Here is a 72,089-nt window from a genome sequence, read left to right as displayed (position 1 = left end):
AGACTGTTTTCCTACAAAGTTCAAAGTAAACAACTTAGACATACTTCGTTTAAATATATATATATATTTATTTTTTTTAATTTCTGTTTAACATTGTTTATCTATTTATATATATATATATATATATATATATATATATATATATATATATATATATATATTTGTTTTACCCCCAAAGTAAGTAAATTCTTATAAGGATATTGCGCATTTCTTTCATATCTCTATTTATAAAATAATATTCTTATGTATATATTTTTCCCCTATTTATAAGCCAAAATATTTGTAAATGTTTTTAACTGCTGTTTAAGTAAATTCGTGAGAAATAGTTTGGATGCAGGTGAATTCTCTAGTTGATGTTTTGTATATTCTTGTCAATTGATATCTGTATCTGTTTTTTCTCCTAAATAAAAAAATAAAAAATGAATACGAATAATTTGTGAGAACGCTGCGTTTGTTCTACCAGTATCAAAATGTAAGATTGTTCAATGAATTTTTTTTTTTTTTTTACAGTATTACCGCACAAGAGTCCCAACTGCTCCCGTCTGGAGCCAGTGAGACTATGGCATCCCCAATTGGGGTATGTTGTGAGGCTGAGGGTATTGGGGAGGGGAGGGAGATGGGGAAGAGGAAGGTGGGGAAGTACCTGGCTATTCAGATCTGGTCACCAAACACGGCTAAAGCCATTTCAAGCAACGTTTCAATTCTGAATGGTGGTCTTACACCAGGGCGATACTGAGAGTATCTTCCACTCTGGAACGTGCCGCAAATATACTATATATTATTTTTAATTAATTAATTGTGAAATAACACAAATTAATCAAATAAAATTTATTTGCGCACGCCGGGTTCGAACCCGCGACCTTCGGATCTGTAGTCAAAAGCGTATACCACTAGACCACGCCGGCCGTCAATGAATGAACGTCATTGATCCTTTCCGTGCAAATCCGTGCAGCCCAAAATTTTTGCATGGTTTATCAAAACGTCAAATGAGCAGTAACAACAACGAGCATCAACAACAAAAACTGCCATTATTTACAAGCTTTAGTTGCTAGATGGCACTGACTTGATCACGTGACACTTCAAAGTTCGTCGCGCGCCCAGTCCTGCAGGTACTGCAATCGAACTTGATGGCTGACAATATGCGATAATTCTGAATAAATTTGTATTGTTATTAGTATTTGTTATCTTGTACTCAAAGGCTCGGGCGCAGAAGGTTTGCGGGATTTAAAGTTTCCTCCTTCCTACATAGTTAAACTATGCCTTTTTAAAGCATATAAGATAAAAATGCATGGTTTTCCAACGACAACAGTATTTCAAACACATGATCAAAAAAATCCTAGGCCAGTTCTATATAGTAGGCACATTTTATGATAAAGTCACTGATTTGGGATGCGGGTATGGATACCGCCGCCCCGCAAACAATTTACTGGATAACCAACACCTCTGCCATAGGTCATCCAAAGTGGTTTTTCAGGGTCTTGGTGATGTATGCATCTGTGTGGCAGGCCAGGTCGTGAGAGACGTGATTGAGAGAGAGGTTTTGACCTCTCGAAACTTCACCTGAAATTGCAGTGGGAGGTATGGATTCTTCACCCGTTCCGTCACGACGTTTTTCAAACCTATTACGTCAAACCAATAGCTTCATTCGACTCCACCAATCACAGAGCTAGGGCACACACCGTTTGTGTCCGCGCATGTTTTTTGTGCAACAGAACGCAGCTAGCGTTAAATGCCGAGTATCGATCAACCGCCATATTCTCAACATGTGAGAGATATTTACCGAATTAAAAGACGCCGTAAAACGCTGTGAAATCCATTAATCGTTGAAAATTATGTCCGCCGTTTGGGGCAATGATTAATTATATCGTAAACAGTGATAAACAAGTCATCCAATCAATTTACTTCACCTCTATACGCATATAGATACCGCCGTTAAACGCATTCCAATACGATGTACTGAAAAGTGCCGAAATCAGTATATACTAGATATCTAGCGCCGTGAAATACTGCAGTTAAAACATTTATTATGCAGCAAGGAATTATTGTGTATTTGATTTAATTAATGTTTTAAAAGACTTATAATTATTCACTATCGAACGTTATATAGTGGTAGCCCCACTAGACTTCAATATACGAAAGAATCATCAAACCTTGTAAGCGCAGAAATCTTGCGTTATTTTTCTGTGTGTTGGTTGAGGCATCGCAATTTCTACCGAATTAGAAGTCTCCTTAGAACAGAGAGAGGATCGAACTCCTTTCTCTATCCCATTATGGTGACGCAACCCAAAGCGTCATCGCACATAACCTCTCGTGCCTTTTTTCTTCCCAGATCTTCCACTCCTTACTTCTTTAAAAAACCCTTCCATACAGCATCCCCAAAGATGATACAGGTCCTGAGAGGAATTATTTTGCTCAAAGCCTCCTGTGCCGAGCTAATGTAGAAATCAATACTCTGCAGATTTACTTTTTATATAATTTTTTTGCATAAATATCTCTAGTATCCATGGTGGCACGGTTACGGATATTTTTTTAATCTCGGACGCAGAAATTTTTATATAGTTTTCAACGAATTATTGCTTTCCTTTGTCGATTAATATTACATTTATTTTTATTATGGACAACAAACAATGTTTGAAATATGATTGGGAAAATGGTATACATTTGTTTCAGTTTGCAGCTCTTTGACAGAACAGAGAAACTGAAGTTGTTTACATTAATTAATAATTCCATTCTATATTGCATTATTAGAAATATTTTCGATATTTTAATGAAATATAAAATATTTTTAAAACCAGATACGGCATCATATAATTAAAAAAAAAACAATGAATCCAGTGAATTATGCAAGTGAGTGAATACAAAAATGAACCCTTAAAAACATATATTTTGGTTAGACTGAGTTTTGAACTTTTCTACCCAGTAAATGCAGTCGACGGTTCTATGCTAACTCAACAAGTGACTATTCAACACACCTTTAAAAAGTGATATAAAGTCATTAAAAAAGTTGAAAAAAAATAATTTAATTTAACCTAACCTAACCTAACCTACTTAACCCAGTTAATAAAGTTTTTGTTTCATCACTTTCCATGACTTAATATAACTTTTTAAATATGTGATGAATTATCATTTTGATGATTTATCCGGTCACCGCAGTCGACAACTCTACTAACCCCGCAAATCGCCGATCGTGTAGGACCAACATTTATTTCGTATATTAACTGCTGTAATGTCTTCCGATTTCAGAGGAATGCGTATATGAGTATGTCGACAACGAATCCATCTGCCGAGTTTCAGCTCGGATGTCGGAAGTTAGATTAATTTCCGCTCACAGGATTGGCATTCAATCCAGAAAACAAAAGTGAATTTCAAGTAGATGTATTTGATAATAATATTGTTCTGCATCCATTGGATGATGAATTGAATCACATTACTTATTGCGCTCCTAGACCAACACCGCCACAATCGGAGATTTCAACTTTCTATAATTTCTATAGAAATAAAGAATAAAGAATAGAATATGTTTTTTGAATAACTTTGCTACGTAGAGTAGTTGCTATGGTTACTTGCTACGTGCAGCCTACAATACTCACCAGACATTTTAGGTTATAATAATGAATGTGGAATCACAAACTTTATCCAGTACTGGAAGCGCCAATTCTTGAGGGTTAGATACCCACAAGAATGTTTGTGATCCCAGGGTTCTCAGGGGGTTGGGTTCGAAACCAGAAATGTGTCAGGTTACAATGTGTACTTTAGAGTCAAGGAAAGAAGATTTAGAGTAACATTAATGTGTATTATTTCGAATACAATATAAGTCTATACACTCTACCGTGTGAGTTATAACGAAAACAATATAATAAAAGTTAGATATAAGCTTACCCCTGTGTTGACTCGACCTCCTAATTGTCCTAACTCGCTTGAATGAGGTTTTTATACCTCCTTCTCTCCAGCGTTCAGTTTCGCTTTTGCAAAACGATATCGTGCTGGGCCTAGCTAACTCTGAATATTCCCCGCCCCTGTGGTATCGCACACAGTAAAATAAGGCCTACGCTTTGGGGTTGATCTACAATAAATCCCTTAACTTCACGTTGTGTGATTTGTTAATTCGAAGCCCCCCCCGCTATGGGGTGGTAGGTATTTAATGTCTCCTTTCTGTGGTAACTCCCGGTTCTTTTTAGCCAAAGCGTGGGGAAAACGTCCATCGACCCTCAGCGAGTTCTACAAGGAACGAGTACGTGTCTCACCTAACTTTCGAATACTGGACCCTATTACTAATCGACCTAACAGCTTATATCATATCTTTACAGTTTCCTTGTATCCCCGCCCTTACCTAATGTCCCCGTGTTTATAAATTCTAGATTGTGACATAGAACCGTACCCCCCCCCCCCCCTCTTGTGTACGGGCTATTAAACCCTTCGTTGAATAGTGTGTTGTTTCCGCATAAGTACTGGGACTCTCTCGTCGACCTCTGTAACGATGTACTAAAACTAGATAAATGGATTTAGCTGTGGTTAGTAAACTTTGGGTGTTGTGGATGGAAGTGGAAACGAGAGAAAAAGGAGATGGGAACGGATTAAATGACGAGAAAAAAAAGGTTTTTTTTTTTGCAAACTGGGTCGGCACCTCACTGCCCCAAATGAAATGGTCGCTATTCCTCCAAATGCAAAACCCCAAGAACCAATACGTGTCTGGCTTTCCCCGAGGTCTGGTCTAACTTCTTCTTATAGTCGCCTTGACACCTCCGGACCGCTCACGTCAGAGGGAGAGATAATGCACCTGTTGGAATATCCCAAATCACCCCGCCCCGCTTCCTCCAACGGACTACTTTACTGACTGTAAAAGGGGAATTTTCATTGCGTCCCTTATCATGATGCTAAACGCGTGCATGTTTCAAATAGGTTTGTTCTGGTGAGGCTTTCAACGTCCACTAGCCGCCAGGCCTACTATCCACCTCACGAAGGTTGCTGCAAAGGATCTCGAGGGTTTTCCAGTCGAGTTGCATCAACCTCCGGGTAAACCCCGCTTTAGTATGTGTTCGTCCTCCGATTTTGAACCCTCGTTCATCACGCCGACGTCCCCTCCACGCGATTTTGAAAGACTTGGAGCCCGTTCAATTAAACGCCTTCGCAGCGAACCAAGGCCCAAACATTCCAACTTGACATTAATTTTCATACTGCCTTCTCGTGTCCTCTCATCCGACCCGGCTCCGCGAAAAGGGATGACCTCCCGAACTCTTCGTGATTCTCCATACAACGTTGACGCCCCGAAATCGCGTGATGAGGAAAGTAGAAAACTTCTGAGCCGAGGAAGTTGTGTGCTTCCCCAAGACAGCTTACGGACAACATACTCCAACGGTGAGTTCTAAGCCGAGGCCAAAGGTATTTAGGAATTTGTTAGTGAACATATAAGGTTATACAAATATTATTAATTTTATTTTTTTATTTGTTTTGAGCATGAGTTGGTTGCAGCTAGTCGCTTCCATGTTGATTTGAGGTACCTCTGCGCGGCTGCCAACTCGGTAGAATGTACGACTTTTGTCGTCAGACACGGACGTCAAGTGATTTATGGGGGTCCCTTTTTCCTTTTGGGTCGTGTGTCGCCACTAACTGCTTACAAATAAGTAGGTCATTGGCCTCGTGCTAAACACAGCTGTTAGAAGCAAGCAAACAGTTCTAAATATGATACTATTTTATCAGTTGCAGCCCCATCTTCGTCGCAATTTTAACGTTCTGGAAATATATATTCATGCAAGATCACTCACCCAAAATCGTAATATTACCAGTCCAGTCGGGATGTCGACGACATGTACATTAATCCGCGTCCAGGAACTGTAGGTATGAGTAGAAGCCCCTAAACCGTTTAAGGTCCGTATTAAATTCGAAATCGATTCCCTATGTCACCCGTCTACTCGCCAGTAGGAACTATAACCATATTGTATCTAATTTTTCTAGCTAAAATTTCTATTTTCATACGCCGCTCCGTAGATAGCACATAAATTACCTGATACTGGAATTCGGAATGTTTAAGCGGATCATTTCTTTCAATAGAATGGTCTCTTCCTCCCTAACCGTAAACTGATAGTTGACATGCATCGGTATCTGTTGGCCTCCACTGTACCTAATCTAGATATCTCCCCCTAACGACTATTTTAGAGCATCTAAGTAAGCATTTGCCGAGATCTACCCAAAACCCCCTTCCCCTCCCTAGAACCTTTCATATATTATCTGCCACGTTCACTTCGATTTTTTTCACTCAATTCTTATATCGTGTAGACCGTTAAAACCTTCCCGTGTTCGCAAGGAAAACACTGTCTATACCCCCAATTCAAATGAGCAATTTACCCTACGTTTTATATATTGGAAATTAATTATTATTAATTTTGACCAGAAGGTCCACATGTGATTTACGAATGATGTATTTAGCTCTTATTAAATTCTATTCTCCGAGTAAATTCATTCGCCGCGTTTCTACACGATTTTTATTATTATTTCTTTTTGATCAATGTACGCTGTCTCTTCAATTTCACAATAAATCTAGAACTTTGACTTAGCCGTTTTCGTCTGGTCATTTGATAATTATTATGGTTCTCTATTTTTTTCTCCTCTAATGGCACACGCGTTATTATTAAACATTACCGCAGTCGAGTTTCATCGTTTTATATTAGTCTGAACCAAGAGACTCCAACCCGTGAATTTAGTATCGTCTAATTATGAGTTTACCCTTTTTTTTTGGTTGAATCTAATTAAATTTTAAAACACTTCAATTATTTCAATTAATATTAAAACCACAACTTCACTATATTTAAAACTCTATCAGTTTAGTTTAAAGATAGCACACCAAACTGTCGCGACGTTAAGTTATCGAAGCCCGACTCCAACCAAGTTAGAACGAAAAAAGCCCCGATTTCCTCCAAACAACGCTATTTAATAATGTTCTTTCGAATAAATCGACTTAAAATTTGTGCGACTTTCGCCTTTATGAATTCGAGGTTTCACTCCCCGTTAAGTTTAGAATTGCATAACCCCGTTTCAGTTTTTTTTGTTCCCGCCTGCCGAGTTGAGGTAAACACCTACCACCCTGCCGAGACGGGTACAGGCGTGTACTCGGTGACCTGACTTCCGGGCGCCCTCCCGTAAATGATTTTCGGCGATGTAGATTATTGCGCAAAATTATTTGATTATTTTTTTCTCGTACGCGTGTTGTGTCCGTAATATTGGTTGATTTCCGGCCTATAGACTAGGTGTAGCTCATTTCTATATCGTTGTTTTCGAAATCTTTCCGAGAAATTCGCTATTGATATCGATAATATAATCGATAAATTATCCCAACTAACGGAAGCTTTTCACCTATTATGTCCAGCGCTTGCGCAATCCAGTATCCTTCCTTGTGTGCTGCCTTCTAGCATTTGATTGGTGTCTACACGATCCGTGGGTGATCCCAGGACACATATACCTTCCCCTCGGTGATGACATACGTAGGCATTCGTTCCAAAATTTGATCCGACACGTTTTTGTAATTTCGCCTACCTGTTTTGACTCTTTTCGTGATATCCGCCGCATATCTTCTGGTAACCTTTCGTAACCCAACGCTGTCCACTACCCGAGTCGTTGAAGCCCCTTCCATCATGAGCTAAACTACTTTTCGGGTTTCTTTTCGATTTCCGGTCCTTTCTTTTCGGCGATCTACGCCCAGTACATCCCTGTTTTTACAGTTTTTTGCGTCTAGTTTTAGCCCAACCTATATAGTCTTTTCTCGCTTCATCTAGGAATTTCAATATATTATCCTCGTAACTTTGTTTACGCGCAAAAAAGGTCGTAAAATTTTGATCGTTAATCAAAGACTTCGTGACCCATTAACTTTTATGTCTTTTCTTAATTACCCAACTTGCATCTCCCCCGTGTTAATATAATTAGGCAATTTCGGCCAAACATCCCATCTTAAGTTAAAATTCGTGTCCATTGTCAACACTTGAAATAGCACTCAGAACCTCAGCGATCGTAAACAATTCTCTCTATGAGGATCACCACGTAATATGTCTTCTGGACCAAAACATCCTAAAAAACCATCTTCTTTCGCCAAACCGTCACCCCCCTGTTTCGTTATCGATGGTTGGGTATCGCTTCGTTTCTACCTTAGAATGCAAATTTATCGTCGTTCTCCAAGTGCCCTTACACGCATCGTGAGACCGGATCCCAAGGTTAGCTCAACAGTAAATCAACCTAGAGTGTTTCGTGTCTTTAGACCGCCCTTAGTCTCCGTGATTGGCGAAAAATTATTTAATTGATTTTGGGAATGATCTGATTCGTTGAGCTCCATCACGCCTCTTTTCAATTATTACGTGGTTAACACCTATTACCGACGTAGGTTTCTATAATAAAGCTTCTAGTATGTCCCAGAGATGTCCATAGTCTGTTCGTTTCTCCCTATTCTCTGAACGTATTTTAATTTATGAAAAAAAAATTCTTTACGTTCCTTTACCCCAAACAGGTCCATTACAGCCTCCCTTTAGTAAGGATTACAGCGGATAGACACGTTTTGGTGTTTAGTTGGTGAAATCATTACTAACAATAGTTTTAGATGACTCATTTTTCTTCCTTTTCAAATTTTTTTTTTCGTACTCCAAAGGTTGCGTACCCCTTACCTCCCTAAGAGGAGATGTTCCTATTTTCCCTAAATGCAAAATAAATTCTAGAATGGGTCTTTTCCTTTTTTTTTTCTTTCCAATCTTCCGTTAATTTTTGGCTTATCTGCTTCTCACGAAGTTCGCCCCTGTACGTGTCTTAACTCAAATGCCTTTAAACAAAACGTAAGGCACAATGCCATTCATAAATCTGCCGCCTCCTACCACTCGTGATTTCATTAAGACGAAACACGGTTTCATTTGTCACAAAACTCGTAACTTTGCTTTATATTCTAGGCGCTTCGTCAGTAGACGTGTTTCCTCTTAACTACACATTTATGGCTAAGTTTTTGTTGCACCCCCAAAGGGTCGAAGCAAAGTTCTATGGGTACCTGACTGAAGTCTCGGTTGTATGTTTTTTTTTTCCATGATGGTATGCACGCAACATGAATCTATTTAAAACGCGTAGCTATTTTGCATGTGGTTTTTTTTTTCCTGTTTTTTTTTTTTTGAATTCTCGCGTGACTATAATTTTTTCGTTTTCTTTAATAAATAATAATCCGTATGTGTGGCCGGTTATCAATAAGCCTTGATAAGACTTGAATTGGATTAAATCTGGTTTATTGAATTGGACACGCAACCTCCCTAAAACTGCACTTACGTGTCCTAGATGTTCATCGAAATTTCCGCACAAATATATGACTAAGTCATCCAAGTAGTAGCTTTGCGAGACTACCTATCTTTTGTTTTAATATTCGTATTGTACCGAACGTGTTTTGTTTACTTGTTGAACTAATTGAAACGGATTTATTTATTCTTATTCACAGAATTTAGTCACTATTTCACGCTGTAGTTTTCTCATAATATCACTGTTTTCACTTTATTCAAATATTAAGTTAGATTATATCCAATGGTTGTAACTATTCACTTCACAAGAACACTGCATTTATTTCACCGAAAAACATCCGTTACGTAACGAACTTAAGTATTTGATAGTAATCACCGGTAATGTTCACTGTAGGTTCAATGAACTCGTCGTGGTACGCAAACGTATTGTATCCCTGCTTGTACTCACTACGTTTAATTTAAACCTTTACGAAAACATAACAAAATAATTATTATCTTCCCTCTCTCACAATCCCGGCTGTCCCGATTCGTAACCAAGTCAAATCTCACTAGTCTTCGGTTTACATTATTATTATTACTATCCCACACTTTCTCCCTCTTTATATTGCTTGCTAGGTATCGAAAAACCGTTGTCTACCGACCATTTTGTAATATACACATTCCGAGACTACCGAAGTCTGCACGCATAACGTTTCCAAACTACGTCGTACAAAAGCGCATACAATATCTGTTATCTGTTATCACCACCCATTGCGAAGTTTAACTCTATATTAAGAGGATAGACGGATCCCTTTTGTATGAAAGCTTGTATTTTCGAAGCTGTTTCCTTCAAAATGTTCACCGGTTAGGTTTCCCCTTAATATCACGCTATCCAAAGATAACAAACCGTTTTTATGTACTACAAATCGTCTCGCAAATGCTCGGTGGATATTTTTTTCTTTCTAAGATTTATGACCCGACCGTTGTAAATCATGAAAAGGTCTATTAGTTCCTTTTAGCTTGCAATAATTTTCAAGTGACCATCGATAGGTCTCTTCGAAACGACAAACCGATATTAGTACGGTTTTTACCCACTTTCGTAAGGCATTTAAAATGTTTGAATAGTATTTATTTCATATTATTTTTTTAAAAGCGGTCTACAAACTTACGCTTTTGTTTTCCTGTCTAGACTATATTACAACTGACCCACATTCGTTTCGACCTATTTTTTTTTCTATTCACTCCTGACATGTTTTTTTTTCATTTTTCTTTTCTTGAGACACCATACTCGTACCTCTTTCGCTTATAAGGTCAATGAAGCCACCCCAACTTGTAAAACTCTCGGCTCCTGGTTCTCAAGGCACCAAATGTGTTGACTCGACCTCCTAATTGTCCTAACTCGCTTGAATGAGGTTTTTATACCTCCTTCTCTCCAGCGTTCAGTTTCGCTTTTGCAAAACGATATCGTGCTGGGCCTAGCTAACTCTGAATATTCCCCGCCCCTGTGGTATCGCACACAGTAAAATAAGGCCTACGCTTTGGGGTTGATCTACAATAAATCCCTTAACTTCACGTTGTGTGATTTGTTAATTCGAAGCCCCCCCCGCTATGGGGTGGTAGGTATTTAATGTCTCCTTTCTGTGGTAACTCCCGGTTCTTTTTAGCCAAAGCGTGGGGAAAACGTCCATCGACCCTCAGCGAGTTCTACAAGGAACGAGTACGTGTCTCACCTAACTTTCGAATACTGGACCCTATTACTAATCGACCTAACAGCTTATATCATATCTTTACAGTTTCCTTGTATCCCCGCCCTTACCTAATGTCCCCGTGTTTATAAATTCTAGATTGTGACATAGAACCGTACCCCCCCCCCCCTCTTGTGTACGGGCTATTAAACCCTTCGTTGAATAGTGTGTTGTTTCCGCATAAGTACTGGGACTCTCTCGTCGACCTCTGTAACGATGTACTAAAACTAGATAAATGGATTTAGCTGTGGTTAGTAAACTTTGGGTGTTGTGGATGGAAGTGGAAACGAGAGAAAAAGGAGATGGGAACGGATTAAATGACGAGAAAAAAAAGGTTTTTTTTTTTGCAAACTGGGTCGGCACCTCACTGCCCCAAATGAAATGGTCGCTATTCCTCCAAATGCAAAACCCCAAGAACCAATACGTGTCTGGCTTTCCCCGAGGTCTGGTCTAACTTCTTCTTATAGTCGCCTTGACACCTCCGGACCGCTCACGTCAGAGGGAGAGATAATGCACCTGTTGGAATATCCCAAATCACCCCGCCCCGCTTCCTCCAACGGACTACTTTACTGACTGTAAAAGGGGAATTTTCATTGCGTCCCTTATCATGATGCTAAACGCGTGCATGTTTCAAATAGGTTTGTTCTGGTGAGGCTTTCAACGTCCACTAGCCGCCAGGCCTACTATCCACCTCACGAAGGTTGCTGCAAAGGATCTCGAGGGTTTTCCAGTCGAGTTGCATCAACCTCCGGGTAAACCCCGCTTTAGTATGTGTTCGTCCTCCGATTTTGAACCCTCGTTCATCACGCCGACGTCCCCTCCACGCGATTTTGAAAGACTTGGAGCCCGTTCAATTAAACGCCTTCGCAGCGAACCAAGGCCCAAACATTCCAACTTGACATTAATTTTCATACTGCCTTCTCGTGTCCTCTCATCCGACCCGGCTCCGCGAAAAGGGATGACCTCCCGAACTCTTCGTGATTCTCCATACAACGTTGACGCCCCGAAATCGCGTGATGAGGAAAGTAGAAAACTTCTGAGCCGAGGAAGTTGTGTGCTTCCCCAAGACAGCTTACGGACAACATACTCCAACGGTGAGTTCTAAGCCGAGGCCAAAGGTATTTAGGAATTTGTTAGTGAACATATAAGGTTATACAAATATTATTAATTTTATTTTTTTATTTGTTTTGAGCATGAGTTGGTTGCAGCTAGTCGCTTCCATGTTGATTTGAGGTACCTCTGCGCGGCTGCCAACTCGGTAGAATGTACGACTTTTGTCGTCAGACACGGACGTCAAGTGATTTATGGGGGTCCCTTTTTCCTTTTGGGTCGTGTGTCGCCACTAACTGCTTACAAATAAGTAGGTCATTGGCCTCGTGCTAAACACAGCTGTTAGAAGCAAGCAAACAGTTCTAAATATGATACTATTTTATCAGTTGCAGCCCCATCTTCGTCGCAATTTTAACGTTCTGGAAATATATATTCATGCAAGATCACTCACCCAAAATCGTAATATTACCAGTCCAGTCGGGATGTCGACGACATGTACATTAATCCGCGTCCAGGAACTGTAGGTATGAGTAGAAGCCCCTAAACCGTTTAAGGTCCGTATTAAATTCGAAATCGATTCCCTATGTCACCCGTCTACTCGCCAGTAGGAACTATAACCATATTGTATCTAATTTTTCTAGCTAAAATTTCTATTTTCATACGCCGCTCCGTAGATAGCACATAAATTACCTGATACTGGAATTCGGAATGTTTAAGCGGATCATTTCTTTCAATAGAATGGTCTCTTCCTCCCTAACCGTAAATTGATAGTTGACATGCATCGGTATCTGTTGGCCTCCACTGTACCTAATCTAGATATCTCCCCCTAACGACTATTTTAGAGCATCTAAGTAAGCATTTGCCGAGATCTACCCAAAACCCCCTTCCCCTCCCTAGAACCTTTCATATATTATCTGCCACGTTCACTTCGATTTTTTTCACTCAATTCTTATATCGTGTAGACCGTTAAAACCTTCCCGTGTTCGCAAGGAAAACACTGTCTATACCCCCAATTCAAATGAGCAATTTACCCTACGTTTTATATATTGGAAATTAATTATTATTAATTTTGACCAGAAGGTCCACATGTGATTTACGAATGATGTATTTAGCTCTTATTAAATTCTATTCTCCGAGTAAATTCATTCGCCGCGTTTCTACACGATTTTTATTATTATTTCTTTTTGATCAATGTACGCTGTCTCTTCAATTTCACAATAAATCTAGAACTTTGACTTAGCCGTTTTCGTCTGGTCATTTGATAATTATTATGGTTCTCTATTTTTTTCTCCTCTAATGGCACACGCGTTATTATTAAACATTACCGCAGTCGAGTTTCATCGTTTTATATTAGTCTGAACCAAGAGACTCCAACCCGTGAATTTAGTATCGTCTAATTATGAGTTTACCCTTTTTTTTTGGTTGAATCTAATTAAATTTTAAAACACTTCAATTATTTCAATTAATATTAAAACCACAACTTCACTATATTTAAAACTCTATCAGTTTAGTTTAAAGATAGCACACCAAACTGTCGCGACGTTAAGTTATCGAAGCCCGACTCCAACCAAGTTAGAACGAAAAAAGCCCCGATTTCCTCCAAACAACGCTATTTAATAATGTTCTTTCGAATAAATCGACTTAAAATTTGTGCGACTTTCGCCTTTATGAATTCGAGGTTTCACTCCCCGTTAAGTTTAGAATTGCATAACCCCGTTTCAGTTTTTTTTGTTCCCGCCTGCCGAGTTGAGGTAAACACCTACCACCCTGCCGAGACGGGTACAGGCGTGTACTCGGTGACCTGACTTCCGGGCGCCCTCCCGTAAATGATTTTCGGCGATGTAGATTATTGCGCAAAATTATTTGATTATTTTTTTCTCGTACGCGTGTTGTGTCCGTAATATTGGTTGATTTCCGGCCTATAGACTAGGTGTAGCTCATTTCTATATCGTTGTTTTCGAAATCTTTCCGAGAAATTCGCTATTGATATCGATAATATAATCGATAAATTATCCCAACTAACGGAAGCTTTTCACCTATTATGTCCAGCGCTTGCGCAATCCAGTATCCTTCCTTGTGTGCTGCCTTCTAGCATTTGATTGGTGTCTACACGATCCGTGGGTGATCCCAGGACACATATACCTTCCCCTCGGTGATGACATACGTAGGCATTCGTTCCAAAATTTGATCCGACACGTTTTTGTAATTTCGCCTACCTGTTTTGACTCTTTTCGTGATATCCGCCGCATATCTTCTGGTAACCTTTCGTAACCCAACGCTGTCCACTACCCGAGTCGTTGAAGCCCCTTCCATCATGAGCTAAACTACTTTTCGGGTTTCTTTTCGATTTCCGGTCCTTTCTTTTCGGCGATCTACGCCCAGTACATCCCTGTTTTTACAGTTTTTTGCGTCTAGTTTTAGCCCAACCTATATAGTCTTTTCTCGCTTCATCTAGGAATTTCAATATATTATCCTCGTAACTTTGTTTACGCGCAAAAAAGGTCGTAAAATTTTGATCGTTAATCAAAGACTTCGTGACCCATTAACTTTTATGTCTTTTCTTAATTACCCAACTTGCATCTCCCCCGTGTTAATATAATTAGGCAATTTCGGCCAAACATCCCATCTTAAGTTAAAATTCGTGTCCATTGTCAACACTTGAAATAGCACTCAGAACCTCAGCGATCGTAAACAATTCTCTCTATGAGGATCACCACGTAATATGTCTTCTGGACCAAAACATCCTAAAAAACCATCTTCTTTCGCCAAACCGTCACCCCCCTGTTTCGTTATCGATGGTTGGGTATCGCTTCGTTTCTACCTTAGAATGCAAATTTATCGTCGTTCTCCAAGTGCCCTTACACGCATCGTGAGACCGGATCCCAAGGTTAGCTCAACAGTAAATCAACCTAGAGTGTTTCGTGTCTTTAGACCGCCCTTAGTCTCCGTGATTGGCGAAAAATTATTTAATTGATTTTGGGAATGATCTGATTCGTTGAGCTCCATCACGCCTCTTTTCAATTATTACGTGGTTAACACCTATTACCGACGTAGGTTTCTATAATAAAGCTTCTAGTATGTCCCAGAGATGTCCATAGTCTGTTCGTTTCTCCCTATTCTCTGAACGTATTTTAATTTATGAAAAAAAAATTCTTTACGTTCCTTTACCCCAAACAGGTCCATTACACCCCCAAGGTTCCGACCACGCTTTATCTATCTAGCTAATTAAGTAACATCCTACTCGAGCTGGAGCAGCACCTCCTTAAGCTGAGCTCCTAGGGACTCCAGCCGGAGCAAGAGGAAGATTCAGTTCCGCCTCCTGGCGACTGTCCGTGGCAGGAAAATGTGTAATCTGGCGACTGAGGAAGAGGTATCTGGTGCCCGCGGTCGCATCCGTGTATCCTGGCGAGGATTCCCTTTATGTAAGGAAAAATAGGCCTCAATACGGCCCTGGTGAAAATGCGGTCGACGTAGTGCCAAACCGCGAGAAAGAATACTATCCTTAGGTTTCCGGGAACCGGGCACAATATTTTAAGCCACTGGCTTCTTCATCCCATAAAGGATGGGTCGGATTCAAGCAGATCACACCCGATAACACTTCTGACTCCGTTTGCGATTCATGATGCCGCGTGGTTACAATATTCGAACGAGCCACCGAACTAATTCCACTATGGAACTTCGTATTTTACTTCGAACGAGCCACCGAACTAATTCCACTATGGAACTTCGTATTTTATACCATTTATACGATTTTATTATGCAATCTCCGCGTATAAAATTAGACTTTGCCACTCCGATTAAAGGGAAACCATTCCCAAACAATTTCACTCCGGAAAACTGTGACTGTCGTCTGCCGAGAGATCAGGCCCACTCCCTGGTTTCTCCGCAGGCAAGGAAGTGTTTTGTTTTTTTCTGTTTCCGCCCGGTACATATTTTTAATTTTAAATTATGATTCGAAATTTTACCAAAACCAATACCAGCGACAATCGCCCAGTTCCTAACTAGGTTAGAGAATCGGCGAGGATAAATGTGATGATGCAGATTAAATTAATGAATAAAATATTAAAACAAAAGGAGTCTAGCCCTGCATCATAACATTACCCCCCTCGCCACCAAATGTTTGCCCTCAAACATATAAAATTGTCGAAATAACTTAACCCTATTCTTTCTAGGTCGGTCCAAGGGTCTACTACAACAGAAAAAAAAACAAAGTGATCAATAAAATACCAGTAGATAATAATAACCATCAATAGGAAGTATTCATATAACAAAATTAAACCAAAGTGAGAATAGCGAATGGGCGTGCCGCAAATCCGGTCGCACTTCATTGAACGTAAGGCAGGATGAACAGGATTGCGGTGCAGCCATTCTTACTTAAATAACTATAATATTGTAGGAACTAAACTTAAAAAAAACTTAATCTAAACATAACAACTAATGATACGTGAACGGGATCCGCCAACACCCACAGCTTGAATATGCTGGGTGAAGACTAATTGACTTAGCGTTATGGACAACCGTTGACGTTACATTTATAAAAATAATTAGTACATAATTAATAAAAGTAAGACTTAAATAATACAAACGCCACATTTATAACTAACCAAATATCTGACTGTCTATCACATTCATTTTATACAACCAAATGCGATAATGCATCACTGACCCAAAATAGGGTTATAAGCCCGTCAGGCAACACTTTTTAGGGAGCATAGCAACCCTCACTTATCACTGACTCTACTTCTCCATAGGAGATAAGAAAACACTTTGTCGATGTTTCTACCTAATCTACCTAACTAGGTCGTATGGGGGTGTCCATAAGAGAACAGAGCAGTTAATCAAAATACACAATCTTAATTCAACAAGAGTGTTAAGCAGTCAACAACCATCGCATAAGAATGGAGCCAAAGTAATAGAGTATACAGCCATCAATATAGAAGGTGCAATCGGGTTAAGTGATATGCAACTATTATTAGTGCAGTGATCTAGGTATACGTCCAACAGTAACGAAGGCGTAATCGATATTTTTATGAAACAACTTATGGTTTTCTCTGTAAACTGTTTTTCAAAAAAAAAAAATTGTTAATAATAAGTCTCGCAGGACTGTCACAACAATTATGTATAATAAACTTAGAGTTTATAATAAGAATTCTAAAACAATAAGAAAGGAACAACCCAGGTTACTTACATGGTAGCAAGATTTAATGCAATGCAATTTTTAAAATAAAAAAAAAATTATTTGTAACAAGTACAACAAGTGTGTACACAGAAATGACTGTTGAGAAGTCAAAGAATAAGCAACAAATAAAATTAACATTTATAGATTAAACCTTGGTCAGAACCTACGGAAGGTTTCAATATATCTTCGTATGTTCTGATCTTGACAAAATATAGAAAAATCAGATTCAAGAATCATAATAATGTAAGAAGTGGCTTAGAATGTGGAAGGATCGGTGGTGGGACATCGTTCCACATTATAAGTTTTCACTTGACTTAAGAAAAAATAAGGAAGATATATCTTGTTTCATCAGCAAGATAGCGAACAGCTCTTTTCGTTATGAAGAGGTTAAAGTTTATGTGCACCGCTTGGTGCAGTATTTAATTTATTACTAATACCCGTCGAGACATGTGGCAATGTCATAATATCTCTTCAAATATAAATGATGAAACAAAAACAAGCAGTATTTATGCATATATAGTAAAAACAATGCTTCCTTATTTTGACTATCTTGAAACGAAAGGAACAGTGGGATTATAGATCCTTGCATTTCAAGATATAGACAAATAAATAATACTTATTAGGATATATTATCCAATAATATTTTACTACAATTACTTTGAGGTACACGAACAATGCTGTTATGCACGTGTAACTCAAAATGCAAGATTTATAACAAATTACATGACTATTCACTTGTTCACCTGAGCCTATTGTATACTTATTTTTAGTTAGAAAATACAATTGCTAATAAGGTTTATTTCTAATCCATTCAATTCGAGCATTAATACCGGAATCAATGGTTATGGGCGTAAGGGAGTAACTTAAGAATAACAATATTAAAATTATAAATACGCCCACGCGAAGTAGTTAAAACATTTCTTCTGAAATGAACCTAGGACAGGATTAAGACTGTCAGAACGCTGGGAATTCTTCAACTCGGTTGATCAGGCCGGTGAAGTTTCCTGTGCGTAGAAAATAAAACAAAAGAACCGAAGTTCTTTATTAATATTAATATCAGTCCTCATGAAAGATGGCCAGACCTTCTGAGGTACTGATGTGCGAAATAATTTATACCGGAACATTGTCCGACTTGACGATATCTTTTATATGGAAATCGCCAGATACTTTTCCTTTCATGTCCGCTAAGGTATACACTAAGTCTGGTTTTTTCTTCACGACTATATTTTGCACAAAGCGTGGAGCTAGTTTCTGTGCAAAGTAATTTAAAGCGTTTGATTGGACGAAATTTCTACGCCAAACTCTGACTCCGACTTGAAAACTAACATGTTTTCTCCGCAGGTTATAATGGTTTGCTCCTTTTTGGTAAGCTTTTAGTAAAGCATCTGAGACTTGCTCATAAACTGATGACAGTTCTTCTAATTTTTGTGCGTAGATTCTCTGACTAGTACAATTTTGTGAATTAGATTCCGTGTCAGCTATAGGGTTACGATGCAAATCACCGTCTAATATTTGCTCCCGACCATGCATTAGAAAATAAGGTGTAAAACCCGTAGCGCAATTTACGGAATTGTTCATAGCTGATTGTATTTGTGGTAAGAATTTTGACCAATTACGGTGGTCTGTTTCAACTAATATCGATAATGCGGTGCCCAAAGTTTGGTTATATCTCTCTACCACATTGTTTTGAGGGGTATAATAAGAGTTATAAAACGGAGGTGGTATATTGTAATTATTTAATAAGTCTTTAAATTCTTTGGATACAAACTGACGACCGTTATCACAAACAATGGTGCGCGGTACGCCATGTACAAGAAAGATACTTTCTTCTAAATTCTTCACAATGCTTCGCGCGGTACCTTTGCGCAGCGGAAACAGCCAGGTAAACTTTGAAAAAACATCGACACAGGATAGAATGACGGTAAAACCAGAGTAACTTCTCGGTAATGGACCTACCAAATCCAACGATAACATCTGCATTGGACGTGTAACTTTTTTAGGATGTGATGAAATACCGTTAGGTGAGGCCGTACTGATTTTATGCGCCTTACAGACCGTACAGCGATTTACAAATTGTTTAATGTCTCTGTACATATTTGGCCAAAAATACCGTAATTGTGCTTTTTTATAAGTTTTAAAAACGCCGGGGTGACAAGATCGAATAGACTCGTGAACACTACTTAAAATGTCTAATCTTTTTTTTTGAGGAATTACTTTTTTCCACGCAGTGTCTTCACACAGTGCTATACTAGCCTTTGTGTGACGAAATAGTTCGTTTTCCCGAATTTGGAAGTTCTGAAAACGTTGGGGAAATTCTTGACAACCCTTCCAAATATTTTGATACCACTCATCTTGAATATTTTCTGAATCTATAATCGAGATTTCGGCAAGATCCATTCGCGAAAGGACATCTGGGACTATATGTTGAGTACCTTTACGATGAATTACATCAAACGAAAATTGGGATAGGCGTGAACTCCAACGCGCGAGACGACCGCTGGGGTTAGACAGAGAACCTAACCATTTTAGACTTGAGTGGTCGGTTACAACTGTAAAATGAGTTCCTTCAATGTATGGTCTAAAGTGTGTAACGGAGTCTAGTACGGCTAAAAGTTCACGCTCAGTTATTCCATAATTACGTTCGTGAACGTTTAAGCATCTCGAAAAATAAGCAATAAGGTGCTCCTGTCCATCTATAGTTTGAATTAATACCCCCCCAATGCCTACGGAGCTTGCGTCACAGTGTATAGCGAAGGGTTTCGAAAAATCTGGACAACCTAAAACTGGGGCAGAAGTAAGTGCTTGCTTTAGTGCAATAAATGCGGATTCAGCTTCCGGTGACCATTTAAAATTACTAATTCCGTTTTTTGAACCAGTAATACTTGTTGAAGGAGCTGCAATGCTTGAAAATCCCTTGATAAACCGTCTAAAGTAACCGCACAGGCCAACAAATGCCCGAATTTGTTTAGCATTTTTTGGTATAGGAAAATCTTTAATACTATCAATCTTACTTGGATCAGTGCGAAGTCCCTGGGAATCTACCATATAGCCCAAGTATTTAAGCTCGGTTTTACAAAATTCTGACTTTTTTAAGTTAATGGTGAGACCCGCGTCTCTTAGACGTTTGTACACCCGATTTAACAAGTTTAAATGTAATTTCAAGTCTTCCGATACTAATATAAGGTCATCTAAATAGCAAAAAACATTATCATCGAAATCAGGTCCAAACAATGCATCCGCTAGTCTTTGTAATTCGCTAGGAGCATTTTTCAAACCAAACGGCATGCGAGTGAACTCAAAGAGGCCCCGCCCAGGAACAACAAATGCTGTCTTTTCACATGATTTTTTGTCTAAGGCTATTTGCCAAAATGCCTTGGAGAGGTCAATCGAGGAAACATATCTGGCACCGCCAAGTTTATCTAGGATACGCGCAATATAGGGAAGAAGATAACTATCACGTACCGTGACGTTATTAATTTTTCGAGAATCAAGGCAAAATCTAGCTGTTCCGTCTTTTTTTGTTACAATTATTACTGGACTGGACCATGGTGAACGAGAAGGCTGAATAACCTCTAATTTTAGCATTTCATCAACTTCTGTTTCTAATTGTTTCTGGCGTCCGGGTGAAAGAGGGTAATACCGCTGTTTGATGGGTGATCCTGTTGTAATTATTTTGTGTTTAACTATGTGTGTTAGACCTAACCCCTTCTTTTCAAAAGGAATCGACTCGAATTTTTTAACTATTTTAGAGAGTTCCCTGTTCTCTTCAATAGTTAGGGATGAGGCTGGCTGAATAGCCCGCAACCCACTAATATTTCCTTCCGAAACAGGAAGAGTAACTTTCGAAAACAGTTCCGGTGCGATGTGGAACTCCTTCCAAAAGTTAACTCCTAGAATAATTGAAGGCGACAATGTCGGGATGACGTAGAAAAGAATTTCCTTTGTGGATGATTTATACGTGACCGGCAATGACATTGTCCCTAAGACTGGTTGGTTTGAACCGTCCGCTGTATAAACACTAAACTTAACTTTAACTAACTTAATACCTAATTCCTTAAAAATTTTATAACTATTGCCTCCTAGACATGACAATGAAGCGCCGCTGTCTAGCATTCCACTGTAAAAATTATTTATAATATGTACATAAGTATAAGGACGGTTATCATTTTCAACAGCCATCTCCCGTGGCAGCGGGCCCACTGTTCCGGTTGATGGTGATGAAAGAAATTTATCAACTATTCGGAGCCAACTCTCCCACTCGCTTTTCCTCTGCGCCAAGGACGGCTTGTAGCAAGAGAGACTCCGACCTAGTTTTTTGACTTATTATGAGCTTTGTCATTGATAGCTCCCACTTTAGGATTTCCTGTGACTGCGGGTTTTTTCCTACAGTCGGCCACGACATGTCCCGGTGTCTTACAATAAAGACAAATAAGCGTCTTATAATAAGTTTTAGAATTTCCCTGATTATTAAGATTACCGTTATTAAAAGAAGACGAAGATGGTTTATTTGAGTTGTAACCTGTATTTGATGGACCGAAATTACGCCTATTATCATTATTCTTATTGTTGTATGACTGCTTAAAAGTGTTCTGGGTATAACCAGTGGGTCTAAAGTTATTATTATTATTAAAATTTTCACTAATAGGCACAAATTTCTCCGTTTCATTCGAGCTATTGTGCACATTGGATTCTTTTGAAAATGTAGACGATGTCGCAAATTCTTCAGGCGGTGATGCGTATGACTCTAATTTACCTGCATAAGTTGTTAATTGCTCAAAAGTAAATATGTCTCTAGACACTAATAGATTTGAATACATCGGTAGCAAGGCCTTCATTGCTAGCCGCAGCAGTTCCTGCTCGGGAAGTTTTGTTTCGAGCATATTGTTTAGTGCTTTCATTTTTAGCGTGAATTCTAGTACTGACATTCCTTTTTGTTGAGACATGTTAAAAAGTTTTATTTTTAAATCGGTTTGAAGGTCGCTTGCTTCAAATTGGCTAATTAAAAGTTTTGATAGCTCGTCCCACTTCAATTCTGGGTGGTAAATGGATCTGAACCACAACAACGCCAGGCCATCCAGAAGATCAGGGAAAACGCGCACCAGTTCATTTTGAGGAAAATTCCTGGTTCTACATTTTTCCTCAATAAGTAGGAGAAATTCTCTTACGCTCGATTTCCCGTCGTATTTAATGTTCCAATTAGTAACATTTGTGGATGATGATTCTTTATAAATAATTTTTTTATGTTTAATAATTGTTGGGTTTTTAACAGTATTTAGTTCCGTCTCTGAATATGAATCTGACGAATCCATTTCTGTAATTGTTGTTAATTTTAACGTTTTATTGTACTCGCGCGCCTGTGAGCGCAGCGCGTGAAAGGTGGACGCTGGTTCGATAGATCGTGTTGTAAGTTCCTTAGTAAGGTCTTCTTTAGAGGCATTGTTAATATTTGCAATTGGAGTCGACATTTTTATCAAATTGTACGAGAAGTCCTAATATGAAAAACTCGAATTATCTCGAAAATAATCGAAAGCGTATTGACGTTCGATGAATGTTTTTAGCATTGAAAAATACACAAATGTAAAAAAAAAAAAAAACATTCATGATACATTTATAGTTTTAAATTGAAACCAAAATAATGTAAATATAAATAATTTTTATAAAAGTGGTAATAAAATCCAAATTCGAGATAATCGCCTATATACTCGAGGTTAAATTTGAAACGTATATTTGATTTGAATCGTTATTTAAAAAAAATATATTAGGAACTTGTGATGAAAGGCTTTAAATCACAGTGAAAAAACAGATAAACCATAGCTGCAAAAAAATATACAAATTATTTATGAAAACGGACATGCTAACGACATCTGGCGGAGAAAGAATTGATTCAGCTTGCTTGCAGTAGACACCTGTAATAGTTTGAATTAAATCAAGGTTCCGGGACGAAAGCAGAGAGGTCGTAAAATCGTCTAGCACGAGAAAGAAAACCCCCTTTCTAGGCCTAAAAATTAATATTGAATTTTGTCAACCAATAGATCTGAACAAAGAGCTATAAAATTTTGAGTAACCAATCAGTGAACGGAGGGGCGTGTGTCTACGAAAGACAAAGGAATGAACTATGGACCCAACATTAAAATAGATAATTAACGACATTTCGATTCCCACAGAAATTAGAGGTGAACGCACTTTAGGGTAAGCATCGACTTTCAAGGTGACAAACTCCTGGGAATGTTTACAATAACTGAGAAATTTAGGAGGTAGCGAACCATTGTAATCGAGTGCTTTGAAGTTTTCATGTTGGAAAAACACACACACGAAAATGCAATGAAAAAAATTATAAACGTGATAGTATAAAAAAGGACGGGAAAAGCGAAGGAAAGTTACTGGCGGAATTTTCAACTGTAGTGCAATTATTTATGATAGAAGTAGGGTGTCGAGTTCGAAAAAATCGTACTAAAGAGAGGTGAGAGTTTTGGAAATAATGGAAATTAATCGTTATCAATTTAAGATGAAACGGACATATTGGTAAATCAATTTTGAATGAAAATCTCACAAAAAAAATAGACATTTTAGAAAAGTGCGGCGACCGAATGGAAGGATAATACAGAGATTTTTGAACTGCTACAAAGGTCCTAGGGACATGAAAATTAAGTATCAGAAGAAGACAGTAAAACTAAACATATAGCGATAGATTAGATTCAGGAAAAATAGACATTTTACATAATTATTAGGTTAGATAGATATTAGAGCTACACAAGATTACAGAGGGATCGAAACAAGATAAAAGGTTGACGGTCTCATGTGTATTTTGGGAGATAAACAATCGAAATCCGAACATGATTTTTATTTACGTTGAGGTAATAAACGATTAAAAAAACGATTAACTTTAACGTGGAGCAGATGAGGTATTTAGATTAGGCAAAAGAGATTAAAATTAATAGGTTTGAAATTAAATTAAATTTACGACCATAGTACATAAATTCAAGGCGTAAACAGGTGTCCAGACATATAATTTATGCGAAATCTTGTATGACAAAGATAGAGGTTTGGGCGGAGATTGGGTCAGGCAATAAAAGTGACAGATATCCCAGAGTCTAATTAGGTATATCTCCCATAGAAGTGTGGAAAATTATATATTAATTAATAATAAATGAAGTATGAAATTTTCCTGGAGACCACACACATCGGGAAAAGTGGAGAAAAGTGATACAATTCAAATTTATCCGTGAAATAAATAAATACGACTTGGAAAATAATTAGTTATAGAGTTATGAGAAATAACAAAAGAATAAAGAAGAAAATTTTGCAGGAAAACGTCGCGAATAAAAGAAAATCCAAAAAAAATAAGGAAAACTCAAATCTGCGACATAAAGAGGGAAGGTACGGGTGAAAATGGAAAAGCTCGTATAGGTGACAATAAAATTAAGTAGAATTTAGACAAATCGAAATTCAAAAATGCGTAGTAAAGATTTCAGCATGGATTTAAACAATTTTCGCACGAGATGCATAAAATTGAGATCTATATATATGTTATTGAGGATGGACCTATCGCGAATTGAGAAAAAAAAGGAACGCAAAATCATGAGATTTTAACTACATTTTGTATGAACGGAGGACAAAGGAAGCTTGGGCGATTAACGCAGGCTTACCCGATTCGGACCCTATCGATTTAGAGTCGTGAGATAAAAATTAACCACCGCCCAGAGCCGGAAAACAGAAGATCGTATGTAGGAACAAGTGAAATTAGGGGGAGATATGTTCGGATTTGCGAGTTGTTAAAAGACAGAATTGATTATCAAAGAAAATTCAGATACGTCTTTTGGAACCTGAGAAGGGTATAAAATGGCGGTGCAGACCAGTTTTCGGGGAGTCAGTCGAGATTTTGAAAACGGAGTTTACGTCGCAGTACTACGTCTATTGGTAAAATTCTAGTGAAATAATCTAAGTGTTAAATTTTGAAAAAGTCTAAGTTTAAATTCTGAACAAGTCCCTGGACTTAGGAAGTTTTGTGAAAAGTTGGAAATTTTAAATTCAGTTTAAATTCCTTTGAAAATCCCATCAGTGATGTTTTGTTGAGTCAGTTTAATTTGGTTAAACAGTGAAAATAAATATAATTTAAACTCAGTGCTTAAAAAGTGTTTAGTGAAGTGAAAAAAAGTGATTACTGAATTAAAAATTAAATCAAAATTTAAAAATAATTATTTCATTCAAAGTGAAGTTTAAAATTCGATTGAGAGTTTTGTCGTTCATTTAGAGTGGATGTGCTCGTGAATTGAAATTTTAAAATAGATTATAATTTAACATCAATTTGAAAGAAAATAAAATAATAATAGTAATAAACATTTACATCTTAGTTTAAAATAAACACAATTTAAACAGTTCGAAAAAGAAATAACAACAAATGCTCAAACCTTTGTTCTAAAAGTAAAAGATCGAAAAAAATCTAATTTATTAAAAATCGAGTTAATTAAAAGGTTGCGCAATTCGGAAAAATTTTCGTATAAATTTATATAAAAGAAATTTAGAATCAATAAATTGATCGATTAAAACCCATCGTGCGCATAGCGACCGTGTTAAAAGTGTTTGTCGTTCTAATCGGAATTTTAAACATCAAGCCATTATTTCGAAAAAGAATTTGAGATAGCTATCACTCAAAGCCTAAACTAGAAAGGTGTTATTAAATCAACGGGTTTTCTGGATTAGGATTTCGTTCGGAAGAAAAATCAATTATCAGCAAATTTATATGATTCAAGCAAGAATAAAATATTAAATAGGAATAAATAGTCGAAAAGATTTATTTTGAAATTAGTTGGAAAATTCATTTAATTAGGCAGGATTTTCTTCGGCAAGATTTGTTGTGTGGCACCCAACCGGAAAATCTTGTAGAGGGTGAGTTTTCCTTTTATAAATGATTTTCAGGCCCAAGGAGTGAGGAGGCACAGCTGATCAATGGTATATCATTTAAATTATTAAAACAACAAAACAAAGAATTACACATTAAAATATGTATATTGTGTATTTGTGTATATATATATAAATATAAAATAATATATTGTATATAAAAAATATATATATGAGTAATGTAATTATATATATGTATTTTATTTATTAATCGAAGCATCGAAATGGTAGCGATTTTTAATACCTACCCGAGGACATATCTATATTATTGAAAAAGAAAATATGTATTTATTAATATTCCAGACTATGTAGAATCATATATTTTATATTTATTTATTAATATATGTACTCTTTTTTTAACATATTTTGACAATCGAGATATGTGTACTTATATATATATATATATATATATATATATATATATCCCGCTACATTTGTTGCGTCCGACCCCTAAAAACTCCATAGCATTGTAGCGTCCACCGACTTACAGCGTCCGATATACGGACGCTGCAATGTTTTGACGTCAAAATTGGCCAGAACGATGCTTACCCCATGTAGAATCGTATGGCAAAAATTTTTGTGGAAGCAAAAAATCTCGCAGAATGTCTGAAAACGAATATTGAACGTTTGACATTTTGCCGACAGGTTCGCTACACGATGTATATATTGAGCAGTGTATGTTTTTATTCATTTCAACGATCTTGCCGCGTCCACGAAGTAATATAATTTTCGATACATAACGACGATCATGCTGCGTCTACGCATTACGTCGACAGTATTGCGTCCTCGAGACCGATTACGAGTAGATATTATTTTATATACATATCGACGGTCGTACTGCATCCACACATTACGTCGATAGTATTGCGTCCACGCATTACGTCGATAGTACTGCGTCCCCGTAGCAGCTCATGAGAATATACTATGTTTAACACAAAATGACAATCGTGCTTTTTTTTTTTATTTGTGTTTATTCAGTTTTTTTATTTTATTTGTACATTATTTTCTCTTACTTAGATCTTACAAAACTGATCAATCAGTTTAATTGTAAGAAATCTCTCACTTTTTCTATTTATTAGCTTATAACAATATATTTAATTTCAACTTGATATCTTGGTACCACAATATTAATTGTTTTTATGTTTGACGGAGGTAGAACGATCTAATTTTCGTTTTTATTTTTGAATGACATGTCTCATTTTTAATATCTTCTGGTAATGAGTTAAACAATTCCGGAATTTTATGTCTTTTTGTTCTATCTCCGTATACATTTTGCGATATTTTAATAATTAACATTTGTGCTTCTCTATGCTTAGTAGGGTAGTTATGGTTTACAGGTTTTTTGAATTCTGTATTCCAGAATTCATCTAGCGTTAGTTGGTAATCTATCCTACTATGTATAGAGAGCACATTACACAAAGAAAACATTTTTTTATAATCACCTACACATAATTGTATTTTTTTTTGCCTGATATCAATTTTAGGAAACGGATTTGTAATTGTTCTATTTTATTTAAGTACGTTTTATAAGTTAATCCGTAACTATTTACTCCGTATCCTATAATTGATTCCGCTAATGCATTACATATACAGTATAATATATTTTTATCGACAAAGTTTTTTAGGTGATAAAATTTCCCTAATATGGATCTTAATCTATTACATACATTTTCAATGTGATTTGACCAGTTAAAATTGACATCTATTGTAAGACCAAGGTATGTATATTGGTAAACTTTTTCTATGTTTGGGCATTTACATGGCAGAGATTGGTTTTTTGTGTGAAAACAATCGTATGAATGACTTTTTATATGCAGTTCTTTATCCTGACAATTTGCATATAGAGAGTGTATAAGCATATATTTTGTTTTTTTTTGCGTTAATAATAATTCCATTGTCGTGGGACCATTTAATTATGTTATTTAGGTCTGTTTGTAAAAATTCCTCAATTTTCTGTAGATTTCTGTCAGCACATATGATGCAAGTATCATCTGCAAACATGTAACATTTACAACGTTTTATTACGTTAGGTAAACTGTTTACTTGCATTAAATAACACGTAGGTCCCGATATCGACCCTGTTGCTACTCCAGTGTCTGTTAACATTTCATCACTGCTTCCATGCATCACGTCGATAGTATTGCGTCCCAGTGAACGATCACGAGTAGATATTATTTTGAATATACAACGACGGTCGATATAATTTTCGATACATAACGACGATCGTACTGCGTCTAGGCATTACGTCGATAGTATTGCGTCCCCATAGCCGATCACGCTGAAATATTATTACGAATACATAACGACGGTTTTGCTGCGTCCACGCATTACTTCGATAGTACTGCGTCCCCGTGGCCATTCGCGAGTGCATTGTTATGTATTATTTGAGCGTTTGGTTGAGTAAATCATCAGATTTGGCAACATTGTGTTAATTTACAACGATGCCGCTTGACACTCAGAACTAAGAAGCGTCCTGCGTGGTTTTTAATGCATAACGACGATCGTGCTGCGTCCACGCATTACTTCGATAGTACTGCGTCCCCGTGGCCATTCGCGAGTACATTGTTGTATATTATTTGAGCGTTTGGTTGAGTAAATCATCAGATTTGGCAACATTGGGTTAATTTACAACGATGCCGCTTGACACTCAGAACTAAGAAGCATCCTGCGTGGTTTTTAATGCATAACGACGATCGTGCTGCGTTTACGCATTACGTTGGTAGTATTGCGTCCGTTAACGAATAGATATTATTTTTGATACATATCGATGGTAGTGCTGTATCCACGCATTACTTTTTTATTTTTTTTTATTATTTTAATATAGATAATATGAGTTACATTAATACATACATATTTTGCAAAATATAATATTTAGGATCATAATTGGTCATGTATACCTTATCAGAAAAGAGGAGCTCTTGCGCCTGATAAGGGAGCCACGATTCTTACTTAGATTCAATGTTATAATATTATGTTTTATGTAAAATGTATAATAATATATATATATTTTTTTTGTTAATATAAGTTTTTTTGGAAAAAAAGTTTGATTTTATTTATTTGTTCTTGTTGGTTCGTAATACAGCGCAATTCGGAAGGGAGATTATTGTAGTTTTTTATGGCTTGGTAAATATAATGGTTTTGCATTTGCGTTGTTTTAAAGATTGGCGTAATAAATCGACATTACATCGATATATATACATAATTACATCGATAGTATCTCGTACCCGTGGCCGATCTAGATCAGGTATTATTTTTAATTAGTGAAAACAATACTAGCGAAACTCAATCGAACATCTGAAACGGAAAAATCTGAAAAAGGCACTGTCACATTTGGGACTCGAACCCAGGACCTTTGGTTTTCCAGGCCGTGACTCTACCAACTGAGATAATGTGTCCCTATCCGATTCGGTCATATTTACTGTAATATACTTCGACTGAGAATTATCAACAGAGAGGAAGTTACTCCCAGTATCGCCCTGGTGTAAGACCACCATTCAGAATTGAAACTTTGCTCCAAGTGGCTTTAGCCGTGTTTAGTGACTATATCTGAATAGTCAGGTACTTTACCACCTTTCTCTTCCCCATCGCTTCCCCTTCCCCACTTACCTACAGTCTCACAATACACCCCAATTGGGGATGAGTCCCAACTCCTCCAGACTGGAGGAGTTGGGACTCTTGTGAGGAATTCACTATAAAAATAAAAATAAAACATAATCTTAATTTTCCTAACGCATATTTTTATTGGCTGCTATCTTTATGTATGATTGCAGGATTCAACTCGAACTAAATGCATGAGCAGGTACCTAAGCGATTCCTTCAGAAACTTGATCAGGGTGCTTAGGGTGTGAACATCTTGGAATAATTATCGATAATAACATCAAATGGAAAAGTCAAATAAACTCCACAGTAGACAGAATGACAAAACTCATCTTTATATTTTTTAGACTTAGAAATACTGTATCATTAAAAATACATAAAGATATTTATTTTGCACTTACACATTCTACACTACTACAATATATGGAATCGTGGCTTGTGGGGGGGATGCATATAAATCATGCCTACTTCCATTCGTGACAATTCAAAAAATATTAATAAAACTTATCTTAAACAAGCCATATTACTATCCAACAATACATCTTTTCCAAGGTTTCCCAGTTCTCTTCCCAGAGATTATTATAACATGAGATTATTATAACAGGAGATTATTAAAACAGAAGATTATTATAACATAATGCTACATAATATATGTCATTACATTTTATGCAGTTTGGTACACGTTTAATACATTTTAATTGAGTTTTTATATTTATTTTGGTTACATTGAAGATAGAATCAGAGAGAATGTTATTATACATATGTTGAACATATTCTTTTAAGACAATAATTTTTATTTGAAATGGTTTAACAGTGTTTTTCTTTAAATATATTACTTGAGCGTGTGTGCCGTGTAGGTACTTTTCAAATCTGTTTAATAAACTCCACATATTATGTTTTTGCTTATCATTCCTAGGTATTATTTATAAATAACCTGTTTTTATTACGTTTATTGTATTTTCTTGTAAGGTTATTAATAGTTTTTGTAATAATATTTGCAATATAAATATATGTAAAAATATATAGTTGTCTTCTCCTAAGCACGAGCATCTGATTTATCAGAAAAGTGATTGAAATATTATGTTGTAAATATTGTAACACTAAAGATGTAAAGAAATATAAATAAAAATATTTTTATTTTTAACATGATGATAGTAATAAGTTTAACTCATTAATTAAAATATTACAATTTGAGGTTGAAATAATTAAGTTAAATATAAAAACAGATATTATTATATTGAATACGTAACGACGGAAGTGCTGCGTCGATGGTATTGTATCCTCGTGACCGATCACGAGTAGATATCATTTTGTATACATAACGACGGCCGTGCTGCGTCCACGCATTACGTCGATAGTATTGCGTCCCCATGGCTGTTTGCGAATTTGTACATTTTTATGTATTGTTTGAGCCCTTGGTGAAGCAAAACGCTAGATTTGGCAACATTTAGCTCATTTACAACGATGCCACGTAGAACTCAGAACTAAAAAGCGCCCTGCGCGGGTGGACATTTTTGTAAGATAGTTTACAGTAGACGGTAAATTGATGTCCCGACCTAAAAAGGTCCGACCGCCCTCTGCAATGAAGCGAACTGGGGCGTTATGAAATGATACATTTTTACTAAGGATATCGTTGCAAAAATGATGCACGCCTGCGCCCAGTAGGTACTTTAGTATACAAGATGCAACAAGCTATTCATTCAAACTTCTTACTACCAATAGACAGTTTGTTGTCATTTCTGGTGTGTTTCTGGATGCCAAAAAAATAAAACATATATATATACATATATTTTTTTATATACCGCACAAGAGTCTCAACCGCTCCCGTCTGGAACAGTGAGACTGTGGCATCCCCAATCTGAGTACTAGGGTGACGGTATTGGGGAGGGGAAGAAAATGGAGAAATGTAGAAAAGTACCTGGTCACCAAACACGGCAAAAGCTTAGAAATAACGTTTCCATTCGGAATGGTGGTCTCACACCCAGGCGATACTGAGAGTATATTTCACTCTGGAACGTGTTGCAAACACACTTTATATTATGTTTAATGTATTTATTGTGAAATAACACAAACAAATAAAAATTTATTTGCGCATGTCGGGTTTGCCTGTCAGATTACGTGTTTCGGATTGCGAGTCGAGAGTCTTACCTCTCAACCACAGATACTGTAATTAATATTCACTATGAACATGAAAACTTCACTAGAAGAGTAAGAAATATTTTGTGTTGTTTATTTATTTGTTAATTTATTTATTACACCTAATAGACTTTTACATTCTAGTTTAATAGTAATAGTAAGAGTATTGCAGTTATTATAAATTCGTCAAACTTAAAACAATAGAGAAAACAAAGTACAATGAAAAAAAAATGTTACAACAAAAGCGTATAATAAAATAAGATACATTGGTAAAAATGATAAGAAGTCTCACATAAGTAGATATTCAAAATAAACAAAAGATTGCAAAAATTAAAGATGTCTATTTGTCTCGATTTATAAAAGAATTAAAATGAACAATATTTATATTGATTATTTTTAAGGTGAAATATATCTCCCATATCAGAATACGTCATGCAATTCTAAGGGTTTTTATAATATAAGGGGCATAATAACGGCCTAAATGTGCCTTTTGAAACTCTCAAAACAAATTCAAGAGTCTTAAGGGCCTTATATACGGAAGACGTAAAAATGAAATCGACCTTCAAAATGCCATGTAACAAACAAATAATATACACTCGGACGCCAGAATAAATTATTCAGTATGGACGTGAAACCTTTATTAGAATAGTCAGCAATATACGGAAGACGTAACAATTGAATTGGAGTGAACGGACGTGAAACCTATATTAAAAGGAACCTTCAATATATAAAAAATATACACACGGACGTGAGTATGTACGTGACGCTAGAAATGTATGAAAGTGTAATAAACATCAAAACCTGCATTATTATGAATATTAAAAAAATATGATATTAGCGATTACTGTGAGTAAAGCATAGTGCAATATTCACAAAAACAATCTAAAAAAAAGAACTAGAAGTGCTGGACGCCCGAAGACGGATTTACGCACGGACGCAATAAATGTTGTGGGACCTATATATATATATATATATATATATATATATTGTCCTCTTCCCGTAGTATGTTGATCCAGTAAGAAGTTGTTAGACTAAGTTGATCCACCTTTAACACCAAATAACTTGGCTATTATGGAATACATCTGTATGAACTGACAACAGTGGTACAATAATTATCAATGTTGCCAGTTTGCCAGAAAAACCATTTGATATACTGTTAATAAAATTTTCAAATTTTGTATGGAAATCGGATGCATAATTTATGTTGATCTACCCAAATTGGCATACTTATGTTGATCTCATATATATTGATCTATTCCCGTAGTATGTTGATTCAGGTAAGAAGTTATTAGACAAAGTTGATCTGTGTCCCTATATATGGTTTTACTAAATGAACCAATCAAGGGGCAATCGGTGGACTGTTCATCACAAGGTTTTATGTGATTCCGTAATCTTTTGTGATATTGAACCCAAAGTATTAGTCTCTAGAGTCGAATATCGCATGAAATGACTGTGAGATGGTACCGTTTCAAATCAAAATGACGTGTGTTGCTTGAATTGTTTATAAGAAATGTATGCGTATTTAGATTGAAACGAAAATTTCGCAAAAACAAATCCATAAAAAAATCATAACTTAGCAGGGGTACACGGGTTCATAGGGTGAGGTTTGTCTAAGTCCTGGCGGCGGATGCGTTTGCCCATCTACTGCGTGGCGGGCCGGATCGAAAAAGAAACTGGTTGAGGGATACCTTTCGACCATAAAAATCCAAAATGGCGGCAAAAGGAATAATGTTACGTAGGAAACTTTGAACCTGTATCTTTTACCATCTCTCCTGATTACGCTTCGTGACTTAGTAGGGTAGGCCGGGTTCTTGGTTATAATGGGTAATTAATGGGTGATTGGACGCGGTTGGAGCTAACTAAAAACTGTCCAAAGAAGAGAAGCTAGCAGTCCACAATGGAGTGCTGGTACCTACCCTAATATATGGAAATGAGGCATGGAATTGGCAGAAGAAGGCTGAAAGTAGACAGAATACTGTAGAAATGAGATCCCTGAGGCATATGTGCGGTAAAATCATGCATGACGAAATGTGCGTATGCTGTGTCTATTCTACAGGTATTTTATTAGAGCCTGTTAAAAGGAGAAGCAGCATTGATCCCCGGTGCACCGTGCACGTGCTTTATACCCGACGGACACGAGCGGAACACAGGTTCACAGTAAAGTTGATGTTATCTATATATGAACGGGTCGTTTCTCCGACTCGTTTTACCGTAAGTCGGCTCGCATGTGGAACGAGCTATCAGCATCTGTTTTTCCTCCTCCATATAATTCGCGCCTCTTTAAGACCAGCATTAATAAATTCATTCCTACAGCTCCTACCTTAACCCGCCTCATAACGCTGCCCAACAATGATCATTTTGTATGTCTTTATATTCAAATTCGCAAATATGATTTTTGATGTGACACCTATCCCAAGAGCGCCCCTGTCTTTACACTCTAAATACAGAGAAACTATGTCGCCACCCAGTTGGGCAGCGTTATAAGGCGGGTTAAGGTAGGGGCTGTAGGGATGAATTTATTAATGCGGATCTGAAAGAGGCGCGAATTATATGGAGGAGTTAAAACAGATGCTGATAGCTCGTTCCACATGCGAGCCGACTTACGGTAAAACGAGTCGGAGAAACGACCCGTTCATATATAGATAACATCAACTTTACTGTGAACCTGTGTTCCGCTCGTGTCCGCCAAGTATCAAACAGGTGCACGGTATTATATGGAGGAAAAAACACACACACGAGCGGACTTACGCAAAAACGATTTGTAAAAACGACCCGTTCTCATAAAGAAAACATCAACTTTATTGTGAACGTGCGTTCCGCTCGTGACCGCCGAGTATCACGCACGTGCACCGGGGATCAATGCTGCTAGCTCCTTTTAACAGGCTCTAATAAAATACCTGTAGAATAGATTTCGTCATACATGATTTTACCGCACATATGCCTCAGGGATCTCATTTCTACAGTATTCAGTGTACTTTCAGCCTTCTTCTGCCAGTTCCATGCCTCACTTCCATATATTAGGGTAGGTACCAGCACTCCGTCGTGGAGTTTCGCTTCTTTGGACAGTTTTTTGCTATCTCCAACCGCGTTCAATCATCCATTGATTACCCATTTTAAATAATTACCCATTATAATCAAGAACCCGGCCACCCCTACTAAGTCACGAAGCGTAATCAGGAGAGGTGGCAAGAAGTTCAAAATATACCATATAACATTATTCCTTTTGCCGCCATTTTAGATTTTTATGGCCAAAAGGTATCCCTCAACCAGTCTCTTTCGATCCGGCAAGTCCACAATGGAGTGCTGGTACCTACCCTAATATATGGAAATGAGCATGAAACTGGCAGAAGAAGGCTGAAAGTAGACTGAATACTGTAGAAATGAGATCCCTGAGGCATATGTGCGGTAAAATCATGTATGACGAAATGTTCGTATGCTGTGTCTATTCTAGGGGTATTTTATTAGAGCCTGTTTATATATGAACGGGTCGTTTCTCCAACTCGTTTTATCGTAAGTCGGCTCGCATGTGGAACGAGCTATCGGCATCTGTTTTTCCTCCTCCATATAATCCGGGCCTCTTTAAGACCCGCATTAATAAATTCATTCCTACAGACCCTACCTTAACCCGCCCCATAACGCTGCCCAACTAGGTGGCGACATAGTTTCTCTGTATTTAACGTGTAAAGACAGGGGCGCTCTAGTGAGATGTGTCACATAAAAAAGTCATACCTCCGAATTTGAATATGGAGACATACAAAATGATCTATATTATAAGTTATAACCAATGAATTCACCCAATTTTTATCGATTATCACTTTTTATTAGGATTTAAAAAAAATCGTAAACTTTATAATCACATAACTCTTGAAAAGAAAGTCCCAATGATTGGCATAAATCATTCAAATCGAATAAACATTATTTTTTAAATATTAATATTCTGTATAAATTATTGTCACATCTTACCGGAAAACGTTATATTTTAAAGTTCTCTAAATAAAATTAAATCTTCTTATTTAAAAGAATTATCTCACATTTAATATTATTTAAACAATATGACCGGAAGTGGGCATCTTTCAGTGAAAAAACACCACAAGGTGGTTACAAATGCAATTATATTTAATCAATTTTTTCGATTATATTTTATGTGAAGAATTTTTCACAGAGGCCCAATGAATATTATACAATGAAATCACTTGCTTCATCGGTAGAGGAGACCAAAGCCAATTGAACCAATTTGACTTTAACATTTTCTACGTCTTGCATATAAAGTTTACGATAAAAATACTTATAATCAACGTCAGACAATTTAACTGCCCACCAAATTCGTATACGATTTTTTTTCAATCTCATATAAATGAAGCTATATACTCATAAACCAATTGAGTGAAATGCTGCAATGACCCCGACCCCGGGGTCATTGCAGCATTAACGGAATGTTGATTGAAATGTAGAATTTAGGCACATAGTTGTCCAATTTCAATAACTTCGATGACGAAAAGCAGTTTTTATAATTAGTTTAAACTTACTCTTCAAAATTTCAATTATTTTTAACGTAATACACTATATATCCTCAAGAAAATCTGTTTAATCACGAACCGTAACTACTTGATGTAATAAAAAAAGAAAAACAAATATATTTTAATATCATAGTTTGCTTTAATCTCGATAAAAACAGAAGAAGAAAAAGTTTTTTTTATGAATGAGATAAAACTTTACCCCAAACAACGTGTAAATATATTAATTAAAATCAAAATATAAACTTCACATTAGGAAAGAGGACAACGAACAAATAAGTACATTGACTAAGTGTTACGGACGGACATGCACTTGAGCAAGACTTGGGAGCTGTACTCACAGAAACTTTAAAAAAACTTGGGTTTATTTGTAGTACGGGGTCAATTATTATTATTTTTATTATTATGTAATGAGCAGGCAGCATTCTGCTGATGAGCTCATATCTGATTTCACAACAAGTTTGACAGTAATTGAGTTGTACTGGTATAATTATCCCCCGAAAACATTAAAACGGAAACAATATAAACTACTTTTTTAAAAGAAAGACATACATTCCCGGGTTTTGAATAACCTGGCAATATTTGAAAATCTCCTACTACCACTACAGTCAGCTGAAAATGTTGCTTGTGTTGTGATGGAGGACTTAGCCAGCCCAGGAATTGAACACACTACGCCGCGCCTGGGTGGGACCCAAACGCGATGTCAACTCGGCCACCGACCGGTCTTAAATATGACAGAGATCGCTCCAGTGGATAAGTAATAAAACGTAGTTTATAAAAAAAAAATTGTCTAAAGAAACAGATACATTTTTAAAACAGTAATAAATAAAGTACATTCTGGAATCGTTAATAAGTCGTTTTGAAATATTTAGCCGTGTTAAGTAATCAATAGTAAACGGAAACGCGGTGGCAAAACGTGGAATTCCATAGCCGTTTTTAATTTATTAAAAATATTTATAAAATCAAAGACAAAACAATTAAATGTATTCTAATCAGGGTGTTGTTATAACAAAAGAACGCCGGCCGGGATATATCCGCGGGCGGCCACGCAGCTGCATTATCTTAACAACGAAGTTTAGGTCTGGTAAGTTTTTAGATTCTCACGGCCAAAAGCATTTTTGTTGTTTGTTTTTGGGGTGTTATGCCGTGTTGCGCTAACTCCTTCTTTAGCCGACGTTTCGGACAGCGTTGCAGTGTCCATCATCAGGGCAGATCCGGTAGATCCGAAGATGTGTGGATCTTAAAAAAAAATTTTTGAATACCACACCAGAGTCCCAACTGCTCCCGTCTGGAGCCAGTGAGACTATGGCATCCCCAATTGGGGTTGTTGTGAGACTGAAGGTATTGTGGACCTCGAAGGAGATGACGTAGAGGAAGGTGGGAAAGTACCTGGCTATTCAGATCTGGTTACCAAACACTAATTGTAAAATAGTACAAATTAATTTTAGTAAAATTTATTTGAGCCCGCGACCTTCGGATTGCTAGTCGATAGCCTTACCCCTCGATAACGGAGGCCGTCATTTAGGTACGTTTTAAATTATGTTTTACATTTGAAAGTAGACGTTTATCACAATTTGGGAGGAGGGTATGTGTACCGCCGCCCCGGGAACCATTTATTTGATAACCCACACTTCTGCCATAGGTCTCCCCAAGTTGTTTGATATGTTTGGTGACTTATCAGGTGTGCCCGAGTTTATGGGGTGAGGTATGTGAGGGGCTTGGCGGCGGATGCGCCTGCCTAATAACTGCGTGGTGGGCCGGATCGATTAGTCCTCTTTCAACGCATCGCCTTGCAACGTAGTAGGAGACTTAGATTCTTATGTTTATCACTCGAACACACTGAACCCCAGATTACTACCCACCCATCAAACCTATTTACTTCCCAGAACTCACTCTCCTTCCTTTCCTTCAAAATTCCCCCAGCACAGCATTCACAAAGATGACATAGGCCCTGAGGGTTACGATTTTCCTCAGGGCCTCCTGTGTGGATATGATGTAAAAAATATAAGAAATAAACAAAAATCTTGCTAAACGTTGGCGGTGACCTATGGTAGGGGTGTTGGTTATCTAATAAATGGTTCCCGGGGCGGCGGTACACATAATTGTAATAGTTCTCGAGGGCTCTGATGTACAGACATTATGGCTCCTGTCGATTGACGAACATATACTAAAATATCGTTGGTTGGAATCGTAGCTTGAAATGACTTTAGCCATGTTTAGTAATAAACAAATTAGAATAAATTTTTTAGCAATCATAATTTAAAATTTGAAAAATTTAATTCTCACCAATCTAATCGCCGCAATTTTAATAGGCACATATTATGGATATTACGCTTTGTTTCAACTTAATCATTACAAGAAACTTACGTCGGGAGAGATGGTAAAAGATACATTAAAATAAAATTTTATTCAATCAATGTTCAAAATTTCTCTTATAAAATGACTTAGACAAATCTCACCCCATGAACCCGGGCGCCCCTGCTAAGTCACGAAACGTAGTAAATGATGCATTAAAGTTACATTTTTGTTTAATAAAGTTCAAAAGATTTTGTTGATCTCATATATATTGATCTATTCCCGTAGTATGTTGATCCAGGTAAGAAGTTATTAGACAAAGTTGATCTGTGTCCCTATATATGGTTTTACTAAATGAACCAATCAAGGGGCAATCGGTGGACTGTTCATCACAAGGTTTTATGTGATTCCGTAATCTTTTGTGATATTGAACCCAAAGTATTAGTCTCTAGAGTCGAATTTCGCATGAAATGACTGTGAGATGGTACCGTTTCAAATCAAAATGACGTGTGTTGCTTGAATTGTTTATAAGAAATGTATGCGTATTTAGATTGAAACGAAAATTTCGCAAAAACAAATCCATAAAAAAATCATAACTTAGCAGGGGTACACGGGTTCATAGGGTGAGGTTTGTCTAAGTCCTGGCGGCGGATGCGTTTGCCCATCTACTGCGTGGCGGGCCGGATCGAAAGAAACTGGTTAAGGGATACCTTTCGACCATAAAAATCCAAAATGGCGGCAAAAGGAATAATGTTATGTAGGAAATTTTGAACCTGTATCTTTTACCATCTCTCCTGATTACGCTTCGTGACTTAGTAGGGGAGGCCGGGTTCTTGATTATATTGGGTAATTAATGGATGATTGGACGCGGTTGGAGCTAACTAAAAACTGTCCAAAGAAGCGAAGCTAGCAGTCCACAATGTAGTGCTGGTACCTACCCTAATATATGGAAATGAGGCATGGAATTGGCAGAAGAAGGCTGAAAGTAGACAGAATACTGTAGAAATGAAATCCCTGAGGCATATGTGCAGTAAAATCATGTATGACGAAATGTGCGTATGCTGTGTCTATTCTACAGGTATTTTATAAGAGCCTGTTAAAAGAAGCTAGCAGCATTGATCCCCGGTGCACCGTCACGTGCGTGATACTCGACGGACACGAGCGGAACACAGGTTCACAGTATAGTTGATATTATCTATGTATGAACGGGTCGTTTCTCCGACTCGTTTTACCGTAAGTCGGCTCGCATGTGGAACGAGCTATCAGCATCTGTTTTTCCTCCTTCATATAATTCGCGCCTCTTTAAGACCAGCATTAATAAATTCATTCCTACAGCCCCTACCTTAACCCGCCTCATAACGCTGCCCAACCGGTTGGCGACATAGTTTCTATGTATTTAACGTGTAAAGACAGGGGCGTTCTAGTGAGAGGTGTCACATAAAAAAATCATACAGCCGAATTTGAATATGAAGACTTACAAAAACTTCCGTCTGGAGCCAGTGAGACTATGGCATCCTCAAAGGAGACCTCAAAGGAGATGGCGAGGAGAAAGGTGGGAGAGTACCTGGCTATTCAGATAAAACCAAACACTAATTGTAAAATAGTGCAAATTAATTTTAATAAAATTTATTTGAACCCGCGACCTTCGGATTGCTAGTCGAGAGCCACCTCAAGTAGTTTGATATGTTTGGTGACTTAGCAGGAGTGCCCGGGTTTATGGGGTGAGGTTTGTTCGGTTCTTGGCGGCGGATGCGCTTGCCTACCAAATGCGTGGTGGGCCGGATCGATTGATCCTCTTTCAACGCATCGCCTTGCAACGCAGTAGGAGAGTTGGATTTTTATGTTTATCACTCGAACACACTGACCCCCAGATTACTACCCTCCAATCCATACCTATTTCCTTCCCAGAACTCACTGTCCTTCCTTTCTTTCAAAATACCCCCAACACAGCATTCACAAAGATGACTGAGGCCTTGAGGGTTACGATTTTCCTTAGGGCCTCCTGTGTGGAGACGATGTAAAAAAATACAAAAAATAAACAACTATCTCGCTAAATCGTTGGCGGTGAGTAATGGTAGGGGTATTGGTTATCTAATAAATGGCTCCCGGGGCGGCGGTACACATAATTGTAATAATTCTCGAGGGCTCTGATGTACCTACAGACATTATGGCTCCTGTTGATTGACGAACATATACTAAAACATCGTTGGTTGGAATCGGTGCTTGAAATGACTTTAGCCATGTTTAGTAAAAAACAAATTGGAATAAATTTTTCAGCAATTTCAATTTAAAATTTGAAAAATTAAATTCTCACCAATCTAATCACCGCAATTTTAATAGGCACATATTATGGATATTACGCTTTGTTTCAACTTAATCATTACAAGAAACTTACGTCGGGAGAGATGGTAAAAGATACATTAAAATAAAATTTTATTCAATCAATGTTCAAAATCTCTCTTATAAAATGACTTAGACAAATCTCACCCCATGAACCCGGGCACCCCTGCTAAGTCACGAAACGTAGTAAATGATGCATTAAAGTTACATTTTGTTTAATCAAGTTCAAAAGATTTTTTAAGCATGGATTTGACGTTTGCGAAAGTTCCATTTCCATATAAATACGCGTGAGGCAGTCTATCCTCTTTAAGTACAAAGTCATTTTCATAGAATATGGATGTTCTAACAGAATTTAAAAAGTACCACGACGCGCGCGGAATCGGCGGTTTTCAATTTACAACGCATGCAAGCCGTCAAGTTTGACAGAAATATATAGATCAACAAAATAAATCGTGTAAAATGTATATGCGACCGAAAAATGGGCGTGGCTTACAGCAAAATCTCGATGACACAAGTTGATCTGTACGGATTTACATATGTATGCCAGCTTGGGTAGTGGATCAACATATCCGGGGTGGATCAACAAATGCAAACGGATCAACATATACCTGGCGTACCGTCGCGCGAGATCAACATAGTACGAGAGGGGATAAATATATATATATATATATATATATATATATATTTATCCCCTCTCGTACTATGTTGATCTCGCGCGACGGTACGCCAGGTATTTGTTGATCCGTTTGCATTTGTTGATCCACCCCGGATATGTTTATTTATTTATTTATTTATTTATTTTTCATGTTCTCCGTAAAACGGTTATTCACCAATACATTATGGAGAAGATTACAAATTAGACAAAAAGTATAGCAAAACACATAAAAAGGTCAGTTTCACTACTTTGTGACATACGTCAAAAGATAATTGTTAAACTGCCTGTAGGTTACGTTAAAAAAGTCGATGGTCAATGCAGACTCGTTGAGCAGTTCAGTCGCTCTGTTGACTGGGGCGTTCTGATAGGCAGAAGTCCTCGCTTTTGGAGCATAAAAAAGGGTATGGGACCTTCCACGAGTATACTTGTCTGGGACATATAAGTTAATCTCTTTCAAAATAGGTGGATTATGTAAAGTTCCAGAGATTATCTTAAAAAAATGTTTTCCTCAAAATATTTTTCGGCGGGCTTCTAATGTATTAAGATCGAGCATTCCTGCTAAGAATAAGGATGGATACAGGAAAGGGTAGTACATATATTCCCTCATATATAGGTAACGCATGAATCTCTTTTGTACTTTTTCTATTTCGAGAATATGGTTTTGCTCGGAAGGGGCCCAAATAATGGAGCTATATTCCAAGATACTGCGAACAAGTGCTTCATACGTTCTTCGGATTGCGATTCCGTTGGTAAATGATCTTGAATTACGAAGAACAAATCCAAGCATTTTGTTGGCACGGGAGACAATATCAGATATATGGGATTTGAAAGAGAGATTTGCTTCAAAAATTACGCCAAGGTCTCGAATCTCATTTTTACGTGTTAATTCATGTTTATTAATGTGGTAGGGGAACAGGAATGTATCTTTGGACCTTGTAAATGTAACGACACTGCATTTCTGAATACTGAAGGGTAAGTTGTTCAGTTCCGACCATTTGACAAGAGAATCAAGATCGTTCTGCAGAAGAATGGAATCGATGTAACTTTTGATTGCTTTGAAAAGTTTTATATCGTCAGCAAAAAGGAGATATTTTGAGTGGTTTATAGTGTTGCCAATGTCATTGATGAATAGGAGAAAGAGAAGGGGTCCTAGATTCGATCCCTGGGGAATCCCGGAGTTAGTTTTGTATTCGTGAGAGATATGGTGTCCGTAACTGACATACTGACGACGATTGCGTAAGTAGCTAGCCACAAAAGCGAGGAAATTCTGAGAGAATCCGATGTCACTTAATTTTTTTAATAAAATATCATGGTCGACTTTATCAAATGCTTTCTCGAAGTCTGTATAAATCACATCAACAGGTACAAAATTTTCAAATGAATTATTAATATAGGTAATGAGATTCATAAGATTTGTTGAAGGTGACAGTGTGGGACGAAATCCGTGCTGATTTTCGGTGAGTGCGTGTTTTGTTTGGTTATATATCTGTGAATAAATTATGGTTTCTAAAAGTTTTGCGGGTGCTGACAACACAGCTACAGGTCTGTAATTATCTATTTCTGACTTTTTTCCTTTTTTATGTATAGGCGTTACTTTCGTTAGTTTCCACATTTCCGGAAAGATATTTTTGCGAAGTGATAGGTTAAAAATATGTTTTAGAGGTTGAACAAAATAATTTGCATATCTTTTAAGGATTATAGGTGGAATACAATCTGGGCCGACGGAGTATTTAGGTTTTAGCTTATGGAAAGCTGTAATAATATCGTCATCGTTGATTTCATGAATTTGTACAGGTAAAGAGTTAAATGACGATGAAGCTATAGAGGATATGTCAAGTTTGGGGATATTGTCGCTAAATACTGATTGAAAATAGTGTGCGAAACCTGCGGCGATCTCAGACGATCCATCATATTTATTGTCTTTGTAGTCCATGTGGTTAAGTTTGTCACAGCCGCGGCGTTTATCGTTAGTGTAAGACCAAAATCGAGTTGGGTCTGTTATTATACTGTTCTCGGCCTCACGTGTAAAGTCAGTGTAGGCCTGACCAATTAACCGTTTGATTGATTTTCGCAAAGTTTTAAAGTTAGCTGAGGCATGTTCGGATTTTGTTTTTTTCCAAAGATAGTGCATTTTAGTTTTTTCTCGTATGAGGTGAATGATTTCCCCACTAAACCATTTCGGATATTGTCTAACATCTTTGAGCATACGTGTAGATCTTTTCTTAAAACAAATGTTGAAAATATTATTGAGCTGTTCATAAAACATTTCGACAGCTAGATTTACGTCAAGGCAATCGTAATGATTCCAGTGATGTTGTTCTAAGGCATTCTTAAGTGTGTTATCTGAGCTTTCGTGGAAAATCCAACCCATGTTTATGTCTGGAGGCAATGTGTCTGTTTGTATATGTGATTGAGTTGTGTAATCGAATGTGAATGAAAGTGAAGGGTGATGAATATCCTCTCTGACTAATGGGGAGTCATGGCGGCAGATAACAGCATTTTTAGAATTTACATTACTTAATACTAGGTCTAACATGTGTGCATTTATGTTATAAACAGTGTTGAATTGTGTTAAATTATAAAAAGAACAAAAGTAATCGAAAACGTAAATTGGGTTTTTCCCTGAGGGAAAGTTAAAATCACCGAAAATAATAATATTTTTTGATTGTAACTTTACACTTTCACTTATAGTTTTGTCGTAAAATAATTGATACTGTTCAGATGTTGTATTTGGAGGAAAATATACAACACATATATAAATGATGACATTTCTATGCGATACTTTCACCCACAAGTCTTCACCTTGGGTTTCTATGCAGTCCATTCTTTCCGCGTGTGAGTGGCTGTCAGCTCGGAGGGCTAGGAGAGTCCCTCCTCCGCGACTGCCTCTATCCTTCCTGTAGACGTGGTATAGGTTTTCGAATAGCTCCGACGAAAAGGTGCTTGAAGTTAGCCAAGTTTCGGTAAGAGCAATCAGAAGTGGTTTCTGGCACATTACGTTTGTCATGAAGTCGATAATTTTATTATTCAGACTTCGAACGTTCTGGTATACTCCACTAATGTCTATCTTTTTCGGACGTCGTATCGACCGTCCTAGTTTGGGGTCGTGGTCTCCGAAATGACCATTCGTTGAAGGCCACGTTTTCAGGCCAGATCGTGGGGTCCAGGAAAAAGTGGAAGTAATTTTCCGGTATGCCTATTTTGAAGGCAGCATAACGTTCATGCCTCGTAACCAGTTTTTCGACAGTGTAAATTAAATCCGGCTTCTTTTTTTTTAAGAATGAAGATATATTTTCTTCTGTGGTATTCGGGTGAAACATGAATACATGCAGATGTAGGTTTTTGGGAATAGTGACCAAGCTGTCGTCGATAGACCCTGTCCCTTTACAGATTGGCCGAGATCGTCGTCTACCGTTGACGAGGGCATCGCTATACGATGTTATTGGCTGGGTTGGCAGCTTGGGCACAACAGGCTGTATTGTACTCTGTGGTTGTGGAGGAGAAGACGCCGCTGCAGCATGTTGATCCATTACCCAAGCTGGCATACATATGTAAATCCCTACAGATCAACTTGTGTCATCGAGATTTAGCTGTAAGCCACGCCCATTTTTCGGTCGCATATACATTTTACACGATTTATTTTGTTGATCTATATATTTCTGACAAACTTGACGGCTTGCATGCGTTGTAACTTAACCGCCAATTTCGCGCGCGTTGTCTTACTTTTTAGATCCTGTTAGTACATCCATATTCTATGAAAATGACTTTATACTTACAGAGGATAGACTGCCTCACGAGTATTTATATTGAAATGGAACTTTCGCAAACGTCAAATCCATGCTAAAAAAATCTTTTGAACTTGATTAAACAAAAATTGTAAATTTAATACATCATTTACTACGTTTCGTGACTTAGCAGGGGTGCTCGGGTTCATAGGGTGAGGTTTGTCTGGGTCATTTTATAAGAGAAATTTTGAACTTTGATTGAATAAAATTTTATTTTAATGTATCTTTTACCATCTCTCCCGACGTAAGTTTCTTGTAATGATTAAGTTGAAACAAAGCGTAATATCCATAATATGTGCCTATTAAAATTGCGGCGATTAGATTGGTGAGAATTAAATTTTACAAATTTTAAATTATGATTGCTAAAAAATCTATTCTAATTTGTTTATTACTAAACATGGCTAAAGTCATTTCAAGCTACGATTCCAACCAACGATGTTTTAGTATATGTTCGTCAATCAACAGGAGCCATAATGTCTGTACATCAGAGCCCTCGAGAACTATTACAATTATGTGTACCGCCGCCCCGGGAACCATTTATTAGATAACCAACACCCCTACCATAGGTCAGCGTCAACGTTTAGCGAGATTGTTGTTTATTTCTTATATTTTTTACAACATATCCACTCAGGAGGCCCTGAGGAAAATCGTAACCCTCAGGGCCTATGTCATCTTTGTGAATGCTGTGTTGGGGGAATTTTGAAGGAAAGGAAGGAGAGTGGGTTCTGGGAAGTAAATAGGTATGATGGGTGGGTAGTAATCTGGGGTTCAGTGTGATTGAGTGATATACATAAGAATCCAACTCTCCTACTGCGTTGCAAGGCGATGCGTTGAAAGAGGACTAATCGATCCGGCCCACCACGCAGTTATTAGGCAGGCGCATCCGCCGCCAAGCCCCTCACATACCTCACCCCATAAACTCGGGCACACCTGATAAGTCACCAAACATATCCAACAACTTGGGGAGACCTATGGCAGAAGTGTAGGTTATCCAATAAATGGTTCCCGGGGCGGCGGTGCACATACCCTCCTCCCAAATTGTAATAAACGTCTACTTTCAAATGTAAAACATAATTTAAAACGTTCCTAAATGACGGCCTCCGTTATCGAGGGGTAAGGCTATCGACTAGCAATCCGAAGGTCGCGGGCTCAAATAAATTTTACTAAAATTAATTTGTACTATTTTACAATAAGTGTTTGGCAACCAGATCTGAAGAGCCAAGTACTCTCCCAACTTCCTCATCTCCTTCGAGGTTCACAATATCTTCAGTCTCACAACAACCCCAATTGAGGATGCCATAGTCTCACTGGCTCCAGACGGGAGCAGTTGGGACTCTGGTGTGGTATTCAAAACTACAAATCTACAGCTAATTTCGAGAAGTTGAATAAAGTGTTTTTAGCACGGCAAAATGGCAAAATTTCAATATTATTGTAACAATAGCAATATTATTATTGTAGACTAATTTTAGACATTAATACATCAATGAATAACATTCATTTTACATGACCACCCAATGAGAAGCTGATTTTTTTCACAGTTTGTCTAGAACCGAACACGTGCATGTTATACTAATACCAGCTAGAGGAGAGCGTAAAACACTTCAATATTTTTTTATTTAAATATTGATAATTCTTCGATGCTTCATAATAATGTTTCATAAAAAAATACAAATCAAATCACACCACATCCAGACAAAGAAGCCGATATGTTTTTATTCACAAAAAAGGTTTATTTGGATATTCTCTGTATTAAAACTAATTTCGTTAAAAAATAATACTTTATTGTGAATTTGATCAGACCTAACTTCGTTGTTAAGATAATGCAGCTGCGTTGCGTCCGGCTGGGATATATCCATGCCGGCGTTCTTTTGTTATAACGACACCCTGATTAGAATACATTTAATTGTTTTGTCTTTGATTTTATAAATATTTTTAATAAATTAAAAACGGCTATGGAATTCCACGTTTTGCCACCGCGTTTCCGGATACTATTGATTACTTAACACGGCTAAATATTTCAAAACGACTTATTAACGATTCCAGAATGTACTTTATTTATTACTGTTTTAAAAATGTATCTGTTTCTTTAGACTATTTTTTTTTATAAACTGCCTATAAACTACGTTTTATTACTTATCCACTGGAGCGATCTCTGTCATATTTTAGACCGGTCGGTGGCCGAGTTGACATCGCGTTTGGGTCCCACCCAGGCGCGGCGTAGTGTTTTCAATTCCTGGGCTGGCTAAGTCCTCCATCACAACACAAGCAACATTTTCAGCTGACCGTGGTGGTAGTAGGAGATTTTCAAATATTGCCAGGTTATTCGAAACCCGGGAATGTATGTCTTTCTTTTAAAAAAGTAGTTTATATTGTTTCCGTTTTAATGTTTTCGGGGGATAATTATACCAGTACAACTCAATTACTGTCAAACTTGTTGTAAAATCAGATATGAGCGCATCAGCAGAATGCTGCCTGCTCATTACATAATAATAATAATAATAATTGACCCCGTACTACAAATAAACCCAAGTTTTTTTAAAGTTTCTGTGAGTACAGCTCCCAAGTCTTGCTCAAGTGCATGTCCGTCCGTAACACTTAGTCAATGTAATTATTTGTTCGTTGTCCTCTTTCCTAATGTGAAGTTTATATTTTGATTTTAATTAATATATTTACACGTTGTTTGGGGTAAAGTTTTATCTCATTCATAAAAAAAAACTTTTTCTTCTTCTGTTTTTATCGAGATTAAAGCAAACTATGATATTAACATATCGTCGCTGCGCTTGCAAAATCCGCTATGTAAAAAAACGTTACTTTTCAGGAGAAGGAAAAAACTGATTAATTCAACAATGGATCGCATTTTTTAACATCAAAATATACAGAAAATTAGATATTTACGCCGGATTTTGTATAAATGATAATTTACAATTAAATATTTAGTTCTTTGGCGGTTATAATTAATTTTGTGAATAAATGACACATAGCTGATTTTATATGGGTCTTTAAATCCGCTTTGTGTTAGAGGTAGCATATAGCGGATTTTGATGTACGTACATTTCAGACATGACGGATTTTGCATTCAGTTAGAAATGATAGTGATTCTTAAATTGCGTATAATTTAAATGTATTAACGTATGCGCAAAGCATTTATAACAAACCAATAACCTATTTCTAACGAATCTTTATCTTTCCCAGCTGAAAGTTTACTTTTAAATAAGTAATTATCGAGTGAAGGTGAACTAAAAATATTTTGAGTAAGATAGAAAAACAAGTTTATTACACATTAAATTTTATTTATTGAAAGAAAAAAAACAAGTACCTAAGTTATCAACAAAATCATTATTTGAGATTATTACATTTTATTTATCAAAAGAAGAAAAACAAGAAGATAATCATTAGTATTACACCTATTACAAACCAAACAATATTCAGCAATAATGCAATCATGATAAATACAACTTTCAACAAAACAAATAACTTCTCAGTTATGTAAATAAACAAACTGCTGGTCTAATAACTATTGAGATCTTTAAAATTTTATAAAAAAAACAGAAGGTACGTAAGTAATCTACCAAATCACTATTCGAGATTATTACATTTTATTTATTGAAAGAATAAAATCAAGTAGATTGTAGTAACTAGTATTATATCTATTACGTATTATTCAACATTAAAACAATCATAATAATTACAACATTTTAACAAAACAAATAACATATGAGTTATGTAAATAAACAATGATAACTCCTGCTGGTCTTATAACTATTGAGATCTTAAATTTTTTTATAAAAAATAGAAGGCACATAATGTAATCTACCAAACCACTATTCGAGATTATTACAATTTATTTATTAAAAGAATAAAATCAAGTAGATAGTTATTATACCTATTACAAATCAAACATTATTGAACAATAATACAATCATAATAATTAAAACTTTTAAACAAAATAAATAACTTCTCAGTTATGTAAATAAACAATGAGAACGCCTGCTAGTAAACTAAACATTCATCTAATAACTATTGAGATCTTTAAAATGTTATAAAAATAGAAGGTACGATAGTAATCAACAAAATCAATATTTAAGATTATCATAAAATGAATGATAATCTCGATGCATATATAACTTTAAGGATTGCAATTGCTCAAACTTAGACTTATCAATTTTTTTTTGTTCTGTGTACAATGGTTGTGGTGTTGTGTATAAATCTTGCCTTCTCCTTTGAGGCAGAAGTGTCCAGTTATCAATGTGTCGGAGTTTGTACATAACCTCACCGTGCTTGTAGAGCAGCCCTCTGATCTGGGTAACTGTAGGATCTCCAACCTTTTTGCCTGGACGAATAGTGCAGTAATTACTGGAGAGTGTATCGTAAGCCTTAAAAAAATTGTAATCGAGATACTTAATAAAGTAAGGTTTGGATGGTCTAGCTTTCCTCATTCGGTCCACATAATCCATTGGGGAGTATAATGGAGGAGTACAAAGCTTTTCCAATGTTGAGTGGACGCTATCCACCTCCATCATTGTGTGTCCTTTTTCTAATATGAGTTGCTCTATTTCTATATTCATATGTTTCGATATATCTGCCATAGCACTGCTGAGGAATTTATTTTTATTTTGGTGAGCACAGCCGTCCGATATCAAAGTAATTTTTTTGAATCCCTTTCTAATTTCTCCCTCTATAAAATCTATAATACAAGAAACAAACTCATTTGCTGAAACACCTCCATCGCCTTCATGCCAAACGTACAAAAAAACATCTTTCGTATTGTTTTTATAAATGGTAAAGTCGTGTAACTGAAGTTTTTGCTTATAATATTGAGAGGAAACTAAAAGTTTCGGACAAAGCTGTGTGCTTTGAAGGTCCATTGTTACTACTAAATGTTGATCAGAGCAGGATGCAATAGCCAACTTCTTTGCATCTCTTGCTTCATTTTTCTTTTTAATGTGAATTTGATATTCTTCTTCATTTAGATTTCCTTGATTGTAGGATACGCATGTGTCGCATTGATCCTTGCGTGGTTTAAATATAGATATTTTATTACTTTCTAAAATTTCACAGAATTTCTTTCTTTGGACGCTAGTTATGCCGTTTTCTGAACACCACGACATGTAAATTTTATGCATTTCGGATTTGGATTTAAAACCATCCTCCATGTATGTTCTCGAACTAGTCGAGCGGCAATAATGACTCAAAACTTTAGGCAATAGGTCCAACCATTTTTTAACGGAATCTGACTTCAAAGACTGAGGAACTCTGGTCTTTCGTTTCGTAGTTGCTTGATTCTCATCATCGTTATCAATCTGTGTTGATGATATCCATTGAGCAAACGTATCTTTTGTAATACATAATGTGGCGTTAAAAAACTCTCTGCAAACTCTAACTTTTTTTTTTTTTTTTTTTTTTATTAAGGAGAAAAAACAGATACAGATATCAATTGACAAAAATATATACGAAACATCAACTAGAGAATTCACCTGCATCCAAACTATTTCTCACGAATTAACTTAAACAGCAGAAAACATTTACAAATATTTTCACTTATAAATAGGGGAAAAATATATACATAAGAATATTATTTTACAAATAGAGATATGAAAGAAATGCGCAATATCCTTTTAAGAAATTACAAATTATTTTTGAAAAAATTTAGATGGTAAAACAAAAAAATATATATATAAATAGATAAACAATGTTAAACAGAAAGTAAAAAATATATAAATATATTTAAACGAAGTATGTCTAAGTTGTTTACTTTGAACTTTGTAGGAAAACAGTCTTCATTTTTCTACTAAAAGTAGTGCGTGTATCAAAAAATAAGTCAGAGTCCTTGAGGTTTTGATTCTGATTAAGTGATTCGCACATTCTTCTGATTGGATCCCTGACACCAGCATTTTTACGCGTCCTGCTAATGTGGAATAAGTCGTTAAGCCTTGTTACTCTGGGTGGTACTTTGAAGTTTATCAATTTCAGTAAGTCGGGACAGTCAATAACGTTGTTACAGATTTTATACAGAGTCATGAGATCAAGGTATGTTCGCCGGTTAGATAGAGTGGAGACGTTATAACTCGAGAGCATATTTATGTACCCACGTTTGGGTGCGCTCATTCTGTAATTGAGGCATCGCAGAAATTTCTTTTGAATATTTTCAATATTTTCTTTATAGATATCGTAAAGTGGATTCCATATGGAGGTGCAGTATTCAAGTTGAAAACGGACCAGAGTGTGATAAAGAAGAAGATATGTTTCAGGTTTTCGAAATTCACGGCTGTTTCTGATGACAAATCCTAGCATGCTGTAAGCTTTATTCACAATATTATCTATGTGCGCATCGAAGTGGAGTTTGGAATCAAAAAGTACGCCTAGATCTCTTATACAGTAAACGCGCTCGAGTAAATAATTACCAATACAATAATTGTGTTTGATAGCGTTGTGATTTTTAGTAAAACTTATTTGTTTACATTTATTGTAACTTAGGTAAATTTTGTTTTCATTGCAAAACGTTTCGAACCTTACTAAGTCGCTTTGTATGAGAAGACAATCGTTTAAATTTCGAACAATGGCAAATATTTTTATGTCGTCAGCGTACAAAAGATATAAACAATGCATGAAACATTTAGTAACAGTGTTAATAAAAAGAATAAACAACAGCGGACCCAGGATTGACCCCTGTGGCACGCCAGAAGTAACTGGTTCCCATGTAGAAGTCTGTCCTCGTAATGATACGGCTTGTTGTCTTTTTGTTAAATATGAGATAAACCAACGTAATAAATTTCCTCTAATTCCGTTGTACATAATTTTTTTAATAAGAATAAGGTGGTCAACCTTGTCGAAAGCTTTTTTGAAATCGCAATATATTGCATCTACCTGGTGGCCTCGATCCATGCTAGTAAATAAGAAATTTGAGTAAATAAGTAAATTACTCGTGGTAGATTTGCCTTTTACAAACCCGTGTTGTTGTTCAGTAATTTTGGCAGCAAGCTGGGGATATATATTGTCATGGACAAGTCTTTCCAATAGTTTAGGGATCGCCGAGAGAATGGATATTGGCCTATAGTTTTCCACTCTTTGACGCGAGTCACCCTTGTGGACCGGTATAATATAGGCCACTTTCCACCTATCAGGGAAAACCCCATCACTCAGGCATTTATTAAATATTATGGTAAGCGGCACACACAGTGACGACGCAGCAGATCTAAGGAAAAACGCCGGTATTCCATCGTGACCCGCACCCTTGTTTACGTCTATCGATTTTAAACTCGATTGCACTTCTTTTTCCGTTAGTTTAATTGTGTGAATGTGCGCAAGTCCAGAGTCCTGAACTTCCTCGAGTTGGTCAATGTTAATAATTGGGTCATTGTTAGAGGAAGGTTCAAATGTTGACTTAAAGAATTCAGAGAACATATCACAAATTTCCTGGGCATCGTTAGATTTGCGCCCTTCGAAGGACATTGCAGCTGGGTATCCATCAGACGATTTTAATGAGGATATGTATGACCAAAAGCTTTTGATATTATTTTGCAATGAACTTTCGATGTTGTCAAAAAATAACCTTCGGGTTTCATAAGTCAATTTTTTGTATGTAGCACGTAAGAAGGAAAATTCACGATAGTCAGAAAGACCTTTATATGTCTTCCATTTGAGCCAGACTTTATCTTTTTTCCTTGATAACCTAATAAGTTCTGGAGTAAACCATATGGGGAATTTGTCATTTCGTCGTGCCAATACTGGAATAAGCTTATCAATTACACTGTTTATTTTTAAATAGAATCGATCTACTGCTTTTTCGGCTGGTAAATTTGCGATTTCAGATAACCAATCAATACAATTAATGTCCTCATTAATCTGAGCATAATTAGCTTTCCTGAAATTGCGCCTACGCTGTATTTTGTTTTTGATTTTTGGTTGAATTACGAAGGATATATCAAATTCAAGGGCTGGGTGGTGTCTATCCTCTGAGAGGAGAGGGTTGTTGCTACGTTTAACATTTGTTTCGCGACTGTAGAATACGAGGTCTAAGTATTTTTCATTATGGTTTGGTATACAGTTATATTGGAGTAAGTCCATCAATGACATTGCTTGAAGCAAAGTTTTCGATGCAGCCGTATTTGAGGAGGCGAGACCTTGACTGCTGTCTTCGGAAAATGACCAATTCAGAGTTGGTAGATTCATATCTCCTAGTACACAAAAAGTATTATTTGGTTGTGATGAATATACAGATTCCAGGTTTTCGGAGAACGTATCATAGACCGTAGGTTGTGAGGCAGGAGGTATGTATACTGCACATATGATGAGATTGAAAGACCTTACCGGAATAGAAATGAAGATTTGTTCGGTTTTTTCGGTTCGGAACTTTTTCACCATTAAGCTTGGGTAAGGAGCAGTCGACCCCAAAGTTGCGCTTCCAAGCACTTCTACCTTCTAATTGCTGTCGCCGTTGTCGCCTCTTGAGTACTTTTCGGAAATTTACAAGTCCGAAAATATAGGCTTTCTTAGCTTCCCATGTTGACAAGCTCCAGAAATAGTTAAACACGTCTAGGCGAGCTTGTTCATTAACCAATCCGCATAAAAAAGATCTATTGGATAAATTCAAGCCATGATGATTGCATGGTGTTTCTTTTATTTTTCTTTGAGCCCTTTTAACGTAAACTGTACGTCCACTTACTCTTTTAATACCGCTGTATTTTTTCCCCAGGACTCGTAAATTTTTATTCAACTTTCGTTTATCCTTTATGTCCGGTACATTAGTTAACAGATCGTCTTCAGAATTAGAGTTAGCATCAAAGCATTCGAATTGTCCCGTTTCGTGATTCAAAATAAACCTATGATTATTTGTGCCCAGTTGATCCTCATCATATTTTTCGTTAGAATTTGAAAGTGTAACTCGTTCAAACAGACCCGTTTCAGGGTTGAGTGTGCTCTCAGCATCATTACTCATGGTCAAGATTTCAACTGGGGTTACATTCCCCACGTCTTTCTCCAAAACTGTTTCAGAAATGTCCAAATTATGTGAGAAGTTCGGGTCCATATTTTCTTTATCGTAGAAATCAGTAAAATCAGAACTATTTATGGCTAGTGGAATTGGTAAATCATTTATGAAGTCCATATCAATTATTTGTTGTTGTGTTTCAACAGGTTGGGTGTTACTAATTATGCTATCATTTGTGACGTCCATATCAATTATTATTGGTTTTTGCTTTTCAACAGGTTGGATGTTACTAATACTTGCTTGGTTTTCTTTGAGTTCAACATGGTGATGATTGTTTAGAACCATATTCACCAATCGTTGAGCTCTAGAGTTACTAATACTTCCTTGATTGTCTTTGACTTCAGCTGGACGATGATCGTTCAGAACCATGTTAACCAATCGTCGAGCTCTAGAGGATCTCATCTTCGGTGTGGGCGGGTATTACCTGTTATAATGAAAATAAATTAGTTTTTTTTTTTTTTTTTTTTTATTTTTGAAGTGAAACTTCTTTACCCGCGTCATGCAATTTCGAGTACCGGAGTAAAACCAACTCATGACCGAAACGAAAATGCGGGACCGATTAAAGTTCATTTGATCTAGTCAAAGTTTTGAAGTAAAATATAAATGCTTCTTAGCTCATCTCGACAACTGGCGTTGGTGGTGTAATGGTCAGCGTAGTTGCTTTCCAAGCAGTTGATCCGAGTTCGATTCTCGGCCATCGCACATTATTTTTTTGTTTTTAACGCCTTTTTGAAGTGAAACTTCTTTACCCGCGTCATGCAATTTCGAGTACCGGAGTAAAACCAACTCATGACCGAAACGAAAATGCGGGACCGATTAAAGTTCATTTGATCTAGTCAAAGTTTTGAAGTAAAATATAAATGCTTCTTAGCTCATCTCGACAACTGGCGTTGGTGGTGTAATGGTCAGCGTAGTTGCTTTCCAAGCAGTTGATCCGAGTTCGATTCTCGGCCATCGCACATTATTTTTTTGTTTTTAACGCCTTTTTTTTTTTCAATGGTTGACCATAATATCAATCCACTAAGTAATATTTTAGGCCTGTAGCATACTTGAAAAGTTAAAGAATGATATAAAATTTTTTATGATGTTAACGATAAAAAAATAAAAAAAAACATAAAATTACCATAAAAAATGGGCCAACGGCACGCGGTGTTCCCAAGCGGTCACCCATCCAAGTACTGACCGCGCCCAATGTTGCTTAACTTCGGTGATCGGACGAGAACCGGTGTGTTCAACATGGTATGGTCGTTGGCAAACGCTAAACAATATTAATTTCTATTCTACCTGCCAATAAATATATGAAAATTAGTATAAAAAAGCCCTAATAATACTGAAAACATTAGCAAGGTGTGTGCGACGTTGATAAAAATAATCATTACATACGCGCTTGAAAAAGATCGTAATTACATCCATAACTTTGCAGGAATTTTTTTTTTCAATGGTTGACCATAATATCAATCCACTAAGTAATATTTTAGGCCTGTAGCATACTTGAAAAGTTAAAGAATTTTATGATATTATTAATGATAGTAACGATAAAAAAATAAAAAAAAACATGAAATTACCATAAAAAATGGGCCAACGGCACGCGGTGTTCCCAAGCGGTCACCCATCCAAGTACTGACCGCGCCCAATGTTGCTTAACTTCGGTGATCGGACGAGAACCGGTGTGTTCAACATGGTATGGTCGTTGGCAAACGCTAAACAATATTAATTTCTATTCTACCTGCCAATAAATATATGAAAATTAGTATAAAAAAGCCCTAATAATACTGAAAACATTAGCAAGGTGTGTGCGACGTTGATAAAAATAATCATTACATACGCGCTTGAAAAAGATCGTAATTACATCCATAACTTTGCAGGAATTTTTTTTTTCAATGGTTGACCATAATATCAATCCACTAAGTAATATTTTAGGCCTGTAGCATACTTGAAAAGTTAAAGAATTTTATGATATTATTAATGATAGTAACGATAAAAAAATAAAAAAAAACATGAAATTACCATAAAAAATGGGCCAACGGCACGCGGTGTTCCCAAGCGGTCACCCATCCAAGTACTGACCGCGCCCAATGTTGCTTAACTTCGGTGATCGGACGAGAACCGGTGTGTTCAACATGGTATGGTCGTTGGCAAACGCTAAACAATATTAATTTCTACTCTACCTGCCAATAAATATATGAAAATTAGTATAAAAAAGCCCTAATAATACTGAAAACATTAGCAAGGTGTATGCGACGTTGATAAAAATAATCATTACATACGCGCTTGAAAAAGATCGTAATTACATCCATAACTTTGCAGGAATTTTTTGAAGTGAAACTTCTTTACGCGCGTCATGCAATTTCGAGGACCGGAGTAAAACCGACTCATGACCGTGACGAAAAAACGGGATCATTTCGCTATAGGAGCCTAGCTAATATTATATACCTAGTTTAACTCACTCTCCTAACTCATCTTCGCTGTCTACAGGCAGAGCGCACGACTGTGGTCGTGAAGAACCGAGGTTCGATCCCCGCTTTAACTAATTTTTTTTTTCTTTTTTTATAACTTTTAATTTTTTTTATCACATGCTACTTATAAATATGTCAATAGACAGAAAAAAAGAGAGAATGAAATGAAAAGAGAGAGAGAGAAGAATACTAGAAGTTTCACTTCTGTCTTGCGTAGGCTTGACACACCCATTTTTTTTTATTTTAGCGACTATATAAAATAATTGTTACATACAAAATATAATGGTGAAATTAAGTATAAAATATTGTATTTCTTAGTCCTCCTCACTAGGGGGTCCTGTGCCGAGGCGGACTAAAGTTATTTAAATATGGTTTATTTGTCTTCTATGTCGTTTTTAGTGTCTTCTATATCGTTTTTAGTGTTTTCATTAGGGTTTTTTCATTGACCTCTTTCAGCCATATTTTTATTAATGATTTGTATTCATTAGGATTTTTTATTAGTTTTATGTCTTGGGGAAGGATGTTATGGAGTTTTGTTGCAAAGTATGTATAGTTTCTTTGTCCAAATGTGGTTTTATAACTTGGAATATTTTTTATATCATTTTTGTTCGATCTAGTGTTATGCATACACAGTCTAGTAGAGGATTTGTTATTTTTGAAGAGCTTCAATAATATATTTTTGGCATATATTTGCTGTACATTTGGTACGTCAAAGGAATTGAATATTTCAATTGAAGGCGTTCTAATTGGTACTTTCAATATGGTCTTTATGATTCCTTTTTGAATCGTATTCAGGTTGTGTAGGTACGTATGTGTAGCAGATCCCCATCCTATGATTCCATATTCAATTCGAGAATGACATAATGCGTAGTAGACCTTTTTCATATCCTTTTTATTTAATACGTTTCTTAGATTTTTAAAGAAATATATAAGGCTTGTGAGTTTTTCCGTAATACCTTTGATGTGTAGGTCATTGTCATGTGTAGGTTAATTAGGTACTATACACAAGTCAAAAATGTGTACATTTTTGGTGCGACTTATATCACCATGATTAGAGCTAATAGGCAAACATTTACTTGGCAAACGGAGTCTTAAAGTATACCGATTTTCGTGCAGTATTATTTAATTATATTTTTAATAAAGTAATTATTTGAATTCTACTCAAGCCTAACGATAGGCAAATCTTCAACATATCCAAAACATATTCTGTAGTTTTCATTATGTAAAACCATTTGCAGTAAAGATTAATCGAAAATACTGATTTCACATTAAGCTTGCCTTCCTCAATCGCAAATATAGGTGAGAAGTATTAAAACATTTTTAAAACTTACATAAATATTTAAATTATGTATTATGCTAGATTGTATTAAGCAGGCTATTGTTATTTTGTAATTAATGTTAATAAAAGAAGTGTGTTCATTCAATATCCGATTTAAGGCAAATGTTTAAGAAATAATTACCCTATAATAATATGTCAGCGAAACTTATGTATTAATTATTTATAAATATGATAAACAGATATATTCTGCATTTAAGTAGGTACCTAGTTGTAAGTAAGTTTGCTAAAAAAACATTTAAAAATTTTTATGAGATTATAACAGTTGTATTACTTACCGGCTTTGAAAAATTAACACTCTTCTACGTAAACGTAAATTATTGTGCACTGTAATGTAATTTCACACTATTTTAAAGCTGAAATATTATTTTTTGACGAACGTAAATAATCCGCAGGCACGTGCACCAAGACTGACTATCATAACAAGACTGTCCAAGTGTCCACTGTCCAGTCACGTGACTTGTAACATGCGCGTTCTGAACCAAGATTCAGTGCAAAATCCGCCATGTGTCTTAACTGGCGCAATATTAAGTGTTTTACTTTAGTCCAAAATGCGATATGTGAAGGAATCTTCATAGAGTATTTTGAAAGCCATTTTTTAAGCGAAAATACATAGCTGATTTTGCATTTTTCTAAACTAGCTTTAATATTAGAAAACGTGTTTCATAGGCCTATCCGCCACGTCTCGCTCTATCACAAAGCGTAAAAAACCGATATTCGCAAAAAAAAACGTTTGTCGGATTTTGCAGGCGCATATATTTGTTTTTCTTTTTTTATTACATCAAGTAGTTACGGTTCGTGATTAAACAGATTTTCTTGAGGATATATAGTGTATTACGTTAAAAATAATTGAAATTTTGAAGAGTAAGTTTAAACTAATCCTAACTAAATTAAACTAATACTAACCCCGGGGTCGGGGTCATTGCAGCATTTCACTCAATTGGTTTATGAGAATATAGCTTAATTTATATGAGATTGAAAAAAAATCATATACGAATTTGGTGGGCAGTTAAATTGTCTGACGTTGATTATAAGTATTTTTTTCGTAAACTTTATATGCAAGACGTAGAAAATGTTAAAGTCAAATTGGTTCAATTGGCTTTGGTCTCCTCTACAGATGAAGCAAGTGATTTCATTGTATTTCATTAATATTCATTGGGCCTCTGTGAAAAATTCTTCACATAAAATATAATCGAAAAAATTGATTAAATATAATTGCATTTGTAACCACCTTGTGGTGTTTTTTTAGTATATTTCACTGAAAGACGCCGACTTCCGGTCATATTGTTTAAATAATATTAAATGTGAGATAATTCTTTTAAATAAGAAGACTTAATTTTTTTTAGAGAACTTTAAAATATAACGATTTCCGGTAAGATGTGACAATAATTTAAACAGAATATTAATATTTAAAAAATAATGTTTATTCGATTTGAATGATTTATGCCAATCATTGGGACTTTCTTTTCAAGAGTTATGTGATTATAAAGTTTACGATTTTTTTTAAATCCTAATAAAAAGTGATAATCGATAAAAATTGTGTGAATTCATTGGTTATAACTTATAATATAGATCATTTTGTATGTCTCCATATTCAAATTCGGAGGTATGACTTTTTTATGTGACACATCTCACTAGAGCGCCCCTGTCTTTACACGTTAAATACAGAGAAACTATGTCGCCACCCAGTTGGGCAGCGTTATGGGGCGGGTTAAGGTAGGGTCTGTAGGAATGAATTTATTAATGCGGGTCTTAAAGAGGCCCGGATTATATGGAGGAGGAAAAACAGATGCCGATAGCTCGTTCCACATGCGAGCCGACTTACGATAAAACGAGTTGGAGAAACGACCCGTTCATATATAAACAGGCTCTAATAAAATACCCCTAGAATAGACACAGCATACGCACATTTCGTCATACATGATTTTACCGCACATATGCCTCAGGGATCTCATTTCTACAGTATTCAGTCTACTTTCAGCCTTCTTCTGCCAGTTTCATGCTCACTTCCACATATTAGGGTAGGTACCAGCACTCCATTGTGGACTTGCCGGATCGAAAGAGACTGGTTGAGGGATACCTTTTGGCCATAAAAATCTAAAATGGCGGCAAAAGGAATAATGTTATATGGTATATTTTGAACTTCTTACCACCTCTCCTGATTACGCTTCGTGACTTAGTAGGGGTGGCCGGGTTCTTGATTATAATGGGTAATTATTTAAAATGGGTTATCAATGGATGATTGAACGCGGTTGGAGATAGCAAAAAACTGTCCAAAGAAGCGAAACTCCACAATGGAATGCTGTTACTTACCCTAATATATGGAAGTGAGGCATGGAACTGGCAGAAGAAGGCTGAAAGTACACTGAATACTGTAGAAATGAGATCCCTGAGGCATATGTGCGGTAAAATCATGTATGACGAAATCTATTCTACAGGTATTTTATTAGAGCCTGTTAAAAGGAGCTAGCAGCATTGATCCTCGGTGCACGTGCGTGATACTCGACGGTCACGAGCGGAACGCACGTTCACAATAAAGTTGATGTTGTCTTTATGAGAAAGGGTCGTTTTTCCAACTCGTTTTTGCGTAAGTCCGCTCGTGTGTGTGTTTTTTCCTCCATATAATACCGTGCACCTGCTTGATACTTGGCGGACACGAGCGGAACACAGGTTCACAGTAAAGTTGATGTTATCTTTATATGAACGGGTCGTTTCTCCGACTCGTTTCACCTTAAGTCGGCTCGCATGTGAAACGAGCTATCAGCATCTGTTTTTACTCCTCCATATAATTCGCGCCTCTTTCAGATCCGCATTAATAAATTCATCCCTACAGCCCCTACCTTAACCCGCCTTATAACGCTGCCCAACTGGATGGCGACATAGTTTCTCTGTATTTAGAGTGTAAAGACAGGGGCGCTCTTGTGATAGGTGTCACATAAAAAAATCATATTTGCGAATTTGAATATAAAGACATACAAAATGATCATTGTTGGGCAGCGTTATGAGGCGGGTTAAGGTAGGGGCTGTAGGAATGAATTTATTAATGCTGGTCTTAAAGAGGCGCGAATTATATGGAGGAAGAAAAACAGATGCTGACAGCTCGTTCCACATGCGAGCCGACTTACGGTAAAACGAGTCGGAGAAACGACCCGTTCATATATAGATAACATCAACTTAACTGTGAACCTGTGTTCCGCTCGTGTCCGTCGGGTATCAAGCACGTGCACGGTGCACCGGGGATCAATGCTGCTAGCTCCTTTTAACAGGCTCTAATAAAATACCTGTAGAATAGATACAGCATACGCACATTTCGTCATAGATGATTTTACCGCACATATGCCTCATGGATCTCATTTCTACAGTATTCTGTCTACTTTCAGCCTTCTTCTGCCAATTCCATGCCTCATTTCCATATATTAGGGTAGGTACTAGCACTCCATTGTGGACTGCTAGCTTCGCTTCTTTGGACAGTTTTTAGTTAGCTCCAACCGCGTCCAATCATCCATTAATTACCCATTATAACCAAGAACCCGGCCTCCCCTACTAAGTCACGAAGCGTAATCAGGAGAGATGGTAAAAGATACAGGTTCAAAATTTCCTACATAACATTATTCCTTTTGCCGCCATTTTGGATTTTTGTGGTCGAAAGGTATCCCTCAACCAGTTTATTTCGATCCGGCCCGCCACGCAGTAGATGGGAAAACGCATCCGCCGCCAGGACCTAGACAAACCTCACCCTATGAACCCGTGTACCCCTGCTAAGTTATGATTTTTTTATGGATTTGTTTTTGCGAAATTTTCGTTTCGATCTAAATACGCATACATTTCTTATAAACAATTCAAGCAACACACGTCATTTTGATTTGAAACGGTACCATTTCACAGTCATTTCATGCGATATTCGACTCTAGAGACTAATACTTTGAGTTCAATATCACAAAAGATTACGGAATCACATAAAACCTTGTGATGAACAGTCCACCGATTGCCCATTGATTGGTTCATTTAGTAAATCCATATATAGGGACACAGATCAACTTTGTCTAATAACTTCTTACCTGGATCAACATACTACGGGAATAGATCAATATATATGAGATCAACATAAGTATGCCAATTTGGGTAGATCAACATAAATTATGCATCCGATTTCCATACAAATTTTGAAAATTTTATTAACAGTATATCAAATGGTTTTTCTGGCAAACTGGCAACATTGATAATTATTGTACCACTGTTGTCAATTCATTCAGATGTATTCCATAATAGCCAAGTTATATGGTGTTAAAGGTGGATCAACTTAGTCTAACAACTTCTTACTGGATCAACATAATACGGGAAGAGGACAATATATATATATATATATATATTGTCCTCTTCCCGTATTATGTTGATCCAGTAAGAAGTTGTTAGACTAAGTTGATCCACCTTAAACACCATATAACTTGGCTATTATGGAATACATCTGAATGAATTGACAACAGTGGTACAATACTTATCAATGTTGCCAGTTTGCCAGAGAAACCATTTGATATACTGTTAGTAAAATTTTCAAAATTTGTATGGAAATCGGATGCATAATTTATGTTGATCTACCCAAATTGGCATACTTATGTTGATCTCATATATATTGATCTATTCCCGTAGTATGTTGATCTACCCAAATTGGCGTACTTATGTATGTTGATCTCATATATATTGATCTATTCCCGTAGTATGTTGATCCAGGTAAGAAGTTATTAGACAAAGTTGATCTGTGTCCCTATATATGGTTTTACTAAATGAACCAATCAAGGGGCAATCGGTGGACTGTTCATCACAAGGTTTTATGTGATTCCGTAATCTTTTGTGATATTGAACTCAAAGTATTAGTCTCTAGAGTCGAATATCGCATGAAATGACTGTGAAATGGTACCGTTTCAAATCAAAATGACGTGTGTTGCTTGAATTGTTTATAAGAAATGTATGCGTATTTAGATCAAAACGAAAATTTCGCAAAAACAAATCCATAAAAAAATCATAACTTAGCAGGGGTACACGGGTTCATAGGGTGAGGTTTGTCTAGGTCCTGGCGGCGGATGCGTTTTCCCATCTACTGCGTGGCGGACCGGATCGAAATAAACTGGTTGAGGGATACCTTTCGACCATAAAAATCCAAAATGGCGGCAAAAGGAATAATGTTATGTAGGAAATTTTGAACCTGTATCTTTTACCATCTCTCCTGATTACGCTTCGTGACTTAGTAGGGGAGGCCGGGTTCTTGGTTATAATGGGTAATTAATGGATGATTGGACGCGGTTGGAGCTAACTAAAAACTGTCCAAAGAAGCGAAGCTAGCAGTCCACAATGGAGTGCTGGTACCTACCCTAATATATGTTGCTTGAATTGTTTATAAGAAATGTATGCGTATTTAGATTGAAACGAAACTTTCGCAAAAATCAAATCCATAAAAAATACCTACTGCGTGGCGGGCCGGATCGAAAGAGACTGGTTGAGGGATACCTTTTGACCATCAAAATCCAAAATGGCAGCAAAAGGCATAATGTTATATGGGAAATTTTGAACTTGCATCTATTACCATCTCTCCTGATTACGCTTCGTGACTTAGTAGGGGTGGCCGGGTTCTTGGTTATAATGGGTAATTAATGGATGATTGGACGAGGTTGGAGCTAACAAAAAACTGTCCAAAGAAGCGAAGCTAGCAGTCCACAATGGAGTGCTGGTACCTACCCTAATATACGGAAGTGAGGCATGGAACTGGCAGAAGAAGGCTGAAAGTAGACTGAATACTGTAGAAATGAGATCCCTGAGGCATATGTACGGTAAAATCATGTATGACAAAATGTGCGTATGCTGTGTCTATTCTACAGATATTTTATTAGAGCCTGTTAAAAGGAGCTAGCAGCATTGATCCCCGGTGCACCGTGCACGTGCTTGATACTCGACGGACCGAGCGGAATACACGTTCACAGTTAAGTTGATGTTATCTATACATATATGAACGGGTCGTTTCTCCGACTCGTTTTATCGTAAGTCGGCTCGCATGTGGAACGAGCTATCAATATAATCCGGGCTTCTTTAAGACCCGCATTAATAAATTCATTCCTACAGCCCCTACCTTAACCCGCCTCATAACGCTGCCCAACCGGTTGGCGACATAGTTTCTATGTATTTAACGTGTAAAGACAGGGGCGCTCTAGTGAGAGGTGTCACATAAAAAAATCATACCGCCGAATTTGAATGTGGAGACTTACAAAAACTTCCGTCTGGAGCCAGTGAGACTATGGCATCCTCAAAGGAGACCTCAAAGGAGATGACGAGGAGGAAGGTGGGAGAGTACCTGGCTATTCAGATATAACCAAACACTAATTGTAAAATAGTGCAAATTAATTTTAATAAAATTTATTTGAACCCGCGACCTACGGATTGCTAGTCGAGAGCCACCTCAAGTAGTTTGATATGTTTGGTGACTTAGCAGGAGTGCCCGGGTTTATGGGGTGAGGTTTGTTCGGTTCTTGGCGGCGGATGCGCTTGCCTACCAAATGCGTGGTGGGCCGGATCGATTAATCCTCTTTCAACGCATCGCCTTGCAACGCAGTAGGAGAGTTGGAATCTTATGTTTATCACTCGAACACACTGACCCCCAGAATACTACCCACCCATCCATACCTATTTCCTTCCCAGAACTCACTGACCTTCCTTTCTTTCAAAATACCCCCAACACAGCATTCACAAAGATGACATAGGCCTTGAGGGTTACGATTTTCCTTAGGGCCTCCTGTGTGGAGACGATGTAAAAAAATACAAAAAATAAACAACTATCTCGCTAAAACGTTGGCGGTGACTAATGGTAGGTGTATTGGTTATCTAATATATTGGCTCCCGGGGCGGCGGTACACATAATTGTAATAATTGTACGACATACTGATGTACAGACATTATGGCTCCTGTTGATTGACGAACATATACTAAAACATCGTTGGTTGGAATCGGTGCTTGAAATTACTTTAGCCATGTTTAGTAAAAAACAAATTGGAATAAATTTTTCAGCAATTTCAATTTAAAATTTGAAAAATTAAATTCTCACCAATCTAATCACCGCAATTTTAATAGGCACATATTATGGATATTACGCTTTGTTTCAACTAAATCATTACAAGAAACTTACGTCGGGAGAGATGGTAAAAGATACATTAAAATAAAATTTTATTCAATCAATGTTCAAAATTTCTCTTATAAAATGACTTAGACAAATCTCACCCCATGAACCCGGGCACCCCTGCTAAGTCACGAAACGTAGTAAATGATGCATTAAAATTACATTTTCGTTTAATCAAGTTCAAAAGATTTTTTAAGCATGGATTTGACGTTTTTGAAAGTTCCATTTCAATATAAATACGCGTGAGGCAGTCTATCCTCTTTAAGTACAGAGTCATTTTCATAGAATATGGATGTTCTAACGGAATCTAAAAAGTACCACAACGCGCGCGAAATTGGCGGTTACAAGTAACAACACATGCAAGCGGTCAAGTTTGTCAGAAATATATAGATCAACAAAATAAATCGTGTAAAATGTATATGCGACCGAAAAATGGGCGTGGCTTACAGCAAAATCTCGATGACACAAGTTGATCTGTAGGGATTTACATATGTATGCCAGCTTGGGTAGTGGATCAACATATCCGGGGTGGATCAACAAATGCAAACGGATCAACATATACCTGGCGTACCGTCGCGCGAGATCAACATAGTACGAGAGGGGATAAATATATATATATATATATATATATATATATATATATATATATATATATATATATATATATATATATATATTTATATATATATATATATATATATATTTATTCTTCAATTAAACTCTAGTAAATTTACTAAATTCGGAAAATGAAAAATAGTTTAACTTCAATAAAGGAATTAAAAATATTTAAATTAACTATGCACAGTGAACGGTGGCATAACTGAATCACAAGGAGAGCGCGAGATATTTTAAAATAAACAATCTCACATCTGGGTTAGTGGGTCAGATGCGATGTTTACATTGTTCAATTTGTTGATAAAACAAAGCATACACTGAAGAATTGGGTCAGTCAACTGCATAGTTTGAAAACGACCTTGGCCATAACTAGATAATTTGTCAGGGTTATAAGGATAATTACCAGGATGTCATTGTACAATGTGCAGCGATTTTTGCGTATTCACAAATACCTATCATTCACAAACAACAATTGAAAATCACGGGTTAGCAAGATTTATATCGAAAAATTACATGAAACATTTAAATATCATTGATTAGATAGTCGCATAGATTTTATTAGTTACCTGAAACAGCTGGAAGCTGCGTGCTTACAAATACTTATCATTCACAATCAACAATTGAAAAATCACGGGTTAGTAAGATTTATATCGAATAATTATACAAAACATTTGAATGTTATTGATTGGGTGCTCATACAAAACCCCATCAGTTGCCTGAGACATTTGAGAGTCGAGTACTCTCTAATGTGGCAACCAACTACTTGAAACAATTGAAAAATCACGGGTTAGTAAGATTTATATCGAATAATTATACAAAACATTTGAATGTTATTGATTGGGTGTTCATACAAAACCCCATCAGTTACCTGAGACATTTGAGAGTCGAGTACTCTCTAATGTGGCAACCAACTACTTGAAACAATTGGAAAATCACGGGATAGGATGAACAAAATTAATGTTGAAACCTGGAGGTAAAATTTAAAACAAATACAGTTCATCAAACAGGAGGCAGTGGTCGCTCCTACAACAAGACCATTAATTAAACCAAATAGAGATGACGATTCTCTTAAATAAAAACGTCAAAATCAAACAAAAAGCCTGGAGTTCGATAGCTCTCCAAAACAAACTATCAATAAGACCTTATTCTACTAGTATTTATTAGTATAACCTTATTCTTACGTATATATTCGGTTACCAAGCCTAGAGTTTCGCAGAACTCTTCGTGCGAGATCCGAGCTTGGAATGCGAGGTAGATAGCCTCGTATTGCGAGTTATAAACCTTTCCCAAACTGTATGTATACATATATTTATTCGTATGTACTGTTTACTGGAGGATGCGGACCTGCATACAGCTTGCATTTTAGGTCTTCCGGACCACTCTCGCATCCTCTCTTAAACGTGGAATGAGGATTCACGACCCGTAAGTCCACACCAACCGTGAGTATATGATTGTATATAGGACGAAACCGGTTCGCCCTAAGTAAATTGTAGTCCAAGGAGGGGTCGGAATTTGGGGGTATCGGGACTCGAGGGAAAACTTGAAGGCAGTGCATGATGACGTGGAAGGCTTTTTGGGACGCGATAACTTAGGTATCAATCAAAGAGCCGTGTCAAAGGATTGTGCGAATTTCTCGTTGACTCAAGATCATATCGTTTACTTGCAGGAGGATTTGGAGCCAAATTATGCCAGCAAATGGGCTATTCCGAGTTCGTCAAATATGCAATTAACTAATTACATTAACCTACTAAATCAATCTTTACATGTACCTTATAGCAGCAGAATCATAAAGGAGTGGCGCCAAACTGACACAAGAGTTTACCAAAATCAAATTTACTAACAATTATCCATTTGAGTTATATTTAATTACCTGTCCAAATATACATGTATAATATCTTTTATCAGCGTTTAACTACGACTTTGTTAGGGTGCAAGGAATCAGGATAATTACAATAGGAAAGTTAGCTCATTCAGGGAATTCATTTAAGTCTAGGTTTGCAATGGAAAAGCCAATTAAATTGTGAAACTCAACGCCTCGATCAGAACCAAGGGGGTTACCACAAAAATGAAGGTAATTAAAATCCTATATCATAAATCAAAAAAATTACACAACGTTTGATGGAATTTAATTACAATATAAATACGGAAATATTTGCGTTCAAGTTCGTAAATAACGTATTAATTAGTTAAGTACATATGTCTATAAAGATATATAGTACAAGAGAGCTTTAAGTAGCTTTCTGTAGATATCAAAGAAAAGGGTCCAATTTTTATGGAGGCTTATGTGTTGTAGGGGAGGAATTTTCCATCCCTGCGAACACATATGCAAAGCCTTAGAAAAAAAAATTAAATATCGATCATAGCCAAGAGAGAAGAAAATTTTATATTGTTCTAAACAAAATAAAAGAATGGCGAGAAGAAGAGAAAATATTACAAACTTTTGAAAAATACAATTTTTTTAAATCAATAAAAATAATCGATGAAATTTAGTGAAGTATGTCATCTTAATCGGTTGTTCCAAGTATAGTAAGTACCTATTGAAGTTCATAAATTATTTTTTGACTAAAATGTTGACAAATTCACATCTAAGCTGGAGTATATATGGAATTTTTTTTTGTACAACAAATTATGCATCTATGCTGAAACTTCTATGGAATTGCTTGCGTAAGAAATAATGGCTATGCAATTTACTCGTGAACGGCATAATAACAATTTAATATTCACCATTAATAAACATTGTTATTACATGAATCTGATATACAGATACAAGATTAATGTTCCGAATACGTCTATCATGCGTCGAAGAAAGTCTATTTTTGACATACAAAAAATGACACATCTGTGCCGAAATATCTATGTGTTAATTACAGTAATAAACAACACTACCCACTTGTTATTCATAGTATTATCTCTTGTGATGACAGATTGGCACACCAGTGTAAATAAAACGTTTGTCATCCATAGTATTTCGAAACGTCAGAATGACGGAAATACAACATTATATATGAGGTTAAGGCATGACTACTTATTTACAGTTTATTTATTTCGCGCCAAATATTAACGTTCTTCCAACGAAGCGTAAACAATCAATTAACAAGTACATGTTATTTATTAAAACTTGGAATATGCTGTCGAGTATCTAACATAATAATTTATATTTTTCAAGGGATCATAATATCCCACACTTTTGTGGAATACTTGTTCGTAGTATTATAATAATAACTGTCGATAACCAAAACAATGCAATAATTGCAGGTTATATTTATGATTTGCCGCTGTCAATTTGACACAAGAGGTTATGTTAAATGTTGTTACCAACATGACGGAATGATACCAATTCAAAACAAAGCAATATTTTAGGTTATTTTAACAATACAGATTTATAAGCCTCAATGTGAACAAATGAATTATGTACCCTATACAATTATAATCTGACACATTTGTAGCCGTGTTTTAAGTGGGTCGCCAATTGCTACGTAGAGTAGTTGCTATGGTTACTTGCTACGTGCAGCCTACAATACTCACCAGACATTTTAGGTTATAATAATGAATGTGGAATCACAAACTTTATCCAGTACTGGAAGCGCCAATTCTTGAGGGTTAGATACCCACAAGAATGTTTGTGATCCCAGGGTTCTCAGGGGGTTGGGTTCGAAACCAGAAATGTGTCAGGTTACAATGTGTACTTTAGAGTCAAGGAAAGAAGATTTAGAGTAACATTAATGTGTATTATTTCGAATACAATATAAGTCTATACACTCTACCGTGTGAGTTATAACGAAAACAATATAATAAAAGTTAGATATAAGCTTACCCCCAAGGTTCCGACCACGCTTTATCTATCTAGCTAATTAAGTAACATCCTACTCGAGCTGGAGCAGCACCTCCTCAGGCTGAGCTCCTAGGGACTCCAGCCGGAGCAAGAGGAAGATTCAGTTCCGCCTCCTGGCGACTGTCCGTGGCAGGAAAATGTGTAATCTGGCGACTGAGGAAGAGGTATCTGGTGCCCGCGGTCGCATCCGTGTATCCTGGCGAGGATTCCCTTTATGTAAGGAAAAATAGGCCTCAATACGGCCCTGGTGAAAATGCGGTCGACGTAGTGCCAAACCGCGAGAAAGAATACTATCCTTAGGTTTCCGGGAACCGGGCACAATATTTTAAGCCACTGGCTTCTTCATCCCATAAAGGATGGGTCGGATTCAAGCAGATCACACCCGATAACACTTCTGACTCCGTTTGCGATTCATGATGCCGCGTGGTTACAATATTCGAACGAGCCACCGAACTAATTCCACTATGGAACTTCGTATTTTACTTCGAACGAGCCACCGAACTAATTCCACTATGGAACTTCGTATTTTACACCATTTATACGATTTTATTATGCAATCTCCACGTATAAAATTAGACTTTGCCACTCCGATTAAAGGGAAACCATTCCCAAACAATTTCACTCCGGAAAACTGTGACTGTCGTCTGCCGAGAGATCAGGCCCACTCCCTGGTTTCTCCGCAGGCAAGGAAGTGTTTTGTTTTTTTCTGTTTCCGCCCGGTACAGATTTTTAATTTTAAATTATGATTCGAAATTTTACCAAAACCAATACCAGCGACAATCGCCCAGTTCCTAACTAGGTTAGAGAATCGGCGAGGATAAATGTGATGATGCAGAATAAATAAATGAATAAAATATTAAAACAAAATGAGTCTAGCCCTGCATCATAACAACTTTTTATGTGAATATTGCACAAGAGTCCCAATTTCTCCTAACCGTCTTGAGCCAGTGGGACTATGGCATCCTTAATTGGGTGACCGGATATATCATCAAAATCTTTAAAAAGTTATATAAAGTCATCGAAATTGATGAAACAAAAACTTTCTTAACTGGGTTAATTAGGTTAGGTTAGGTATAATTTTTTTTTTCATCGTTACTAATGACTTTAAATCACTGTTTAAAAGTGTGTTGAATTTTCGATGTGTTGATTTATCATGGAACCCCTTAATTGGTAGATGTTTAGAGGTAGAAAGGTTTCTCTTCCTGCTTCTATAACCAAATCTCGAGACATGTATCAGTATTTTAAAATTTTCTAGCTATGTTATTTTCTGTGACCGTGTTGAAAATATTATAAGGATATCATAATACATCACTTTAAAGGTACACGCCTTAAAGTAATGGAAATTTTATGTTTTCTCTTAGCAAATTTAAAAGCAAAATCTTGTTCCTGCTCATTTTCAACTGACAAATATACAAGTAGGTATGTTATACTTAAAAACATGCTAAGCTGGAAACACACTCAACGAAGCAAATGGCCACGCACCAAGCCAAAACTCATCGGGAAACTGAGATGGCTCGGCAGGCTCCACTTGATATTCAGCGAGTCCAAATTCCACTGAGCCGAGCCATAAAGCCGCAGATCAGCTCTTCCGTATATGGCCAATCCTCGAGACAATGGCTCGTTAACTCAGCAGTGCATGTAATCTCCGAGCCAAAATCGGTTCAGTATGAATTTAGTCCTCGAGTCATAAGTACTGAATCTTCAAGCGGACTTGATTTTTTTAATGTCTCGGCTCAGCAGGCTCTTGTTGTCTTCCTAATTTGAACAGTGTCCAAATGATTTTCGTATCACCGCCGGTGTGTGTCGAGCTTAACGTTATAAACAATATCATATTATGAGAACATGCACTTTCCCATTTTCCTCTTAATTGAAACAGCAGCTCAGCATCCTGTGTACCATCATCATAATTTTAAAATTTATTAAGTTTCTCTATTGTGGCAGAACTACCTAGATTAATGGCACTTAATTTAAAATCATTAGACTCCATTATCATCTGCGCTAGGCAGTGACGGAAATAATGAAATAATTCTTTTTAAAATTTCATGGCGTAATCGACGACTTCGTGGTTGAGTAGTCTTAGGGTACAAAAGGTCACGGGTTCAAATCCTGGATACACAAGTGAATTTAAATATTTTTGTTTTCTAAAAATTTATTTATTTTAATAATAATATATGTTTACGGCATGTTTGATAGATCATACGTATCGCCCTTGAGGTGATTTTGCATAAAAACGGCGCTATGCAAATCATACAAATATTATTATTATTTAATCATCGAACAAGTG

General features: G+C 36.7%; 3 non-coding genes across 3 annotated transcripts; all 3 read right to left on the bottom strand.

Moving 5' to 3' along the window:
- Positions 1-55,541: 55,541 nt before the first annotated feature.
- On the bottom strand, positions 55,542-55,660 carry LOC149419688 (5S ribosomal RNA). Its single transcript, XR_016302822.1, has one exon. It is a non-coding gene; the product is annotated as a 5S ribosomal RNA (ribosomal RNA).
- Positions 55,661-55,983: 323 nt separating this feature from the next.
- LOC149419687 (5S ribosomal RNA) lies at positions 55,984-56,102 on the bottom strand. Its single transcript, XR_016302820.1, has one exon. It is a non-coding gene; the product is annotated as a 5S ribosomal RNA (ribosomal RNA).
- A 323-nt stretch (positions 56,103-56,425) lies between these two features.
- LOC149419686 (5S ribosomal RNA) lies at positions 56,426-56,544 on the bottom strand. The gene has a single exon (XR_016302819.1). It is a non-coding gene; the product is annotated as a 5S ribosomal RNA (ribosomal RNA).
- Between the last annotated feature and the right edge of the window lie 15,545 nt (positions 56,545-72,089).

The sequence above is a fragment of the Hesperophylax consimilis genome, chromosome 11 (assembly GCF_061612785.1).
Source record: "Hesperophylax consimilis isolate HC1 chromosome 11, BYU_Hcon_1.0, whole genome shotgun sequence".
Lineage (NCBI taxonomy): Eukaryota > Metazoa > Arthropoda > Insecta > Trichoptera > Limnephilidae > Hesperophylax > Hesperophylax consimilis.
Note: the sequence above shows the minus strand (reverse complement) of the source record. Positions and strands in the feature narration are given on the sequence as shown.